A 72089-nucleotide genomic window follows, 5' to 3' on the forward strand; every position below is an offset into this window, starting at 1 on the left:
ACGGGACCAAGGCCCTTCCCTCATTCACTTTCCAAGTGTCTCATCAGGGAGCCAACCTCATGGGCTACGATTTGTTTTGTGGGCTTGGGTTCTCCCTGGTGGACAATACAGGGGCTGACATTCTGTCTGTGGGTTCGCCCTGGCACCAGCGCTGGCCTGCTCTGTTTAGTGGCTTGGGCTGCCTCACTGCGTTTCACCACCAGCCTCTCCTCATCCCGGAGGTGCGTTCGGTGATCCAGCCGCTGCGCCGCCTGCCCCTCGCCCTACGCGACGATGTCACCGCCGAGCTGCAGAAGCTTTTGGATGCGGGCATCATCGAGCGCGTCAACGCTTCACCATGGGTTTCCAACCTGGTGATAGTCAAAAGGAAATTAGGGGGACTGCGTCCATGCGTCGACCTCAGGCAGGTGAACAAAGCGGTGATTCCGGATAAGTACCCATTGCCCACAGTGGAGGAACTGGCGGCACAGTTTTACGGCTCCTCTGTTTTCACCAAACTGGACCTTCGCCAAGGCTACCTGCAGGTTCCACTGCATCCTGACAGTCGCTACCTTACGGCTTTCGTGACACATGTCGGAGTGTTTAGGTATACCCGCATGCCTTTTGGTCTCAGCTCAGCCCCCAGCTGTTTTCAAAAAATAATGGCCACCATCTTCGCCGGCATCCCGGGCGTGGTCGTTTTTTTGGATGACATAGTGGTCCATGGTGCAACATCAGCCATCCACGACGAGCGCCTGGCGAGGGTGCTGGACGTCCTTTCCGGTCACAACCTCACGCTGAATGGGGACAAGTGCACCTTCTCTGTCCCAGTCATCGAATTTGTGGGGTTCCGCCTGTCTGCTGATGGCCTCAGCCCGCTCCAGTCTAACGTGGAGGCCGTGCTGCGCCTGCCTGAGCCGTCCTGCCCAGCGCAGCTCTCGTCGTTTCTAGGGATGACAGCCTACTACCTTCGCTTCCTTCCCCAATACTCCACAACCACCACCCCGCTTCGGAGGCTCCTGAAACAGGACGCGGTCTGGGAGTGGACCCCAGCCTGCTCTATCGCTGTTCGCCAACTTAAAACGCAGCTCACCTCACCACCAGTGCTCGCGTTCTTCGATCTGGCGAGCCCGACGTTTGTCACCTGTGATGCGTCCAATACGGCGATCGGGGCTGCGCTGTCTCAGGTCCAGCGGGGCGTGGAGCGCCCAGTGGCGTTTGCCTCCCGCGCTCTCTCCCCAGCGGAACAGAAGTACTCGGTGGGGGAGCGCGAGGCTCTGGCCTGTGTCTGGGCGTGTGAACGGTGGCACATGTACGTGTACGGACGACATTTTACGCTGCGGACGGACCACCAGGCTCTTACCGCCCTGCTCGCTACATCCGGGTCGGGCCACAAGCCATTGAGGATTCACCGCTGGTCTGAGAGGCTCCAGCCATATAACTTCACCACAGTGTTTACTCCCGGCAGGGAGAATGTAGTGGCTGACCTGCTCTCCCGTGCCACCCCTGACCCAGCACCCAAAACGTGCCCGGATCCAATGGAACCGGAGCTTGTCCTTCAGCTTCACGGCCCGCTCCAGGCCACAGTCTCCCTGGAGGACCTTCAGCTTGCATCGGAGGGGGACTCCACGCTCGCCCAGCTCCGCACCTACATCAGGGGGGGGTGGCCCGTGAAGGTCCCGGAGGTGCTGGCGCCTTTTCATCGGGTCAAGGATGAGCTGTCCTGCTGGAGCAGTGTTTGTGTGGCTCGGGGGCTTCGCACAGTCATCCCCAGTGACCTCAGAGCACGCATATTGACCATGGCGCACGAGGGGCACCTGGGCATCGTGAGGGTGAAGCAGCGCTGCAGGGATCTGGTGTGGTGGCCGGGCATTGACCGGGATATAGAGACAATGGTGAGGGACTGCTCAGCCTGCCTTCTCAGCGGTAAGACGGGGCCGCCGACCCCAGCGCCGCTGCAGCCTTTGCCGTGGCCACCCGCACCTTGGAAGCACATCCAGCTGGACATCTGTGGGGAGCTCCATGGTGTCCCACACCACCAGCGTTTCCTCCTGGTTGCCTATGACCTCCATTCCAAGTGGCCGGAGGTGGCCGCCTCGGGGTCTGTGACTACCCGTGTGGTCACGGATTTCCTCTCCGCCCTGTTCGCCCGGTGGGGAATTCCAGACACCCTCACTACGGACAATGGGCCGCAGTTTGTCTCTGCTGACTTTGCCACTTTCATGGAGGCCAGGGGGATTAACCACGTCCGTACAGCTTTCTACCACCCGGAGGCAAACGGGGGGGTGGAGAGGTTTAATCAGACATTGAAGAACGGCATCAGAGCGCACCTGACGGAGGGTCTGCCGTTCTCAGCCGCTTTACTCCGCACTCTGCTGCACTACAGGGCAACGCCGCACACAACTACGGGCAGTTCCCCAGCCCTCCTGATGATGGGACGCGAGTTGCAGCTTCCCCTGGATCGGCTGAGGGTCCCGGCAAGTATCGCGCCGGCAGTGATACCCTGCCAGGGCACCAGGGTCGCAGATGCTCAGCGTCGAATGAAGCAGCGGTTCGACAGGAGGCGGAGGGTGAAAGCGCCTTCCTTCACAGAAGGAGACTGGGTCCGGATTCGTCGTCCCCACCGGGACCACAAGCTGCTCTCCTTCTGGTCGGCACCGATACGGGTCACGGCCCGGCTGGGCCCGGCCACCTTTCGTCTGGCCGATGGATCACGGTGGCACGCAAACCGGCTTAAGAAGGTGGCAAACGACCCCATCTCGGACCCAGAGTCCAGGGAGGGTTCAGAGCTGGACATTGAGGACTGGGTTTTGCCAGATGAGCCGCAGCGGGGCCCGCCATTGCCAGCCGAGCCCCAGGTTCACCTGGAGGCCTCTCCAGACCGCGCCCAGCGGGGCTCACCATTGCCATTACCAGTCGAGCCCCAGGTTCACCGGGACGCACGGCCAGTCCGCGTCCGGAATAGACCGGCCTACTTGAGAGACTATGTTACTTGAGAGATAGACTATTTATGTTACAGATTATTTATATTTATTCATTGACCGGTTTAGTCAGAGCATAGTCTGTTGCGTGGCAGAATAATCCACAAGACTATGTCGGTGACTGGCAGTCTACCCGGTTCACCTAGGTAGGCTGCAGGGACTGTTAGTATGAATTAAATATGAATTAAACTGTATGGGGATGTTCTTCGGGGTTCCCTGTGGGGGGGGGGGATATGTTGTGTATGTGAATCACAACGGTGTTCACCGGGCCTTTAAGATGGCACGGTAATGTTGCGACACTGCTGTCATATACCGTAAAGCGTTGTGGTAACGGGAGATGGTGTGTGTGTGTTGTGCACTGGTGGAGCGGATTAAATAAACCGTCAAACGTAAAGCCGCAGTCCGGTGCGTTATTTGAATACACAATATACACAAGAGTGCCTAAGCTTAACCGGCATCGGCCAATCAGAGAGCGTCTCCGAGAAATGCGGCTAGGAAAAGAAATTACGCAGAGCCGAGCCGCGTGCAAACGTACGTAATGACGTCACGGTGGGAGTGTTCAGACCAATAGCATAAATCTGCAGTGCCGCAACCCCATACATAGGAGGGGCCTGGACTGTGCGTTGATTGATTGATTGATTGATTGAAAACTTTATAAACAGATTGCAGAATGGGTACAATACAGTACAGCTCAATACACACAATTGTTAAGGGGATGCAGACCAGAGAAAGACTTTCGTCTTGTTTACATCAGGGTCCCCCATTTTAAATTCATCAGACATACACGACATACAGGTAGACAGTAGGCCTACTGCTACATCTATACATTTATGACATACCAGATTTACAAATACAGTACTGTTTGTGATACAAAAAGAGTCTAAAAAAGAGAGTATATAGATTTGACGTAGAAACTGTACATTGGAGGAGGTTGGGTAGGTGGGGTGGGGGTGGGTGTATGTAACGGTTGTCATCTGGTCAGAGATTGAAGAGACGGAACTGCTTTCGACTGTTTATTGCCTATAAAAAGACATGAAATAGAAACAGCTGTAGTGTTTTCTTGGTCACTGTACATCTGGTAGACCTCAAGCAGACCGGTACAACACTGCTCCTTTTATAATGTCTCAATGACACAGTATTTATAAAAGTACATGTATTTTACATTCTCATAACAATTAAAATAACAAACCCACTACTTTCCATTACACAGTATCATACCATTAATTTGCAAGTCTATACACCAAATTGGTAAACTTGCACGACCTGCTGGACATAGCAGCAAGTGCATCAGTGGATTTTCAGCAATATAATGACGTCGAATATAACATGTTTGCATTACGTATGAAGCCACATACCTATAAAAAGACATGAAATAGAAACAGCTGTAGTGTTTTCTTGGTCACTGTACATCTGGTAGACCTGCATGTGTAACATAAAACGGTACATTAGACTTCCTTCTCAAGATTATTGTACAAAGAAAGTATTCGCGCCATAACACGTTCCTCCAGTTCCAACATTTGCAAACGCAACCCACATACAGAACCAATACCAGCGGTCAAACCAACACAGCTATCATTACGTTATGTAATACAGTGAGCATTATGCACTAGGTTACTGCAGTTTAATGTTTAGACAAATTCTAACCAGAGAAATTAGTGAAATAGCAGAGCTACACTTCAATGGGGAACCTACCTCAAGCAGACCGGTACAACACTGCTGGATAGATACGGTGTCCCCACAGGGACATGCAGCGCGATATACAATGACCTCAACACGTCACCAGGTGGCTCCCAAAACAATATGGTATGATGTTTCTCAATTTAGATAAAATTCACATGCAAACAAATATCATTTCTAACTCTGTTACACCCACCCCCACTGAATTTTGGCGACATTGAGCACCAACTACGTACTACCTACTAAAGGCACAGTACAACACAACCACACACACACTGGGTCCTCAAAATAACAAAACCAACTCCAAAAGTATCCCATAAGGATGAAGTGGTATGAGAACAACGCTCTCAATCCAGCTACTGGCGGTAGGGTGCCTTGTACACCCCACAAGACCCTCATACACTGTGTAGTATAAGCCCATGAAAATAAATCATCCGAACATAAAAAAAAAATTATGTAAGATAAATTACTCTGGACTGTCAAAACCTAGAACAAGGACCCTGTGTCGCGAACAACATCCTGCCTTGACATGGTCTGTATTAACCTGCTAACTGGTTTGATAAGGCGGCCAAATCTAGACCGAGCCTGATCAGTGTGCACGGGTGGACTCTGTATGTCATTGCACTGCACATTTCTCGCCCTATCAGTCCGTGTCACAGTGTCAAGTGAAGGATCCGCCTGCACTCTGTGTACAGAACTGTCAGCATCAACAGTGACGTTCACTGGTCCATAGTCACAGCTCACAGACCGAACCTCCATCTGGCCCTAAGGTCCCTCTGAGATGTCTCGAGACACAGAGGCTGCACTGCTTATGTCTGTAATGTCGGCCTGCGAAAGACTAGGAACGGACAATTGCGTAATCCAGTCTCGGGTCCTTCCTTCAGAGTCCACAGATGCTGGGCCAATCAAGAGATCCCCACTCCCTTCCTCAGAGATGTTCTCTGTGTTCTCCCCCACACCGTCGACACTTGGAATGGACGATTGGGTCTCAGGCATGGATGAGGCAAGGTCGGACACTTCACTCATGTCATCCACAGGGATAAAATTGACAAGCATCAGCAGGTTCCTATGGACCACCTTCTCACGTCCAGCAACTGTGTCACAGATCCTGTACGTATGTGTCTCAGCATTCATGCCCACCACAGTGTAGATGGTTGATTCCCATCGATCAGCGACTTTCCTCTTCCCCCTTTCCCTCCTGTTCGCCAAGAGCACCCTGTCGCCGACCTCAATGTCAGACCCCTTCACTTTCCTGTTGTAGAGCCGAGCATGCCTGTTCTGCTCCTTCGTGGCATGTTCCTGGGCAATGGCCATGGCCTCCCTCAGATCTTTAGTGAGAGATTCTACATACTTGTCATAACTCATCACACATGAGTCATTCAAGACGGTTCGGAAGAGGACATCTACAGGTAGACGGGGAATGCGGCCAAACATGAGATAAAAGGGGGCGTATCCCGTCGTCTCATGGACCGTACAGTTGTACATGAATGTCAACGTCTGCAAACGCCGTGGCCAGTCAGCCTTTGCTTCAGGTGTCAATGCACGGATCATCCCACCCAGGGTCCTGTTGAATCGTTCCACACTACCATTTCCCATTGGATGGTAGGGTGTTGTGTGCGACTTCCTGACACCTGAAACTCTGAGAAGCTCACTGATTAGCTGACTCTCAAAGTTTGCCCCTTGGTCGCTGTGGATCCGCTCTGGGAACCCGAAGACACAGAAATATCTGTCCCAGAGGACTCTCGCCACTTGCTTGGCTGACTGGTTTCTACAGGAAAACGCCTGAGCCATCCTCGTAAAGTGATCGGTCACCACCAAGACATCGACTGACTTGTTTCTGGAATCTTCAGCCGACCAAAAGTCGATACAGACAAGCTGCAGCGGTCTGGTTGATGTTATACTCTCTAAGGGAGCTCTCCCCTCAGGTTCGACTGTCTTGCTGACGATGCATCGCTGACAGTGGCGCACATGGTCTCTCACATCCCTGTCAAGGTTTAGCCAGAAGAACCTTTGTCTGGTTAAACTGAGACTCCTGAACTGGCCCTGATGTCCTGCATCATCATGAACACCCTTCAGAACCTCAACCTTGAGTGAATCAGGCACGACATACTGAGACCGCCTTGCCTTGGTGATCTGGTCTCTTGAAACTCTGTACAGCACACCATTGCTCACAGAGAGCTTCTCCCAGTGCTTCAAGTATCTCATGACTGTGACAGACTCTTTCACTCTTTCTCTCCTGGAAGGTCTCCGACATCTCTCCACGTAATACAGGACACGGGAAACGGTTCTGTCTTCTAACTGCCTATCACGGAGGTCCCTCTCTGTGTGGGCAGGCAAAGAGTCTTGTCCAGGCGGAACCAACTGAGGCAAATACTGCAGCACTGCCACAGCACGAGCCCTTGAACCAGCCTCCCATTCCACATGTGATTGTACAACAGCAGACACATCTTCCATCTCAATAGATTGAGTATGCATGTGAATGGGACTGCATGAGGCCTGAGCATCGACACTTATCGGGGGGTGTTCCCTGTGACCACTGGAAACCCGAAAGGCATCTTGAACAGAGCCACTCGACATATCCCTGACTTGGGACAGGAGACTCAGGTAGGGCTCTTCCAGCAACCTATGACCAACACTGTCCTTAACAAACGGCACACGGCTCAGGGCATCAGCCACAACGTTCAGCCGGCCTGGCACATACTTGATGTCAAAGTCGTAGCTTGCCAATTTAGCTACCCAGCGCTGTTCACAACAGTCCAGCTTCGGCTTTGTCATTATGTGAGTCAGCGGGTTGTTGTCAGTCCAAATTGTAAACTTGTGGCCCTTCAGCCAGTGACTAAACTTGTCACAGACTGACCACTTCAAGGCCAGAAACTCCAAACGATGAGCTGGATAGTTCTTTTGAGACTGAGACAAGGACTTGCTGGCGAACGCAATAGGCCTGGCTCTGGTTTCGCCTTCCTGGACTTGTGACAGGACAGCACCAATACCATCCAGGGATGCATCCGTCGACAGCATGAAGGGGCGGCTGAAGTCAGGGTGAGCCAGGACCACCGTGTTAACAAGGGATGTCTTCAGCTTCTCAAAAGCCTGTTCCTGGTCTGAGGTCCAGTCAGAGGCTCTCAACTTCTTGTTCGACAGTCTGTACTTCCCCTCCTTCCCTTTTCTTCTCTCGCCCTTTAACAGAGAGAAGAGAGGCTTGGCGACGGCGGAGTATCTGGGAATGAAGTGCTGGTAATAGTTGATCATCCCCAAAAACGATCTTATCCGCTTCTGTGATGGGTTCACCCCATTGGGCTCCATGAGGTCAGCACTCGTCATTTTTGCAATGCTCTCAACCTTGCTGCGGTCTGTTGACACGCCCTTCTCGTCTATTATGTGACCGAGAAATTTCACAGACCTTCTAAGGAAGAAGCATTTCTTTGGGGCCAACTTCAGGTTATGACCACGCAGTCTGTCGAACACCATTTTAAGGCGCCCCAAGGCAGTCTCCTCATCTGGAGCAAACACCAACAAGTCATCCAAGTAGCACAGTAAACTCAAGTAGTTCTGGTCCCCGAAGATACTGGTCATCATGCGCATAAAGCTCCCGGGGCTATTGCAGAGGCCCTGCGGAAGGCGGTTGTACTCATACAAGCCCATGGGCGTGGTGAAGGCTGAGTACTTTCTGTCGTCCTCATGTAATGGCATGTTATAGAACCCGGAGGTCAAGTCCATTGTACTGAAGAAACAGTTGCCACCAAGCGCAGCCAGGCAATCCGCCTGGTGAGGGAGAGGATGAGCGTCCTTTAGGGTCCTCTTGTTCAGCCAACGGAAATCCGTACACACACGGAGATCGCCATTCTTTTTCCACACAAGTACCAGAGGAGACGCGTATTCACTGGTGGACTTTCGGATGATCTCCTTCTCCTCCATCTCACTCAGTACCTGGCGTAATATCTGATACTGGCCGGGGGGAACCCGCCTGAATGGGAGCCGGAATGGTCTGTGGTCAGAGAGGTGAATGCGGTGTACGAAGTCCTTCGCTTCTCCACAGTCAAGATGATGGCGTGAGAAGATGTCCTCATACCGCACAATCAGGTCAGCCATCTTCTGTTTCCAGCTCTCTGATACATCACAAGACTGGACGTCGAGACTGCTCAACCCAACTGACTCAAGTTTGTCATCAGTGGAACGTACCTCGGCAGAGGCGGGCATCTCCACTTGAGTGCAACTGACCAGGGGGACCTTTGGAGGGTCAGCGACATCCATGTCCTCAAGCGCCATGCAGGAGAAGACATCGGCCAGCTTTGCATTACGCCTCACCAACACGGGCCTGTCAGAAGTATTGATGAGCTTCAGTGGGACCCATCTGTCTCCCCACAATGGAGTAACAATCCTTGCTACCAAAACTCCCCTCGGGGCCGAACGAGCAGATGTGGGCTCTGTCATTACGGTGCTGCCCGGAGATACAGCAGTGTCTTTAGGTAGTTTTCCCCATACGAGATATTCACGGCCAGGTTCAAGGCAAACAGCTGAATTGCACCTCACAGTGCCAACTTTGTCCGGCACGTCCTGACCTCTCCACGGACTCAGACCAAAGAGCATAGATAGGAACTGTTCAGATTCTTGATCTTTGGCAGTGCAGGGGTCGGATACAGCTTTCCAGTAGGAATCGCACAGCTTAGACTGACGAAGGACATGCTTAATAACATTAGTCCCCAGTATCAACTCATCATGCTGTCCCTGAACAACGAGCGTGGGGACCGACATCTTACAGCCATACACTTCCATCTCCACATCGAAGGCAGACTTTGGCGTGACACGACGTCCACCACATCCAACAAGGACCACGTTCACATTGATCTGGTTGTGCTCAGTTATCACTCCAGCCTCCCTCAGCTTCATCTCTGCTGCCTCGCTGATGCTACAAGCCATGGACCCGCTGTCCAGCATGCCACCCAGCGTTGTTGTACCACCCACACCCACAGGTGTATAAAAAAGACTGTCACTGCTGCTAATCCTGTGTATGTTCTGATACACAACAACTTCTGAGTCATCACTTGAATCCTTCACAGACGTATAAACCGTCTCAGCATCAGATATATAACTAGTTTGGGAGTTCACGACGGGACCTGTACTGCCTCCCTTCACATACAGGTCAGTTAGTTTCCCCCAAACTGAGGTTGGGAGGACTTATTGGCCTGACAGTCCCTCTTTGTATGCCCAGGGGCCAGACAGGCGAAACACAGCCTCTCATTCATGCAGTGTGAAATGGTGCTATGACTAGAGTCATCACAGACCCGACAAGCTTGCTCCCTTGGACGTCCCCCTCCAGGGGTACGCGGGAACCTCCCACCACGCATTGGAGTAGCGACATTGCGCTGCTGCATTTTCTCCATCATCCCCTGAAACATGTCCACCATACGGCTAAGAAGCCTCTCCTCCGACTGCTGGAGATTCTGACCGACAACTGCCGTAGAGGTGGGGCGTGGGACATGGCAGAACTCTCCTTGAACTGGGACGGAACCAGGAGAGGGGTAAGGAGTATGACACTCCTGGCGTTGGGCTTGAAGAGAGAGAGGGATAGGACTCTGGGTGTGGCACTGCTCAGGTACTGACAAACTGGCTGGTGATGAGCTAGGCTGCTCATGGAGGACAGTGGTGGTGTGACTCTTTAACTGCACAGCCCCACTAACTCTGCTGCTAGCCCTCAACTCCCTTTGGTAATCATCAATCCTCATCTGCACATCTCGTGAGGTCCATTCATGGATTGGCTTACATTTCAGAGTGTAGGATAACTCTGGGTCAGGACAATGTTTCACAAACATGAGCGCCACCTCATCACTCATGTTCCCTGCTTGCTTGCCCTGTCTGTCCAGACCCTCAATAGCTAGGTCTGCTGCCTTGTTCAATCTAATCCAGTAATCGACTGGGTTTTCTCTGGGTTTGGGCAGGGTGGCATAGAAGTCTGAAAGAGGGAGACATGAGGATGCATCGCTGAAGTACTGAAGGAGGATATTGTAAATCAGCCCAGGGTCTCTATTGGCATCAAGTGATGGATCACTACGTAGGCCGATCCTCACAACATCTCTAGCTTTACCCCTCAACCGACTCAGAATTTCCTCAGCCTGCTCAAGCATAGGTATCGCCTGTTTCCTGAGATGAGACTTAGTCATGTCAATCCACTCCTGAACTGAACACTTATCAGAACCGTCACCTCTGAATGTCTGGGGTTCTCTGTCTGGCCTAACCTGAACTGTCACATGTGGGGCTTCCTGACTGGTAGCTTCCCTGTGCGTATCCTGACGTGAAGTATTCTGGAGATCGCCACTCATGTTTATTACACAAGATGACATCAACTTTGCGACTATAGACTCGCCAATCTGGGCACCTAACTGCCCTACCATGTCTGTGAGGTGGTTCATAGCATCAGCATCACTACTAGGTGTAGAAGTGTGAGGACCCTCCCCCATGACCTGCCCAACAGGAGCACAACCTGGGCTCTGACTCAACCCTGTACCCCTACCGCTGTCAGCCATGGACCGGGAACGCCCCACCCCCCTATCAAACTTCCTGGTGACATCGCTGCCGCCAGCATAGCCACTAAACGCCAAACCTCTTCCCATCGATAGGACTGGGCTGGCAAAAGTATCCACCCTATCGTCATCAACTCCACCCTCAGACATTGCAAGTACTCGCGTTGTGTTAAACTACGGAATATCAAATGAAAAGAAAAAAAGAACGAAAAAGAAAGAAAAAGAAAATTATAATCAAAATAATAATTATATATATATTTTTTCTTTCTTTTTAACAAAACAAAACAAAAATAATCGTCACTCTATGTATGGGAGTGAAAACACTTCGCTCTGACCAATATACTAGTTACAGATCTGACCACACACTGATCTTGTACACAATTCTGGACAGCCACACAGCATCCACGGCGATCGGCGTCGAGCTGATCTTGAAGATCCAGAAGGTCGCGGCACCAGTGTAACGGTTGTCATCTGGTCAGAGATTGAAGAGACGGAACTGCTTTCGACTGTTTATTGCCTATAAAAAGACATGAAATAGAAACAGCTGTAGTGTTTTCTTGGTCACTGTACATCTGGTAGACCTCAAGCAGACCGGTACAACACTGCTCCTTTTATAATGTCTCAATGACACAGTATTTAGAAAAGTACATGTATTTTACATTCTCATAACAATTAAAATAACAAACCCACTACCTTCCATTACACAGTATCATACCATTAATTTGCAAGTCTATACACCAAATTGGTAAACTTGCACGACCTGCTGGACATAGCAGGAAGTGCATCAGTGGATTTTCAGCAATATAATGACGTCGAATATAACATGTTTGCATTACGTATGAAGCCACATACCTATAAAAAGACATGAAATAGAAACAGCTGTAGTGTTTTCTTGGTCACTGTACATCTGGTAGACCTGCATGTGTAACATAAAACGGTACATTAGACTTCCTTCTCAAGATTATTGTACAAAGAAAGTATTCGCGCCATAACACGTTCCTCCAGTTCCAACATTTGCAAACGCAACACACATACAGAACCAATACCAGCGGTCAAACCAACACAGCTATCATTACGTTATGTAATACAGTGAGCATTATGCACTAGGTTACTGCAGTTTAATGTTTAGACAAATTCTAACCAGAGAAATTAGTGAAATAGCAGAGCTACAATTCAATGGGGAACCTACCTCAAGCAGACCGGTACAACACTGCTGGATAGATACGGTGTCCCCACAGGGACATGCAGCGCGATATACAATGACCTCAACACGTCACCAGGTGGCTCCCAAAACAATATGGTATGATGTTTCTCAATTTAGATAAAATTCACATGCAAACAAATATCATTTCTAACTCTGTTACACCTACATTGGAGGTGGTTGGGTGTGTAGGGTGGGGGGGGGGGTTGGGTAGGCGGGTGGGGTAAACTGTACAACTGTACAAGCAAAACTGTACATTGGAATATCGACAAAACCATACTTGGTTCCAAGAAGAGGGTCTCGTGTATTATTGGGTTAGGACATTTACTGTACATTGGAGGGGGTTGGGTTAGGACATTTACAAAAATGTGCTGCTGTCGAGTCCTCACTGCTTGTAAAAATAAACAGCACAAACGGACTACTTCCGGGTTTTACGGGAAGCCCCGCCCAACAACACACAGTACAAGCCCCGACGCACAGTCACACACAGTACACTGGTTGCGGCACTGCAGATATATGCTATTGGACCCAAGAGCACATTGATTATTCTTCGACTATGGGGTTAATGGCGGGTCGCAACCACAGAAAGGCGCATACCGCCACCTACTGTACAACCCAGCAAGTGGAGCGGATAAGGCAAGAACCCAGCAAAGAAAAGAAAACAACAAACCCAGAACAGACAAAACAAAGTACCCAACCCTAACATCACCACCTAATAAAATAAAATTAAAACCTAAACACAAACAAAATGAAAATAAATACAATTAAAATCCTACCCCCCAAACTGGTATCATTTACCTCCTACAATGTCCTTTTATCATATTTGTCCCATCAGTCCTGTTCGCTTAAGAAAGCTAATCAAACACTTCCTGCCTTGTCCACTTCCTCCACACTCCAATATGCCCTTCAAACCTGCTCCTGTCAACCCTGCTCTTTCCATTCCCTCCATCATGTCCCCCCTTTCTGATGAATATTTCCTGCACTTAACCACTACATGTTCCACTGTTTCATCTACCTGACAACAGTCACATAACCCTGTTGGATGCTTCCCCATCGTTTTAAGAGTCCCTTTCAACTTACTGTGCCCTATCCTTAACCTTGTCATCACCACCGCCTCTTTCCTATTTCCTCCCCTGATTCTCACACCACCCACTCTGTTTTGCACTATATGTAACTGTCTTCCCCTAGTCTCCTGATCCCACTGCCGCTGCCACTCATTATTAGCTTCCCTCCACACTATACTCTTTCCCTCTGCCTTTGATCATTGAATTACCGTGAATATTTCTCCTTTCTTAAAAGCTAGTTTAGCTACCTTATCCACCCTCTCATTCCCCAAAATGCCCACATGATGCGCCAGGACCCATATCAATGGGTCCCCACTTAATGCTGTACAGGCTAATCACTCATTTCTGAATGGATCTTTATGAAATGTGGACATGTACTAGATAAGGCTTCAGGCTATGGGTCCGTCTGGATTTGTAAGCCAGACCACCTTCTGGGGAAATACTACCTCTGGACTACTAACTACTACAGAAAAACTTGAGTAACAAGCTTTTCTACAACTCAAGTTCAGACCTATATTACTCTATTACGTTAGCACTAAAATTGAATTTTCTTTCTGGAATCAGAAACTTCAGAATGTCTTCTTTCAAAAGAGACCAGGCTCATGCGTGTGCTATAGGTATAAAGTATGTTGTTTTGGTTAGCAAAAAAAGTATGCAGTCCTCAAAAATGAAAACTAAAAAGGCCACTTTTGGGGGCGCATGTTAAGCGGTTAAGAGTCAGACACACATTCCTAGTAGTTGATCTGTGATGGACCTGTAAGCGCCTGGCAGAGGGCAGCAGGTCAAACAGGTGATGTGCTGGGTGGTGAGAGGAGGTCAGAGGTCATCGTGTCACATGGTAGCCTCTCCCTGCTAGCTGGCACGCGTGTTGCTTTTTAACAGCGGAGCAGTGCAAGAATGTGACAATTTGACCATGTGACCGCGGCAACGCGGGAGAGCGGCAGTGCGGAAATAGGCTGTCTCTAAGACAAACTCTAACCTTAACCAGCTCCTTAACAGCGCCTAAACTTAACCGTTCTAACCTTAACCAACTCCGAAACAATGCCTAACCTTAACCTTAACCATGCCTAACCTTAACCTTAACCATAGAAAGAATATTGCCATTCTCTAAGACAAACTCTAACCAAAACCAGCTCCTTAACAGCGCCTAAACTTAACCGTTCTAACCTTAACCAACTCCGAAACAATGCCTAACCTTAACCTTAACCTTAACCATGCCTAACCTTAACCGGCGAAAGAATACACGTTAAAAAAAAAAAATCACGTTAAAAAAAAAAAATTGATGGGATTTGAACTTGTCAACAACGGACCGCAGGACTGCAGGACCGCTGCGCTGCCAGGTGAGCTGAGCGCCGAATGAAAATCATGGCGGATTAGGGCGGTTACATAATGTTGCAAGCTCTGCCGCTCCGCTCTGCGGTTGCCGCGCCTGCCGCGGGGCGTGTCGCAGCCAATCAGGGAAAACGCGGAAGCAACGGCAGCACTGCTCCGCTGTTATTAAGCAATAGGCAGCTGGCACACCTCCACCATGCCGTATTGACAATATGACCTGCCTTGTGCAGAGCAGACAGGTTTCAGATCACGTGCAGGCAGCTTAAAACAACTTAGACACCATTATTCTGTACTAGAGATAAGTAATAGAGATAAGGCTTGTAATACACAACAGAGTAATTCGGCCACCACATTGTTCAGGTGTAATGCCGTGGATATGTTGCAATATTGCCCTAAATTATTATCTCATAATTGAACTACGCAGTTACATCATTAGGCCACAAGATGGCCCCGTTGTATGACTGAAGTAATGGATGAGTTTTGTCAGCATTTTGCTGTAGTGTATGTTTCCGTTACGGCATACTGCTACTGTCTTTCATGGATCAACAATCATTTTAACATTCTCTTTAGTCTGTGTTATAACCCCAGTAAGTCAAGGGGAAGGGGTAACTACTCTAGCATAAAAGATGATTGTGTTGTAACCTGGCTGGGATACATTAACCAAAGGAAAAATAAACCAATGCCAACAACAAATGAGGTGAAACAAAGTGATATTGTGCAGTTGATATTTACAGTGTTTACAATAAACCAAAGACTGACTAAATGCACAACAATGGAAATGGTGGGTTATGGAGGCACATGACATGGGGGGGGGGCTTGAATGATGCCAAAGGAATGAACAGAGTATTGATTGATTGATTGATTGATTGATTGATTGATTGATTGATTGATTGAAAACTTTAATTAACAGATTGCAGAATGGGTACAATACAGTACGGCTCAATACACACAATTGTTAAGGGGATGCAGACCAGAGAAAGACTTTCATCTTGTTTACATCAGGGTCCCCCATTTTCAATTCATAATGACATTTATGACATACACAACATACAGATATAATAATCTAATCTAATCATTAATCTAATCATGACATTTATGACATACATGACATACAGATATACAGTACTGTAGGGCTGACCCCCATTAGTCGAATAGTCGACTAATCGATCGAAAGGAGCCTTAGTCGACTGCCAACCTCTTAGTCTAATGCAAAAAAAATTATATATATATTAAAAAAATATATTCATTCTTTCCAAAAGAAAATAGCCCTAAAAGCGTGGCTAACGTGAATGGCGCGCATACCAGCGAGGCTAACTGCCTAAGAAAACAGGCACAGAGGCACTGAAAGAGGATTTCACCCATCTAATGATGAACACACTAGACTAGACAAATATCAAGATGTATCCATCAGTGGACCAATTGCATGCTTTCGCAGAGGACAAGAAGCCTTCAGTCGACTCCTTTAGACATTATGCACCCCCACAGCCCAAATGGAATGATAAAAAAAAATATATATATACTTTTTTTCCCCATTTTATTTAATTTTTTATAGTCGACTAATAGTCGACTATCGGCAAATTTTGTCAACTACAAGTCGACTATACAAATCCTTAGTCGGGGACAGCCCTACAGTACTGTTACATTTGTGACATGCAAGATATGCAAATACAGTACTGTTAAACAGATCCTAACAGTAAATATATACATACGAGGGGGAGGGAACTGACAACTGTACATTAGGACAGCCGAAACCCGTCCAATCTTTCGCCGTCGACTAAAGACGCACTTCTTCAACCATTATCTGAAATGGAAAAAATATATAATAATACATTTAAAAAAAAATAAAAAATCGAACCCTAACTAACCCTACTGTCATGCACTTGTCCTAATAAACTAACCTACACTGTAGCACTTAACACTTTGATGAACATTGTTACTCAGCTGATAGAGTTGTACCCTTCCTGATGACTTGTAAGTCGCTTTGGATAAAAGTGTCAGCTAAATGACTAAATGTAAATGTAATGTAGGAGGGGGTGGGTGGGTGGGAAGGGGGTTCAGACATTAACTTTTTTGATTACATTGGATGCCATCTTGTCACAGGAAAGATTTGCCTCTAGGATGGAACCCAGGTATGTAATGGCATCTTTCCTTGTGACAATATTGTCACCCACTGTAACAGTTGGTCTTGCTGAGTTTTTTTATTTGATCCAAAGAGAATGGACTCTGTTTTATCCAGGTGTAATGATAGTTTGTTATCAGCGAGCCAGGTGCAGATTCTGCCGAGTACTGAGCTGAGGGTTTGTTCAACCTGTAACTTGTTCTTGTCAGAGACCAGCAGGGCTGAGTCGTCCGCGAACAGGAACAAGTTGCAGTCACAAGCTGATGACCAGGGGCGGATTTAGGATTGTAGGAGATCCGGGGCTTAGCCCAGATAGGTGCCCGCGAAAGCGGGCACGGATTTTTTTTACTTCAACACCATTTTTTTGTGAGGATTCGCCTGTTTCCCTGGACCTTTTTTCCCTGTCCTCTCCTTCACCAGCCCCCACCCTTGCGAGCATTTTCCCTGTCTACTCTCCTTCACCAGCCCCCACCCTTGGACTACCTTCACGCAGCTGTCATAGTTTGTGATTAGCGCCCCAGAGGGCTTTATATACCTGGACCTCCCTTCCAGTCCGGGTCGGGTCGTTCTGTATCTGTGTCTGTGTTCATGGAGTGCTGTACGTTACCATTCTGTACGCCACCATCACCTGCCGCGTCTCCGGCGTGAGACGACGGCCCAGCCATCACCACCTGTCGCCGTTTGCCTGGAGTGGGACACCGTCTTCGCTCTCTAATTCTCTACTGGAGGTTTTCCAGTGTTCCCACTCCAGACGTCAAGGCGGCTCGCCATCGCTCCCGATTCCACGGGAGGAAGGCGTCTCTTCGTGATCCTCGTTCCTGGGGTGAGGCTCGTCGTCGCTCCCTAGTATACCACGGGAGGACGGCGTGTTCCCATCCCGGTCCCCTGGGACCCCCTTTGTTCTGCGCTGCCCGTCTGCAGCATCCGAGGAGGAGGAGGAGGATCTCCGTGCCCGGCCCCCGCTGTCGGGCCCCTGTCTCCGTGCCCGGCCCCCGCTGTCGGGCCCCTGTCTCCGTGCCCGGCCCCCGCTGTCGGGCCCCTGTCTCCGTGCCCGGCTCCCGCTGTCGGGCCCCTGTCCCCGTGCCAGGCCCCCGCTGTCGGGCCCCTGTCCCCGTGCCAGGCCTCCGCCGTCGGGCCCCTTTCCCCGTACCAGGCCTCCGCCGTCGGGCCACTGTCCCCGTGCCAGGCCTCCGCCGTCGGGCCCCTGTTCCCGTGCCAGGCCTCCGCCGTCGGGCCCCTGTCCCCGTGCCAGGCATCCGCCGTCGGAACCCTGTCCTCATCCCTGTAAGCAGCTCTGGCCCTCGCCCTGTCCAAGGCCTTAACCCTGTTCTCTGTCCCTGTCTCCAGCCCGCCTCTCCGGGCCTCTGTCCCTGTCCCCCTCTCCAGTGCCCCTGGTCCTGGCCCTGACACTTAGCCCTGGCCCTTAGCCCTGGCCCTTAGCCTTAGTCCCTTAGCCTGTTCGCCTCTTAAAGGCACAGTGCCGCATTTTCCATATTTCCTTGACTCTAGTGTTTTTGTGTTCTCCCTTAAAGGGACTGTGCCGCTTTTTGTTCTATAATAAATATTTGCCCTGTTTTGGCTTACTCTCATACCTGTCTTGTGTTGTGCAATTGGGGTCGGTTACAAACCATAACAGTACGACCCGACCAGTCGACGACCCCAGCCAGCACAGACAGTGTATGTGAGTTAGCCTCTTTGGTTCCCCTGTTAGCTCCCCTGTTAGCCTCGTTAGCTCCCCTGTTTGCCACCCTGTTCCCCACAGCTAGGACTGTCCTTTCAGCTAGCTTGTTCTCCTTTGCTAGTCCAGCCCTGTCTGCTAGCCTAGCTCCGGCAGCTAGCGCAGCCTCTATGCTAATGTAGCATTACAGCTAGCATAGGCCCTGTAGCTAGCAATGCTCTGGCAGCTACCCTGTCCCTCTGCTAGCCCCACTTTTGGTGTAGCTTCCCCTGCTAGCATGGCCCATTTTTTTTGTTTGTTGCTTTGTCTTGTCCCCTGCCCCGCTGTCTGATTTTTTTGGTCGCCCGGTGGCTCCCGTGGAGGGGGAGGTACTGTGAGGATTCGTGTGAGGTTTGGTCCGCTCCCCACCCACACGCTCCGTTCCTTTAAGGTACTTTGTTGATTAATTGCATTCCCCGCCACACGCTCCGTTCCTGTAAGGTGCCGTGTTGATTGGTGCTCTCCCCACCACACGCTTCTGGAGCAATGATCAATTTCATCCCGCAGCTGTCACAGCTTGTCATCAGCGCCCTGTGGCTTTATATACCCTGATCCCCCTAATATCGATGTTGGATTGTTTTGAATATACTCCTGCATTTGCCTGTCTTCCCCGTCGCTGTTTCCCTGTCTGTTGCTCCCCAGGACTTTCGTGAAGTAATCCCTGTGGAGAACCTGATTCCCCGTTCGAAGCTGCGCCTCGTTATCTGCCCGCTTTACGCGTTGCGCTCTGGTGAGTTTTTGGAAACAGTTCTTTTTGGATCACCAGTTTTTTGTGTGTTTGTGAAACACCGAAGAGATCCCGGTTTGTTTATACTGTTCTCACCTATTTTTTGTGTTGGATTTACACTTTGGATTACCGTATTGTTTTTTCTCTGGACTCTGCTAACTGTGTGGTTTACACCGAAGATCAAGTCACTTGGATATTTATTTGGATCAGTCACCTCTCTGTTTCTGTTGTGCGCTGGGCTAACTCAGATTTCTCTCTCTCTCCGTTTCCACCTGGAGTGAAAGCTGGGAGGATCTGCAGAGCGGCTTCAGACGTCACAAGCTAATTCCTCACCACCACCTACTGGGAGAATCTGCAGAGCCGCAATAATCTTCACATGCCAGATTCCCCGTTTGTTCTGTTGCTCAACCTAATTCAATCTTGTGACTCTGAGAATAAATACGCCCTTGCTTTGGCTAACTCTGAAACAACTCTCTCTGTGCCGTTGCGCTTGAGGTCGGTTACAAACCCTAACATTACGATCCAACCAATGACGACCCCAGCCGACACAGAGAGAGTCAGAACAGCATTGGCAGTCCAGATAGAGTTAACCAAGGAACACAGCCTACAGCTAGATGCGGCTGCGGCTGCTGTACAGGAACTCCGAGAGCAGGTCCTGCCTATTCAGGGGTCCCTGGGCTCTCTGGCTAGCCAGCAGTCTAGTATTCTCCTCCACTTACAAGCGCTGAGTGAAACCGTTAATACCTTGCTTGTAACCCCACTTCCTTCAGGAGCCTCGGCCGGAGCATCACCCGCAGCCCTGGCAGGCCCCGCGCCTCCCGATCCCGCACCTCGGGAGCCCCGTCTCTCCGAACCACGGTTGTTCGACGGTAACTTCGAGGATTGTGCCACATTCATCATGCAATGTGAGTTGGTTTTTCGTCATCAACCTAGTCGTTTCACTTCAAGGGGAGCCCAAGTGGCTTACATGACTAACTTGCTCTCAGGCCGGGCAGCCCAGTGGGTCACTGCCTCCTGGGCAATGGGGGCAGATTTCTGTTTTTCCTACCCAGACTTCGTGGCTGAGCTCCGCAGGGTTTTCCACCATCCAGCCCGTGGCCAGGACCCTGGAGCCCGGTTGGGTACCTTCCGGCAGGGCAGTGGCGGGGTTACCGACTACGTGCTGGAGTTCAGACTGGCGGCTACGGAGAGCGGTTGGAACGATCAAGCACTTCGTCTCACCTTCATGAGGGGGCTCAACGACGCAGTCAGGGACCAGCTCGCGACCCGTGAGGAACCTGAGTCCCTCGAGGACCTGTTCAGCCTCGCCATTCGCATCGACGGACGCCTCCAGGAGAGAAGACGTGAGAGAACCCGACAGGGACCTCCAGAGGTACTCCGGACCCCCGTACTCGTGACGGTACTGCTGGTCGCCCTGCTCCCAACACGACTGGTGGCTCTTTTCCCTCCCGTTCGGTGCCCGAGGAGGAACCCATGCAGCTGGGACGTTCTCATCTTAGCCAAGCTGAACGGGAGGCGAGGTTCAGGTCTGACCTTTGCCTCTACTGCGGTCGGGAGGGACACCGTATCGCCAACTGCCCAACCCGGCCAAAAGACCAGGCTCGCCGGGACCCCGGGAGATCCTGGTGAGCCGTTTTTCTCGTTCCCAGAGCCGTGCACCACCTGGCCATCTGATGAGCGTCACCCTGGCCTGGGCGGACCAACGGGCCACGGTGGAGGCACTCATTGACTCGGGGGCTGACGAGAGTTTCCTAGACTTCGAGTTTGCTACCCGGGCCAACATTCCACTTGAGGACCTAGTGAGGCCATTGGAGGTATTCGCATTGGACCAACACCGCCTGGCTGACATCACTCAACGCACCTGCCCTGTCCTGCTCACCATTGCTGGTAACCACGTTGAGAGACTCCAGTTCCTTATCACCAGATCCCCTCTTGTCCCAGTAGTCCTGGGCCGGCCCTGGCTCGCGCTGCACAAGCCCCACATCGCCTGGTCCTCCGGTACCATCAAGGGTTGGAGCTCCTCCTGTCATGCCCAGTGTCTTCAGGCGGCGTCCTGTCCCTCGCCCCGGAGATCCGTTGGTGAGCCGCCTCCGGACCTCTCGACCATACCCCCCGAGTACCACGACCTCATGGAGGTTTTCAGTAAGTCCAGGGCTCAGGCCCTTCCGCCTCACCGGCCTTACGACTGTGCCATCGACCTCCGCTCAGGGGCTCCCCTTCCCGGCAGCCGCCTCTACAGTCTGACCGTCCCGGAGAAGGCAGCGATGGATCAATACATCTCTGAGTCCTTGGAAGCAGGACTCATTCGGCCTTCCTCCTCTCCTGTGGCGGCCGGTTTCTTCTTTGTTGGGAAGAAGGACGGAGACCTTCGACCCTGCATCGACTATCGCCAGCTCAACGAGATCACCATTAAGAACAAGTATCCCCTACCTCTCATGAACTCCACCTTCGAGCCTCTCACCCAGGCTACCGTCTTTACCAAGCTGGACCTCCAGAGTGCCTACCACAGGGCTATTCAACTGGCGGCCCGCGGGCCAGATCCGGCCCGCGGTATGATTCTGACCGGCCCGCCAAAGATTACATGATAAAAAAAATAAATAAAAAAAGATAAAAAAAAATATTTCTTTTTAATATTGTTTATTTATTTTTTATTTTTTTTACTTTTTTCTTTTCATGTCAACGTTAACACGCACAATTGAGCCAAAGTCACTCAATTGATGACAGATTTCATTGATAAATTGAGGGAAAACTTTGCAAGTCGATTTGATGAATTTGTCCAGAGAATTGATGCATTTTGTGAGCAACCCATTTGCCAATGTAGCTGCTATTTCCACAAAAGGACAAGAGTTCCTTGCATCACTTCACATTGATGAAGGTCTCCTGCAACTTGAAATAATTGACATGCAAGCATAATCTGCTCTGAAGCAGGCACTTGAGAATGAATCCACCACAACATTTTGGATAAAGTGTATTCATGTCAAGACATTCCCCGAAATAAAAACGCTGGCAATATCTGTGCTAACAATGTTTGGCTCAACATACACCTGTGAATCCAGTTTCTCTCACATGAATGCCATTAAAACAAGCAACGTGCCTCCTTGACAAATGAGCATTTGCATCACTGTTTGCGGGTAGCCCTCACTTCCTATGAACCCTCTTTCTCTGCCATTGCCCAGTCAAAGAAGTGCAATTGCTCTCATTAGATGTGTGTATGTAGGCTAGGCCTGTCTGCCCCCCACCCCCCTGATGTTTGAGAGTTAAGAGTGGACAATAAGTGCTAATAAGATGCTGTGATTTGCTGTTGTTGCACAGACATGAAGCACTTTTTCACAAGCTCAGCTGCACTATAAATGTGTTTTTTTGTTCAAGTGTTGATGTTAGAATGTTCAGATGCACATCATGCACTTGTTTGTTTTTTATTTTATTTTTATATTGAAATGTTGAAGAGGAGATGTTGCAGTTGTTGCACAGTCATAAATGAAGCACTTTCTGCAGGAGATGTTGCAGATGTGGCACATAAATGAAGCACTTTTTTTGAAAAGTATACTACTTTTGCAATGTAGTTAAATAAAAGTTGTGAAAATGTGGTTGCGTGTTGTGTCAAGTGTACATATACTCATAGCACGGGGAGGCGCCGTGGCAGTCCGGCCCCTGGCCCCTTGGGTTTCTGACAATGTGGCCCCCTGAACAATTTAGTTAAATAGCCCTGGCCTACCATCTAGTCCGTATCCGAGAGGGCGATGAATGGAAGACCGCCTTCAAGACTCCCAGGGGCCACTACGAGTACCTGGTGATGCCGTTCGGCCTCACCAACGCTCCGGCGGTATTCCAGGCGCTCATGAACGACGTCCTTCGTGACATGCTGGAGGAGTTTGTGGTAGTATACCTAGACGACATCCTCATCTTCTCCAAGACCCTCGAGGAACACATCCAGCATGTCCGCCGTGTGCTGGAGCGCCTCCTCCACAATCGGCTCTTCGTCAAGGCGGAGAAGTGCCGATTCCACTCCGACTCCATCGATTACCTGGGCTTCATCGTGGAGAGAGGCTTGACCCGAGCTGATCCTCGCAAGATCCAGGCCGTGGAGGAATGGCCGGAACCCACCTCTCGGAAGGAGTTACAGAGCTTCCTCGGGTTCGCCAACTTCTACCGGAGGTTCATCCGGAACTACAGTCAAGTGGCGGAACCGCTTACCAGACTGACCTCTCCCGCCCTGCCGTTCGACTGGTCCCCAGCGGCGTGTGCTGCGTTCCGCTCCCTCAAGAAGAGGTTCACTTCCGCCCCGATCTTGCTCCATCCAGATCCCAAGAGGTAGTTCATCGTTGAGGTGGACGCCTCGGATACTGGACTGGGAGCTATCTTATCCCAGCAGTCGGCAACAGACCAGAAGGTACATCCGTGCGCCTTCTACTCGCGTCGGTTCCTCCCTGCCGAGAGGAACTATGACATCGGCAATCGGGAGCTGCTGGCGGTTGTGGCTGCCTTGGAGGAGTGGCGTCATTGGCTAGAGGGGGCCGAGGAGCCGTTTACCATTTGGACGGACCACAAGAACCTGACGTACATCCGTGCTTCCAAGCGCCTCAATGGCCGGCAGGCACGATGGGCCAGCTTCCTCAGTCGGTTCGACTTCTCGCTGACGTTTCGCCCTGGTTCCCGCAACACGAAGGCCGACTCCCTGTCCCGGTTACACTCCAAGGGGGCTCCAACCACTGAGGACCCAACTCCCATCCTCCCAGAGGCCAGGGTGGTAGGAGTCGTCACCTTGGGCATCGAGGGGGTGGTAAGGCGTGCCCTACGCTTCCATCGCGCTCCAGGCAATGTACCGGTTCATTGTCTCTTCGTCCCCGACTCGGTCCGGTCCCGGGTCCTCCAGTGGGGCCATACCAGCCGGTTCGCCTGCCACCCGGGCGTTCATCGCACGTTCTCCTTCCTGGCTCGTCGATTCTGGTGGCCCACCATGAGGAACGACGTCAAGGAGTTCGTACTGGCCTGCGCACCAGGCGACGGGGAAGACCAGGCACCCTCCGGGCTATTACAGCCGCTTCCCATTCCGAGCCGTCCTTGGTCACATGTGGCGCTGGACTTCGTCACGGGTCTTCCCTCCTCCCAGGGGAACACGTGCCTTCTGACCGTGGTGGATCGGTTCAGCAAGGGGGTTCACCTCGTGGCCCTTCCCAAGCTTCCCTCGGCAGCCGAGACGGCGGACCTCCTGACACGCCACGTGTTTCGCCTCCATGGTTTTCCCCAGGACGTCGTCTCGGACCGGGGGCCCCAGTTCACTTCCCAGGTATGGCGGGCTTTTTGCAAGGGATTGGGGGCAACGGTCAGTCTTTCCTCTGGTTATCATCCCCAGACTAACGGACAAACGGAGAGGATGAACCAGAGTGTGGAGTCCGCTCTTCGGTGTGTGGCTGCCGAGAGACCAGCTTCTTGGAGCCGTTTCCTTCCCTGGGTCGAGTACACCATCAACTCCATGGTCAGTTCCGCCACCGGCCTCTCACCCTTTGAGGTATCCCTGGGCTACCAACCCCCTCTTTTCCCTGCACAGGAGACGGAGGTGGCAGTTCCCTCCATACAGGACCACCTCGACCGGTGCCGTCGGGTCTGGGAGATTGCCAGGACCGCGCTGCTCCGGTCATCAGAGCGTGCCTGTCGTGGGGCTGACCGGCACCGGGTTCCTGCGCCGACGTACCACCCTGTGCAGAGGGTGTGGCTTTCCGTGAGGGACCTTCCACTTCGGTCCGCGGCCAAGAAACTTAACCCCCGGTTCGTCGGACCTTTCGAGGTTCTGAAGGTACTCAGTCCGGCGGCGGTGCGTCTTAAGCTTCCTGCGTCCATGCACATTCACCCCGTTTTCCATGTGTCCCGGGTTAAGCCTGTCTCTCTCAGTCCCCTGATGCCTCCTGCTCCGGAACCACCTCCTCCCAAGATGGTGGACGGTCACCCCCAGTGGCAGGTCCGCCGGTTGATGGGCGTTCGACGGCGGGGTCGGGGGTTCCAGTACCTGGTGGACTGGGAGGGGTACGGTCCGGAGGAACGGAGCTGGGTCTCCCGCCAGCTCATCGTGGATCCCGGCCTGATCACCGACTTCCATCGTGCCCATCCGGGCGAGCCGGGTCGGCCTGGTCGCCGGGTGGCTCCCGTGGAGGGGGGGGTACTGTGAGGTTTGGTCCGCTCCCCACCCACACGCTCCGTTCCTTTAAGGTACTTTGTTGATTAATTGCATTCCCCGCCACACGCTCCGTTCCTGTAAGGTGCCGTGTTGATTGGTGCTCTCCCTACCACACGCTTCTGGAGCAATGATCAATTTCATCCCGCAGCTGTCACAGCTTGTCATCAGCTCCCTGTGGCTTTATATACCCTGATCCCCCTAATATCGATGTTGGATCGTTTTGAATATACTCCTGCATTTGCCTGTCTTCCCCGTCGCTGTTTCCCTGTCTGTTGCTCCCCAGGACTTTCGTGAAGTAATCCCTGTGGAGAACCTGATTCCCTGTTCGAAGCTGCGCCTCATTATCTGCCCGCTTTACGCGTTGCGCTCTGGTGAGTTTTTGGAAACAGTTCTTTTTGGATCACCAGTTTTTTGTGTGTTTGTGAAACACCGAAGAGATCCCGTTTTGTTTATACTGTTCTCACCTATTTTTTGTGTTGGATTTACACTTTGGATTACCGTATTGTTTTTTCTCTGGACTCTGCTAACTGTGTGGTTTACACCGAAGCTCAAGTCACTTGGATATTTATTTGGATCAGTCACCTCTCTGTTTCTGTTGTGCGCTGGGCTAACTCAGATTTCTCTCTCTCTCCGTTTCCACCTGGAGTGAAAGCTGGGAGGATCTGCAGAGCGGCTTCAGACGTCACAAGCTAATTCCTCACAACCACCTACTGGGAGAATCTGCAGAGCCGCAATAATCTTCACATGCCAGATTCCCCGTTTGTTCTGTTGCTCAACCTAATTCAATCTTGTGACTCTGAGAATAAATACGCCCTTGCTTTGGCTAACTCTGAAACAACTCTCTCTGTGCCGTTGCGCTTGAGGTCGGTTACAAACCCTAACAATTCGCCTGTTTCCCTGGACCTTTTTTCCCTGTCCTCTCCTTCACCAGCCCGCACCCTTGCGAGAATTTTCCCTGTCTACTCTCCTTCACCAGCCCCCACCCTTGGACTACCTTCACGCAGCTGTCATAGTTTGTGATTAGCGCCCCAGAGGGCTTTATATACCTGGACCTCCCTTCCAGTCCGGGTCGGGTCGTTCTGTATCTGTGTCTGTGTTCATGGAGTGCTGTACGTTACCATTCTGTACGTCACCATCACCTGCCGCGTCTCCGGCGTGAGATGACGGCCCAGCCATCACCACCTGTCGCCGTTTGCCTGGAGTGGGACGCCGTCTTCTCTCTCTAATTCTCTACAGGAGGTTTTCCAGTGTTCCCACTCCAGACGTCAAGGCGGCTCGCCCCCTGTCCCCGTGGCAGGCCTCCGCCGTCGGGCCCCTTTCCCTGTGCCAGGCCTCCGCCGTCGGGCCCCTGTCCCCGTGCCAGGCCTCCGCCGTCGGGCCCCTGTCCCCATGCCAGGCCTCCGCCGTCGGAACCCTGTCCTCATCCCTGTAAGCAGCTCTGGCCCTCGCCCTGTCCAAGGCCTTAACCCTGTTCTCGGTCCCTGTCTCCAGCCCGCCTCTCCGGGCCTCTGTCCCTGTCCCCCTCTCCAGTGCCCCTGGTCCTGGCCCTGACACTTAGCCCTGGCCCTTAGCCCTGGCCCTTAGCCTTAGTCCCTTAGCCTGTTCGCCTCTTAAAGGCACAGTGCCGCATTTTCCATATTTCCTTGACTCTAGTGTTTTTGTGTTCTCCCTTAAAGGGACTGTGCCGCTTTTTGTTCTATAATAAATATTTGCCCTGTTTTGGCTTACTCTCATACCTGTCTTGTGTTGTGCGATTGGGGTCGGTTACAAACCATAACATTTTTACTTATACCACCACCTTGAAAGTGTTAATATGCATCTTTGTTTACGGTTTGATTATCACTGATACAAAGTAAAATAGTGCAGTGCAATTATCATTTTTTTCTTTTTCTTTTTTTTTTAAATAGATTCAGGGCTTTTCAGAAAACATTCGGGGCTTGAGCCCAAGTAGCCACCCCCTAGCCCCGCCCCTGCTGATGACATGTAATTTGCATCAAATCAAATCAAAAAATTATTTGTAAGGCCCGACAACACACGTGAATGTCCCCATGGGCCGTACACGTCTTCTTTAAACAAGGCAAGAAGAAACATCACAATAAATCAAGAACAAAACAAGAACACCATAAGGTCAAATTTTTTTTAAATAAATGCAACACTCCCAGACATACCCCACGCGAAGGTAAGGAAAAACTCACTAAAACCTAGCAATAGGAAAAAATGCACCACAGGCAATGTGGAGGAGAGAAACCTTAGAAGGGCCATTCAAGGGGGGATCTCCCTTCTTAGATGTCGGTGATAGTAGTGTTGCAGTAAAAACAGGCGAACAGTTGGTAAGCATGCGTGTAGTGAAACACAGATGAGTGCATGCGATAGCAACTGAACATTTTGAAAGATTAAAGATAGAGCTGATAGCGATAGCAACTGAACATTTTGAAAGATTAAAGATAGAGCTGATAGCGGATCTATTTGAGGCAAGGGGCGGCGCAAAGAGGGTCGCGTCCTCCCGGTCTTCATCACAGGACGTCCAACACTCCGGTCATCACTAGGGTGACCAGGTCAAAATTGTTCAGTCGCAGGACAGAAGCACTGCTTTTGCGGGACAATGCGGGACACATAGGTGAGAGGAAAAAAATATATGATTTTTTATTTACATTTTTTAATTGCTAATTAAAATTAAAGAAATGTATTTATTATTGAAATGCCTTTATTTCATATTCGACGCCGACGGTAGGCTATATATAGCAGATTTAGTTATTAATCTTATTAAACTGTAGATGCTTCACCTAGCACCGGGATTTGTGACTGCACAAAATAAGCACCGCTGCAGGAGGATCTTCTCACTGAGAACACACAGCCTGCGTTTAACTTTTTATTTCATTTCCCCTCACGCATTAAACGTGCCCTGGCTGGCTGGCTGGCTGGCTCGGCGAGGCTCTCTCTCTCCACTCTGTAGCCTAGACCGGCTCTACCGGACCCGGTGTCTGTGGGGGCAGTGGCGGGCGAGGTGGCGAGCTTCTCTCACGGTTTTCTGGACAGCTTCGGTCCCTCGCTGGCTCACGGTGGCGGCTCATCATCATCCCCCGGTGCAAGGTCCGCGTCTCGCCTGAGTCATGGAGTATTATTAGCAGTTTAAAGACAGCGCAACTGTCTTTCCGGTATGTCAAGTATTTGAGCCGTGCCGTTTATTAAAGTCGACCTGTAAATATACAGCGATTTGGGGGTAGAGGTGCGTGTTCACCGGCAGAGGGGTCGGCGGACATGCAGCAGGTTTTGCCCCGAGCGGGATTCAAGCCGGCAACACGGCTGCAGGAGAGAGCAGTTCAGCCCCTTGGACAGCGTGACAAATGCACCCATTTCATTGGCTGTCACTCTGTTACACCTATACACGGCTGGCCCGCGGGGGTAGAGGTGCGTGTTTCTTCTGACTCGAGTGACACTGACATACTTAATTGGAGCGAGGCATTAAATGAACAACATTTAAAAAAAAATTTAAATAATAATTATTATTATTGTTTTTACCATGATCTTTGAAATGCGGGACATTGTTCTGTTGCAGTGGAAAGCAGACAAACGTCCCATTATCGGGACTGTCCCGCGTTTGTCACCCTAGTTCATCACTCCGAGACAGCCGGAGACATGGAGACAGGGGGCGGCGCATAAATTACAAACAGTAACGGTCCTAGTATGCTTCCTTGTGGAACACCACAGTTCACTGGTTTAGTAAAACTAAACAAAACTAACTTATAGGGAATAGACTTTATCTAACTGTACAATAACACAAAATTCAAATAAAAACCTAATCCTGACTACCTATACACTAACTACCCAAACATATGCCCAAAACATACAAAGGGTGGCATCACTTCTGACCTAGTATGTCTAGACAATACTACTACGTGTATTACAAAATGGCGCAGCTTAGACGCAAGTTTCTCAGTATGACATTTAAAGGTAAATCTTTCGTCTATCCACAGGCCCAGATATTTATATTCAGTGACTCTGCAAATTTGTGTACCATTTAGTGATGATATCTGTTGTGAAGGGCCAGATTAAACTGAATATATATATGTATCGTTTGATATACCTTGTATATTATTTGTATATATACACGGAATATCCCTTTACCTGCGTACAAACCAGAGTAATATTCGCTCTCCTATTGGACAGCGACCCCAGGCGCCAATGACCAAGCCCCCAACGGCAAGTTCAAAGGCAACTCCGGGCATGTCAGTACATGCCCAGAGACTGCGTAGTAATACGAGACAAGAACTGAGGTTGGGACTAGATATTCACTTTACGTATAAATACGGCGCAGGTGTAAACAGCAGTAGTTCAATGTCCAAGTTCACCACGAGTCAACGTGCAGTGAAGTGAGCAACCTTGCATCTAAATAGAGCATTGAGAACCACGTGCGAATAGAATGTTAAAGTGTCAGAGTTTAACGCAGTAACGTTGAGTTCGACTTAATCTAATGTGAAGTAATAGTCGATCATTTATTGTGTATCGTGCGGCTACAGTTCTTCCGTGACCAGCATTACCATCGGTTCGTCGTGTCTTTAGCTAGTGCACTTGTCCAGGCTGTGCGGCCTAAATCCGTGCCCACACCCGAGGAGTCCTAGGCGAGAACCGTTGGATATGTACACAGGAGAATCGACACCGGCGATTGCAGAACCATTTCTGGTTGGATTATATTGCTTTGGGACCGTGACCACTGGAGAAGAGCACCGTTGATTCCACTGTCGTTTGGGATTTAACCTTGTGAGGATCACCACTCGGGCCCACCCCTTGGAAGGGGCTGGCTAGCTGTCGTCAATGCTGTCGAGCATATTGGATTACAACTATTGCTTTGTCTGCTGATCAAGGGAGTACAAGCACCGGCTCCTGTATTTGGAGCCTCTTTATTCCTCGTTGACTCAGACTGGGTACCCGAACATTCCTCTACCCCTCCCGGCCTTACAACCCGGAGGGAACCCAGTGTCTCCAGTTGGTACCGGTGTGGCCCATATAATTGCTATACCACAGGTGGCGTCAGCTTAGACCCATCATAGTATTCCTACTATTCTCATTGACTTATGCTCTTGACTGACTTTACGTATGTTCTTCGCCATACAAGCGCGAGCCTAATTCTCAATCTGTAACCTAACGTTGCTTAATAATAATAAATTACCCTCCAATAGAATTTCTGTGTCAATGCCGTGTTCTTGTGAGTGTTCACCATCAATATTTGATGTACTGTTTGGCCAGTAATTAAAGTACATAACTAGCAGTGGTTTAATATATCACAATCTTTAATACAGTCAGGGTTTTGTAACCCCTCAGTTACAATATCTGTAAACTATTGTAATAAAGAAAAATTGCCCTGGAAAATATCATGAATTTTGTTTTATTAGAATTGAGAACAAGCGGGCGGCCGGGTAGTGCAGCAGACTAAGCGTCTGCCTACCACCACAGAGACAGTGGGATCGAATCCAGCTGTGGTGCATCCGGGTTGGCCGACCGTCCATACTAACACAATTGGCAGTGTTAGCGGGTGGGAAACCCGGCGAGGGTGGGTCCTGGTCGTTGTAAACAGCGACTCCTACAGTTCGGTCGGGGCGCCTGCACAGCAAGGGAAGGATCTAGGAGAGGTAGTGTGACCTTCCACACGTTACACTCTCCCAGTGAGATTCCGCGCTGCCAGGTGAAAAGAAGTGGTGGGATGGGTACACATGTGTCGGAGCGGAGGAAGCATGTGATAGTCTCCGCCCTCCCAGACCGACGGTAGGGGGTAGAGTGTGCAACGACCAGGAAGGGGATTGGGAATTGGCATAACGACTAACATTGGGAGGGGAGACAAATGGAAAAAGAAGGGAGGGGGGGTTAAAAAAAAAAGAATTGAGAACAAGCTTAAGTTGATGTAGGGCATATTGCAAAGCAATAAAAGAGAGCTGCAAGTTTTCAATAACTAACTGTGCAGAATCCGCCATACAATAGATAACCATGTCATCAGCATATAAATGGGCTTGACAGGATCCATTTAAAGATGATAAAATATTGTTTATGCACATTTACATTTACATTTAGTCATTTAGCTGACACTTTGTACGACATAGGAAGGGTACAACTCTATCAGCTGAGTAACAATGTTCATCAAAAGTGTTGAGTGCATGACAGTAAGGTTTAATTAATTTAATTAATAATTTTTTTCAGATTTTGATTGAAGAAGTGTGTCTTTAGTCGATGGCAAAAGATTGGTCGGGTTTCGGCTGTCCTAACTGGGGTGGGAGGTTCGATCCACCATTGTGGGGCAAGGACCGAGAATAGGTGGCTTCTCCTTGATGACCCTCCCGGAGCTCGGATAGGAGTGGGGCTGACGCGGCCAGAAGATGCAGAGCGTAGGGGTCTTGAGGGTGTGCATATGCTCGGAGAGCCCCTGTAGAAACAACACGCAACACGATACTTCTTCCCAGGCCGCATCTCGGGCTACAATGCGGAAGTCGATGGCGTAGTCCACCACAGAGCGACCGCCCTGTCGGCAGGTGGTGCGGCGTCCGCCCGCCTCATAGATGGAAATGACCCGGGAGGTATCGAACACACGTCGCAACTCCCAGGTAAAGGCAGCCGCGCTGTGGCAGACCGCCGACCAAACTTCCCACTCCGCAGTAGCCCAAGAAAGAGCCCGACCCGTAAGCAGAGTGATTATATATGCTACCTTGGATAGTTCGGTAGTGAACGTGAGCGGTTGTAATTCAAAGATTAATGAGCATTGTGTAACAAACTCTCGACAACCTACAGGGGCTCCCCCGTAGCGTTCTGGTGGTGGCAGGCGTGGTTCACGAACCTCTCGATGGATAGCAGGATGTAGCGTCCCCTCCTCCCCGACGTGACGCGCTGTTCCAGCCACCGCGTCAGCTGCTGTTACGGGAGTTGGCTGCTGACATTGCCCTCCGTGTTTACGCCTCGCGTCTCTCGCCATTTGGGGTCGGGGCTCTAATTGAACCCTGACTTCGCCAGTGAGGCATCAAAGATGAAGCCCCCGCCCCCTCCATGCAACACTCTGGTATGTGATGGTAGGGGGCGCAAGGCCCTCTCCGGCACCAGCATATCCGCAGAAACCGCAGGGACTTGAACCCCGCGGCCCACGTACTCTTCCTCCTACTACCAACCACCCACCCTGCTCGCTTCACCACCGCTCTTAACGGCGGGAGCAAGCAGGCTGGGAGCTTGTGCCACAATCGTCTGCCATCAGAGAGACCTTGTCGGGGGTCCGTTTGAGGGCGACGTTGGAGCTACCTCTCTCACGAGTGAGGGGCGCTCTCCCCAGCCTCCGAGCGGCACCACACTCGGCGCGTTTGCCACCGGGACGAACGGCGGAGGTTGGGAGGAGGGAGTGCTGGTGGAGCCGCCAGACCACCCGCCACAGTAGCTCACCACCGAATGGTGCGAGCGAGCAGAAGCGGAGAGCTTGCGCCGCAAGTCATCCTCCACCAAAGAGCACTTCCTGAAGTGAAAGAAACGGGAAGGGGGAAGTACGGTCACACCCCTCGCTTATATGCATATAGGCGGAAAGGGGCGTGGCCGGACATAGTGTAAAGTGCATGTAGCGGAATCTTTCAAAGTAACGAGGTAATATCTAGGGATGTCCGATATTATCGGCCTATCGATATTATCGGCCGATATCGGCATTAAAATGTGATATCGGAAAATATCGGTATCGGTTTTCAATTTTTCTTTTATTTTTTTAACATTTCTATAACCTTTATTTACCCAGGCAAGCAAGTAAGAACAAATTCTGATTTTATTTAATGTCAAAAGTATGCATAATGTAATGTTAATTCCACAACAAGACATATGTAATGTTAATTACCTGAAATTATTAAGTTTTTTTGGGGGGGAAACCCTGCATATATCGGTATTGGTTGATATCGGTATCGGAAATTAAGAGTAGGACAATATCGGTATATCGGTATCGGTAAAAAAGCCAATATCGAGCATCCCTAGTAATATCCCATAGAGCAGAACGCAAGCGAGGAACGAAATGTAACTGTTACAACTGTTACACACCGCCTGTTAAAACATCCTCACAACAGCACTCCTACAATAAATTGGGCGATGAGGGGGAAATGTAAATTTTATTAAATCTTAAATGATGAATTCATAGCAACAGAGCTATAACTAACCCCTGGGGCCCAACAGTGATTTGAAAAGTGTTTTTATATGTTTAGCACAAGTGGTGTGATCAGAGGGCTAGAGCTTTTTGGATCATTTGTTTCCTCTCTGGGGAGAGGGAACCTGGGTGTCTTTAAGGATGATGAGGTCTCCTCTCTGTGAAGGGTCCTGGGACCACGGAGAGACTTCCCCTGGGACCACCTTCCTGTAGTCTGGGCTGTATGTGTGTGGTGTGTGACAGAAGAGAAGAGAGAGAGAGAGAGAGAGAGAGAGAGAGAGAGAGAGAGAGAGAGAGAGAGAGAGAAGAGAGAGACAGAGAGAGAGAGAGAGAGAGAGAGACGGAGAGAGAGACAGAGAGAGAGAGAGAGAGAGAGACAGAGACAGAGACAGAGAGAGAGAGAGAGAGAGAGAGAGAGAGAGAGAGAGAGAGAGAGAGAGAGAGAGAGAGAGAGAGAGAGAGAGAGAGAGAGAGAATTACTATGAAAGAAGTAATTCCATATGAATTGCTGGGGGGGGGGGGGACTGATGCTATTATCGTAATTACCCCATTTACTTTTCATTGGTGTGTGGCTAACTAGCCTGAGCTAGCATGAGGAACAGCATGGATTGTGCTGAAAAAGGACTCTACCGATCAAGAACATCATTAGTAAATGGATTGCATTTACAAAGTGTTTTTATCCAAAGTGCTTTACAACTAATGCCTCACACCCATTCTCTCACACATTCACACACCGACGGCAGAGGCAACCATGCAAGGTGCCAACCTGCTCATCTGGAGCAGTTAGGGGTTAAATGTCTTGCTCAAGGACTCTTCGACACGCTGCCGAGAGGGGAGACTAGAGTAAAGACAGGAGCTTGACGCATTGACTTTCTATCGGTTTGTGGCTAACTATCCAGAGCTAGTATGAGGACCAGAATGGATTCTGCTGAGAAAGGACTCTACCAATCAACATTATCATTAGAATAGTAAGTAGCAAATAGTGCTAGGGTTCCAGAATCCATTTCCATATCCAATTTCTTACTCCAATGATGTAGAAAATAAAGTATACTTACTTTAATAAAGTATATGGAAAATGACTATTTGACACATTGAATGAGTGTATTGAAGTGTAGAAAGGTTTGTTCAACTATAAGCCCCAGCCTCATGTGGCAGACGTCTTGTTTATGTTTGGGTTATGGATGGCTGTTTGAATAGTAGGTTTTAAGTGTATACTTATAAGGAGGGGATGATGAGTCACAGCTTCAGCGTTCTCACACAGGTCATTTAGCACGGGAAGACATTTTGTTTCTGTGGTTATGAAGTAACCGGTTTTGAACGTTTCTATGATGACACTGGCCCACCCTTTTCATCATCATCAAAATACTGCGACTTGACAGTTACTGTATGTCAGTGGTTCTTAGGGACTGGGTGTTCCAGGATGTCTCTTTTAAAAGTAATACATTTCTTTACTTGGACCATTATTTCATCCATAAGACGTAGGTCGTAGGTAGAGGCAGAGAGGTAGAGAATGTATACAAATTACTATTTTGATCATTCACAGGTATGTCCGCTCCATACCTACATTTAACACAATGGAATTCAAGACAAAATCATATCTAACAATTAGGGACAAAATCTTCATCACACGGTGGTCCGTCTCCTAAGGTGTTGTGAATTTTGGGGTCCTGGATATGAAAAACATGGAAAACCACTACTATAGGTGAATCAATATCTCCCTGAACTCCCCACAAGGCCAAGCAGTAAAGCACTCACTGCACAATGTCGTTGATGGGAATGTTGAGTAGCCTGCCATCTAGTGTCTGCACAGCCACAGAGCAGCCAGTCAAGGCCTGCAGGAAAGGGAACACATATTCTACTACAAACATCTGATAAGAATAAGTAATAGTTCTGACCACTGTGTGTTGACTTGTTACTGTCTTAGCTGATTTTTTATAGTTTATTCTTATTTGTTATATTTATGAATTTGCTGGTAAACTGCCTTGTTTTGTAAGCTTGTTGTTGCTGTAAATGAGGGTAACCTCAGTGTCTTACGAGTTGGAATAAAGGTTTGAAATTAAATTAAAGTGATAGTTAAAGGTGTGTTAGGTAGTTTTGGAGGAGTACATAATAAGGTGTATTTTCATAACTGAATAAACACACTGTCCTCAGAGGAAAGTTCTGGTCCCTGGAACTCAGTCTGAAGCTAGAAAGCTACCTGATACGTTACTTTCACTACTGTCGATTCTTCTAGGTCGGCTTGAGAATCATGTTGGCATTTGGGGTCTCGCACTAGCTTGGTTTAAATCCTACTTAACTGATAGAACACACTGCGTGATCTATAATGATTTAACATCTGAGACCCTCCCAGTGCAATGTGGTGTCCCACAAGGCTCTGTCCTGGGCCCTTTGCTATTTTCGATTTACATGCTACCCCTCGGCGATATCAGTAGCAAAAACTGGCATAAACTTTCATTTTTACGCTGATGACACCCAATTATATATACCTATTAAGCCAAATGATTCCTCCAAACTACAAAACCTTGAGGCCTGCTTGCCGTCAAAAAATGGATGTCGCAAAACTTTCTACTCCTTAATGCAGATAAAACTGAGATGTTAATTGTTGGCCCCCCCAAACCACAGAGGCCTGTTTCAGGACATCTCCCTCAACTTTGATACCTGTCATGTATCCCAGAGCTCCACCATAAAAAACCTCTGAGTAATTTTTTATTCCTCCCTCTCATTTAATGCACATATAAAAAATGTCACCAAAATTGCATTCTTCCATCTTCGTAATATCGCAAAAATTCGCCCCATTTTAACTCTGGCTGATGCTGAAACCCTGATTCATGCTTTTGTCTCATCACGTCTGGACTACTGTAATGCACTTTTTTCAGGCCTACCTAATTCAAGCATCAAAAATCTTCAACTCGTGCAAAATGCGGCTGCACGGCTACTAACTAGAACTAGAAAATTTGATCACATCACACCAGTTTTGTCCGCCCTACCCTGGCTTCCTATCCAAGCCCGATCTGACTTTAAAGTGCTACACCTCACCTACAAAATTTTAAATGGGCTTGCACCGCTCTATCTATCCGATCTCATCTCCCGATACTCGCCCGCTCGTGCTCTGCGCTCACAAAATGCGGGGCTTCTATCGATCCCTAGGGTTAAAAAGAAATCCGCCGGCCACAGAGCCTTTGTCTACCGCGCTCCCTACCTGTGGAACAAATTACCTTCCGTCATCAGGGGCGCCTGCTCTGTCAAAGCTTTTAAATCCCTGCTTAAGACCCATCTTTTCTCTCTCTCCTTCAACCTACCCTGATCTCACCTGGTCGGGGACTGACCTTTAGATTAATCTGTCTAGTTTAGTTAGGAAGTTTATTTTATTTTCCCCCATGTCTGCTCTTTTGCAGCACCACAAAAATGGGAACTCTCTAACTCCTCCTCCCCCCCTTCCCCCCCCTCCCTCCCCCCTTCCCTCCCCCATCTCTCTGAGTGCCCGTCTCCTAGCGCTGACTAAGGTGATGGATGCCTCAATCTTGCCTCAATCTTGGCCAAGATTGCAGTGACTGCTCTACATGCACCACCAAGGCCTTGGATCAGTTACTTACCGTCGTCTGTCCGTGGTCCTGTCAACTGATGTGTCAATGCGGTTTCATTTCTGGGTTAAGTACTTCTATTCTATTCACATAATATGCTTACTTCATATATCTACTCCATTCACATATATGCTTACCACTTGTATCTATTGCTATGTCCACCCACTACAATCACATGAGCTGTCTAACGCCTGTCCCGTCTCCCTGTCCCCCTGTGAGTTGCTGTCCTGGAGTGCTGACGGGAGTGTCGGACGTCCCGTGATGAAGGCCGGGAGGATGCGACCCCCTCTGCGTGCCCTCCTGTCTCCGGAGGTCTCGTAGTGGTGACCGGAGTGCCAGACGTCCCGCGATGATGTCGGGGAGTTCGCGACCCTCTCTGCGCCGTCCCCTATCGCCCTGTCTCCGGCTGTCCCTGAGCAATGACCGGAGTGTTGAATGTCCCGTGATTAAGACGGGGAGGACGCGACCCTCTTTGCGCCGCCCCTGTGCCTCAAATAGATTCGCTATCAACTCTATCTTCAATCTTTCAAAATGTTCAGTTGCTATCGCTATCAGCTCTATCTTTAATCTTTCAAAATGTTCAGTTGCTATTGCATGCACTCATCTCTGTTTCACTACACACTTGAGTGCATGCTTACCAACTGTTAGTCTGCAACACTACTATCACCGACATCTAAGAAGAGAGATCCCCCCTTGAATGGCCCTTCTAAGGTTTCTCTCCTCCACACTGCCTGTGGAGCATTTTTCCCTATTGTTAGGTTTTAGTGAGTTTTTCTTTACCTTCGTGTGGGGTATGTCTGGGAGTGCTTGCATTCTTTCATTTATTTGCATCTATTTTAAATTTGTTGGACCTTATGGTGTTCTTGTTCTGTTCTTGACTTATTGTTATGTTTTCTTCTTGACTTGTTTAAAGAAGACCTGTACGGCCCATGGGGACATTAACGTGTGTTGTCGGGCCTTACAAATAAATTTGATTTGATTTGAGTTAACAGAATAGAATAGAATAGAATAGAAATACTTTATTCATCCTGAGGGAAATCTGGCACTACAAATCGCTCACAGTAAACATTTAGGTAGACAAAACAAAAGTCACAAATAAGAATAAAAATAAGCCTAAGAATAAAATACGGTCCGGGATATATATTTCATTACATTCTAATATAAAATATATAGTAGAAATATACAGAAATATACAGTAAGTGTAAAATTGTACTATGTCGGCCTAAAAGTAAAAGTCCAGGAAGATAGTAGTACTGTCACCCTGTGCTCAGTGATGCAGTGAGGCACAGTGATGCATTATAGAGTCTGATGGCTGTTGGAATGAAGGACTTCCTGTGCCGTTCAGTGCTACATCTTGGGAGTAGTCTAGCACTGAACTGGCTCCTTCTGTCAGCCAAGTCTGTGTATAGTGGGTAACAAAGGCAGGGCACCGCACATTTGTTGCCAATCAGATCGGTACCAGGTACTTTTCGCAGCCGTGTCTAGTTTTGGGGCGAACACAAGACTGTTCCTATTGAGCGCCAGTGTATGTGTGCTTGTATAAAAATGGTCGACATTGTTTGAAATGTTCGTTTTGTTAGTGCATCATGTTAAGTCAAGCAATTACTTTCACTAACACAGGCCACCATTGAGCGTTCACACCACTGTGAAAAGTTAGGTTTGATCTGTTTTCAGGCCTATTTCCCCAGTCAGCTGCAGGATATTTCCTAATTTCCCTACCTGACCATTTAATATTATGCTTATGAATCTGAAGTGACCTAAAACTAAGAGGTAATGACTATTTCTGTGCAACGATGGTCTTCAGTGTGATTTATATCTGTGTGTTTTGTCCTAAAGTTGTAGCTTATGAACAAACACCATCTAATCCCTGTTTATTCCCCCAGTTGTTTTCTCCCAAAAGGGGGCGTGGCATGACCAAAATAGAGGCATGCCAGTCTGATGTATTCTAGGCTTAAGTTCGGTGCACACAGTGCCTACAAATGATTCACGATGACGTAAGAATAATTGTAAGGATTACATGTATAGTAAATATGTTTTCAAAACGAATTGTAGTAACAAGTGTATGTCCCCAAACTGCATAGTGAATCTTTCAGACACAACAGAAGATAAGAGCATGTTTTAGTTACCAAGCGATGACAGCACTACCCTCACAGCAGATGGAGAAAGTGTTCACCTGACTCACCATCACTAGAGAGATCTGGCTCTTGTGGATCAGGTTGTTGTGTTGCCTCACAAACCAAGGGTGACTCTCCTGTCGCACAACAAACACAATGTCTGCTGCACTGCTATTTGGACCCTAAAGGGAGAGCCACGTAGTGCCAGACTTTGTATTAGTGATTGTAATACACCTTGTCACCCATCTCATATTTCTCATCTGTGGGTCTGAGCTGCTTACGTAGTGCTCGTCTTATCCTTTCTGAGCACTCTGCTTCAGTAAATGCTTTTCTAGAGGCATGCAAAGCTGAAATGTGTTCTCCTACTCTAGCACTCATCGTGGTACCTTCTAGCGCAGGTGGTTTATCAACCAGTACAGAAGGTAGGTTGGGGTTCTGGCCAAACACCAGTTGATGAGGACTGTAGCCGTGCACATTGAGCATACTGTTCTTAGCCATGAGAGCCCAGTCCAGGGCTGTTTGCCAGTCACATCCATTTTCCCATCTGACCTTCAGGATGATGTCGGTGAGGGTCTGATTATGTCTCTCCAGTAGCCCATTGCTCCAGGGGCTGTATCCTGCCGTGGTTTTTGTCTCAATGTTAAAGTTCTCTGCCATGTCACGGAACTCCGCATTGTTGAATTCTCCTCCATTGTCACTGTAAAGTCTCCGTGGCGGGCCATGAACGCTGATCCATGTATGAAGAAAAGAGTTCACTATCACAGAGGAGTTCTTTGTTTTCACAATGCTTCCAGCGCTGAAACGTGTAAACTGGTCAATGATGTGGAGATACCATAAACTTGGTTCCAACTCGTGCAGGTCCACTGCCACCGTTTCATTGTACTCTGAAGCCAGAGGCAAGCCCACAGCAGGCTTCGGCTTGGTCTTGCTGTACCTCTGGCATATGTCACATTCTTGTACTATTTGTTGTAAAATAGTGTCACAATCTTTGTCTTTATTTCCCGAACTACGGAGGAGTCGCTGTAGTCTTTCTGCAGAGGCGTGACCAAACTGTTTGTGTAGTTTCAGGAGAACTTTGTGTTTCTCATTTGAGGTCATATTTTCTGTGACTGTAAGGACCTCATCTTCATCCTGGCTGTTTTCTGTGACTGTAAGGACCTCATCCTTAATCTCAATTTGGTTCATTCCTGTGTCCTTGTCTCTGATATCTATACAGTAGTGTCCTGAACTGGTGAGTTCAAGAAGGATATTCTGTTTAAACATCACAGCGCTATCATTCTCCATGTCCAAGATGGTTCCTGCCCTTTTCAGTGATGTCTTACTCAGAAGTAGTGGGATATCAGCTTTGACTACTTCAGTTTCCACTCAACATTTTGTCAGTCCTATTTTGGCAGGCAGTTTCAGTGTTCTGGAAGAATGCACTATATTTCCATCTCCAAACCGGAATGGTCTGGAGCTTGGGGTTTCACTTTTTACCATCTGGTTCACTTGACTTTGACTGAGATCAGCGACGAAGCTGTCCAACCATTTTTCTCCACACACTGTGCGGGTACATGCAGTGTCAATGATAGCCGTCCCTAAGGACTCAGTTAGGAATACCTCTGTTTCAGACAGTGCAGCAGTAAGCAGTGTGATGTCACATTCCTCTACCCTTGTTCGATCTTCAGTTAGCTTTACTTGCTCACTACTCTTGTGAGGACAGTCTTTAGCCCAATGGAACGTGCTCTGACATATAGCACATTTTGATCTCTTACCGAACCTATCCAGTGGGTTGGTACCCTGTGACGGTTGCCTTTGTTGTCCAACTTGTCCAAACTGCTGCGTCGTTGGACGTCTGAATCTTCCTTGTGAGCGTTGCTCCGTGAATAACGCTTCATCGTTAACGTGTATTCCATTTGATGTGCCGCCGTGCACTCTCCCCCCAAAGATCCTCTTCAGCGCGGACTTCATTGCCGCAAACGTTAAATCTGTACACGCAGTCAGCGCCATTTGTCTATTTTTCTCGTCTAGACAAGCCGTGTCTAAAAGTTTAAAAGCTAGCACGGCGTCAGGAAGAGTCATGTCGTACCTTTTCATTCGGTTGTAACGCTGTTCAAAGTCAATCACATAGTCCGCCATGGACACGGAGCTCTCCTTTTTGATACAGTCAAAAAAAGAGTAAGCATCGTATGCGCGGTCTCTCTCTTCTTTGAGAAATATGCCATCTAGTTTTGCTAGCAGCGTGTCCATACCATTGTCGGTGTTCAAGTCCAAAGCTGGTATTTCCATAGCGATGTCCCTTGCCCTTCCTTCCAGCCCCAGGACAACGGCGAGGGCTTGTTTCTTCTTATCAAGTTCAGTAACCAGCTTCCAAATGGCGATCTCATTTTTCCAACACCCGTATGGCCGAGACTCGTCGAACTTCGGTGGAACTTTGTAGTTAGCAGTAGCCATCTTCTGCTAACCATCCTCTGCTACCAATGTTAGTCTACTATAAATAAACACGACGTTTATCTTCTGTTTACTTGGTTTATTCAATCAACTTGCATAACACCATTACAGAGCCATTAACGAACAGTAGTACTCCAACTCGTGGTCGACACAGACTAACTGCGCATGCGTTTCACAGCCTCAAGAGGGCAACCTAGACTACCGTATTGCCAGTAGTAGATGCAAAGAGATTCTATGTTAACAGGTGTGGGAGGGCTTAAGGAGCAATTGGGGGAAGTGGGAGCGTGTTGGGGAGTACTGCTGACCGCCCTGCTGCAGGGGAGGAAGACCAGAGTACCAGACCAGGTTGGTAAATCCCGGGCCCCATCCACTCACACTACCAGCCTCCAGTCGACGCTCCAGGCCCAAAGACGAGGGTACAGTCAGACGGAGCTCTACTGTGTCCAGCTACCTTGTGACTGCCAGCAACCGTTCCCACGAAGCAGGGATAATCCACCCTGCTACAAGTAGTAATTAAATGGTATGAACTGTGCTATTCTTTTTTTTGTAAATCTCAGGTAATGTCAGCGTTTGTTTCCTTCAATATCCCAAAACGTTGTGTCTTAATGGAGAAAAGGCCAAAGCTGCTGCTGGAAGTCTGCAGGCCTGTGTACATTACCACCTGCTGTACAGAGCCTGGTGGCACCACAGTGTCCTGCCTACAGCAGGAGGAGAGACCGGGTCAGGTAGCAGCAGCCAACCAGCCAACCAGCCAACCAGCAAACCAGCAAACCAGCCAACCAGCGACAACAGATCAGGTAGCAGCAGCCAACCAGCAACAACAGAGATCAGGTAGCAGCCAACCAGCCACAACAGATCAGGTAGCAGCAGCCAACCAGCGACAACAGATCAGGTAGCAGCAGCCACAACAGATCAGGTAGCAGCAGCCAACCAGCGACAACAGATCAGGTATTAGCAGCCAACCAGCGACAACAGATCAGGTAGCAGCCAACCAGCCACAACAGATCAGGTAGCAGCAGCCAACCAGCCACAACAGATCAGGTAGCAGCAGCCAACCAGCGACAACAGAGATCAGGTAGCAGCCAACCAGCCACAACAGATCAGGTAGCAGCCAACCAGCCACAACAGATCAGGTAGCAGCAGCCAACCAGCCACAACAGATCAGGTAGCAGCAGCCAACCAGCGACAACAGAGATCAGGTAGCAGCCAACCAGCCACAACAGATCAGGTAGCAGCCAACCAGCCACAACAGATCAGGTAGCAGCAGCCAACCAGCCACAACAGATCAGGTAGCAGCAGCCAACCAGCCACAACAGATCAGGTAGCAGCAGCCAACCAGCCACAACAGATCAGGTAGCAGCAGCCAACCAGCCACAACAGATCAGGTAGCAGCAGCCAACCAGCCACAACAGATCAGGTAGCAGCAGCCAACCAGCCACAACAGAGATCAGGTAGCAGCAGCCAACCAGCCAAAACAGAGATCAGGTAGCAGCCACAACAGAGATCAGGTAGCAGCCAACCAGCCACAACAGAGATCAGGTAGCAGCCAACCAGCCACAACAGAGATCAGGTAGCAGCAGCCAACCAGCCAAAACAGAGATCAGGTAGCAGCCACAACAGAGATCAGGTAGCAGCCAACCAGCCACAACAGAGATCAGGTAGCAGCCAACCAGCCACAACAGCTCTACAGCTGGAGACGAGGCAAAGAGTGAAGCAACTAATGGCGATCCATCATCGTCCAGAGTAAGCGCGGTGATGCCAGCTGGTTGTAAGATGGGTGATGCGGGTGGGAGGAGTGATTGTGATGCCTGGGTCTGGTGGAGGCCTGCCTGCCACCCCCCCCCCCCCCAAGGACTTTGGACTACTTAAAATAGACTCCCCCTTCCACCTGATGGACATATATCACCTGTACTACTATTATCTATTATTTATATACATATAGAACTGCTCCACATGGTTTTTAATATATCATGCTTTAAGTACTGTAGTTTTAATGTAGTTGGTGTTTTTTTTTTATGTAGTGGTCTTTTTACTGTAGTTTTAACAATTGTTTTTATAGCGGTGAGTGTCTATGTATTGTGACTGTATGTTTGTCTTTCAACCACTGCACAAATGAAGTTCCGAAAGGAAAATAAAGTAATTTGAAGTTGAAGTGGGTTCTGCTGTCCGAGGCTCATGCCGGCCACCAGGCCACCCACACGCCATGGCGGAGATCCAGGAGAGACTGGCCTCCATGCTGGCTGAGCACAGCCGAGCCCAGGGAACTGAGGCCAGGACTGGGGAGAGCCAGGCAGCGGATGCCCCCATCCAGACCTTCTCCACCACCACCACGTCGACGGACGGCCCAGGCTCTGCTGATACCGGGAGACGGTACGAGCTTCTAGCTCCAAGTTTGTTTCTTCCTTACATTCTTTTGGAAAAAGTACAAAATGGTTGGGTGCCACACTCACCATAAGAATGAATGTTTAATTCACTAAGATATACGGCGTAATGACATATCATGACATGTCAACAGTGGGAGGGACACAAATCCTGTTTCAGCATTTAAATAATAAATTAATGCATAATAAATAATAAATTCATGCGTTTCAGCATTTGTCCCACAAATCCAGTATCGGTCAGGCTCTTGGTGTAACGATGACAGCCATATGTGAGGCGGCCGGCCAAGTAGCGACTACGCCACCGACCCTTTAGAGTGGTGGGAAACTCTGAAAGACACGGGGCTATCAATATAACACTGGTATCAGGGCCGCCTCAGGGGGTGTGCGAGCAGTGCGGTCGCACAGGGCCTCGCGGGAAGGGGGGCCTCACGAGGAAAAAAAATAAATAAAAAAAAAAAATCACTTTCCATCACAGAACGAAAATCTAGTTTTGCTTACAGCAGCAGGTGTGACTTACATCATCATGATCCATCATGTTTATATAAACATCACTGTTTATTTTATATATCAAGACAAAAATGACATATGTGAAGTGTCAAAACTATTGAAATGTGTATTATGCTGTATTACTGTATACTGCTGTCTCACCTTAAAATTTTTTTCAATCAATCAATCAATCAATCAATCAATCAATCAATCAAATACTACCTCTCAAAGAATGCTCAGTCAACTCAGAGTGTGCACGCTGCACCGTCCACCACCCCTCCCCCCTGCTCACAGCAGGTGGTTGGAAAAATGTATCATTTTGATTGAACTTGCAGACAATGTGTAGCCAGTGGGGGAGGGGTGCGCGACTGTGTGGCGCTGAGTTCACCTCATTTACTGCATGGGGACTGGTGAGGACGGCCCGGGCCGTTTTGATTGATTGATTGATTGAAAAGTTTATTAACAGATTGCAGAGTACAGCTCAAAACATACAATTGTTAAGGGGATGCAGACCAGAGAAAGACTTTCGTCTTGTTTACATCAGGGTCCCCCGTAACACATATTTCTCTGTATTTGATTTGATTTATTTTTAGTTTTTTTTCTCTTTTCCATGGCAGGTTTTTTGTTTGTTTATTGGTAGGCTGGTAGCTATCCTATAGCAATATTGTTATTATTATTATTATTATTACCGTTATTATTGTTATTATTAATATTATTATTATTATTATTATTATTATTATTATTATTATTATTATTATTATTATTATTAAATCATCATGGTCATATTATCATTATTATTTATTATTGTTATCATAGTTATGGTAATGATTATTATTATATTATATATGGTGAAGTAAGGTGCCGTGCACTTGAGCTGACCATTTCTATTAAAATAATTATGAAGTTTGGAAGAGGGCAGGAAACGTATGTTTTCTTCATCCTGTTTCCTGCAGCGTGATCTATCTATCTGCGCATATAAAAAGCTGCCATTACGCATGTGGTGGTGGTCACTCACAGCAGGTGTGTCAGTGTCAGGTGTGGATGACTCAAGACAAGTGATAAACATTTTTAACACAATGTCGACGACGAGAGAACGAGATAAAGGACGGAAATTCGTCTCTGGGTATTTACAGCGAAACAAAGCAAAAAAAAAACTAATGTTCACAAATTCTCAGAAAGGATCATTTGACAAATTTATTACAAAAAACAAGGAAGCAATATCCCCGGGCCCCGCTGCTGCAGGGCCTCGCACAGGCGGGGGGAAGAAGCGCCCGAGCCAATGCACCAGCCGGGCTCTTCACCAGCCTCCGATGAATAGCAGTGAAGATGACGAGGATGATGGGATTGGCATTGGCGACAACGACGCATTGGCATGCAGCATGGACATGGTAGGTAGCCACTATAGCCAGGTAGCCTGCAGCCGCATAGGGCTGTCTGCGTCACTCACATCTATCTAATTATCTAGCCATTGAGCCAATAAGCCCTGGCACGTGGAGTGGTGTGTATTTCATTGAGCTTGTAATTTGTCAGGTCACAGGCCTAATATGACTGAGTTAATCTATTTTCAGTATAGCCAATATTTGGTGAAGCATTCGTTCGTTTATTTGACGAATGACTGATGATTTATCATGCAGGCAGGCGGCACTGCAGCATGGTACATATGTCGCAGACAGGCAGCCCTAGCCGGCCATGCGGCTAGGCCTACCTCATTAGCCAACATTTGGGGAAGCATTCGTTCGTTTATTTGACGAATGACTGATGATTTATCATGCAGGCAGGCGGCACTGCAGCATGGTACATATGTCGCAGACAGGCAGCCCTAGCCGGCCATGCGGCTAGGCCTACCTCATTAGTCAACATTTGGGGAAGCATTCGTTCGTTTATTTGACGATGATGATAATAAATAATAATAACAATTTAGTAATATGATTGCCAATAATAATAATAATAGATTAATAATAACGAATAATTCGTATGCGTCACATCATCTATCTAGCAGCCATTAAGCGCTGGCACGTGGGGAGTGGTGGCGTGGTTGGTGGTATTTAATTTCGCTTGTAATATGCTCCATTTTATTTTGGAGACCATTTTGGGAAATTCTGCCTTTGCAACTAGTCTTTATTACCACAAACGAGAGACGGGCCTAATATGAGTTAAGCTATTTTCAGAATATCAGTATTATAGACAACATTTGGGGAAACCTTCCTTCGTTTATTTGATGATAATAATAACAATTATTATGCCAATAATAATAAAATAATTCGTTAGGCCTAATACTTCATTTTTTCTAAGGCCTTTAATTAATTTACCACAACTGCTACTATTTTCAATAAATATGCTGGCTGCTTGAATATAATTAAGAACACATCTGAATATTGTTGAATAATTGTGTTTTACGTTTTGTTTTTGGAAAAACATGAAAGCCCCTTATATGCAAATAATTAAGCAGGGTTTGAGCAAGCCCCCCTATAAATCATTACGTGACGTCTATTGATTGATTGATTGACACTGTACATTGGAATACTGACAAAGCCATACTTGGTAATTTACTGTACAACTGGGTTAAAGGGGAACTCCAACATTTTGGGAAATTAGCTTATTTAACATCTTCCCTGGAGTTAGACAAGAAGATACATAAATTTTTTGTCTCTGTGTGTGCATTTAGCTTTGGGAATAGACGCTCCGTTAGCATAGCTTAGCTTCATCACTGGAAGTGAGGCAAATCCGTAGCCTTACAGTGTATTGCAAGGTCTGACATTGACCAAACTTGATATGCATGACCTTGGTGGGCTCTAGGTCAACTCCTGAAAAGGGGGTCAATGTCAGACTTTGCAATCAAAAGTTAGGGGGCTAATAACCCTTGCCATAATTTCAGTGCGCCCCCTAACCGCCCCCTAACTTTTGATTGCAAGGTCTGACATTGACCCCCTTTTTCAGGAGTTGACCTAGAGCCCACCAAGGTCATGCATATCAAATTCTGTCAATGTCAGACCTTGCAATACACTGTAAGGCACTGTAAGGCTACGGATTTGCCTCACTTCCAGTGATGAAGCTAAGCTATGCTAACTGAGCGTCTATTCCCAAAGCTAAATGCACACACAGAGACAAAAAAGGTATGCATCTTCTTGTCTAACTCCAGGGAAGATGTTAAATAAGCTAATTTCCCAAAATGTTGGAGTTCCCCTTTAATGTGCACTGTCCCTGGGTAAAAATGTTGAATAACATAACTTACTTAACCCCTCAGGAGGACGAAAATAGCAGCGCTGCCCAGCAGCACAAGCGGGTGCCAGCGATGGTCACAGCGAGCGCTGACAATGAGGAGCCAGGGAGGAGCCAGTCCACGGTAAGCAGCCAGGGACTACAGATAAACTAGCTAATTCTGGCACATTTACATGATTGATGTGGAAATGCACTATGTTTGTTAAAGGGGAACTCCAACATTTTGGGAAATTAGCTTATTTAACATCTTCCCTGGAGTTAGACAAGAAGATACATAAATTTTTTGTCTCTGTGTGTGCATTTAGCTTTGGGAATAGACGCTCCGTTAGCATAGCTTAGCTTCATCACTGGAAGTGAGGCAAATCCGTAGCCTTACAGTGTATTGCAAGGTCTGACATTGACCAAACTTGATATGCATGACCTTGGTGGGCTCTAGGTCAACTCCTGAAAAGGGGGTCAATGTCAGACTTTGCAATCAAAAGTTAGGGGGCTAATAACCCTTGCCATAATTTCAGTGCGCCCCCTAACCGCCCCCTAACTTTTGATTGCAAGGTCTGACATTGACCCCCTTTTTCAGGAGTTGACCTAGAGCCCACCAAGGTCATGCATATCAAATTATGTCAATGTCAGACCTTGCAATACACTGTAAGGCACTGTAAGGCTACGGATTTGCCTCACTTCCAGTGATGAAGCTAAGCTATGCTAACTGAGCGTCTATTCCCAAAGCTAAATGCACACACAGAGACAAAAAAGGTATGCATCTTCTTGTCTAACTCCAGGGAAGATGTTAAATAAGCTAATTTCCCAAAATGTTGGAGTTCCCCTTTAATGTGCACTGTCCCTGGGTAAAAATGTTGAATAACATAACTTACTTAACCCCTCAGGAGGACGAAAATAGCAGCGCTGCCCAGCAGCACAAGCGGGTGCCAGCGATGGTCACAGCGAGCGCTGACAATGAGGAGCCAGGGAGGAGCCAGTCCACGGTAAGCAGCCAGGGACTACAGATAAACTAGCTAATTCTGGCACATTTACATGATTGATGTGGAAATGCACTATGTTTGTTAAAGGGGAACTCCAACATTTTGGGAAATTAGCTTATTTAACATCTTCCCTGGAGTTAGACAAGAAGATACATACCTTTTTTGTCTCTGTGTGTGCATTTAGCTTTGGGAATAGACGCTCCGTTAGCATAGCTTAGCTTCATCACTGGAAGTGAGGCAAATCCGTAGCCTTACAGTGTATTGCAAGGTCTGACATTGACCAAACTTGATATGCATGACCTTGGTGGGCTCTAGGTCAACTCCTGAAAAGGGGGTCAATGTCAGACTTTGCAATCAAAAGTTAGGGGGCTAATAACCCTTGCCATAATTTCAGTGCACCCCCTAACTGCCCCCTAACTTTTGATTGCAAGGTCTGACATTGACCCCCTTTTTCAGGAGTTGACCTAGAGCCCACCAAGGTCATGCATATCAAATTCTGTCAATGTCAGACCTTGCAATACACTGTAAGGCTACGGATCTGCCTCACTTCCAGTGATGAAGCTAAGCTATGCTAACTGAGCGTCTATTCCCAAAGCTAAATGCACACACAGAGACAAAAAAGGTATGCATCTTCTTGTCTAACTCCAGGGAAGATGTTAAATAAGCTAATTTCCCAAAATGTTGGAGTTCCCCTTTAATGTGCACTGTCCCTGGGTAAAAATGTTGAATAACATAACTTACTTAACCCCTCAGGAGGACGATTCAATTAATAGCAGCGCTGCCCAGCAGCACAAGCGGGTGCCAGCGATGGTCACAGCGAGCGCTGACGATGAGGAGCCAGGGAGGAGCCAGTCCACGGTAAGCAGCCAGGGACTACAGATAAACTAGCTAATTGATGTGGAAACTGACTTTGTTAATGTGCACTGTCCCTGGGTAAACATGTTGAATAACATAACTTACTTAACCCCTCAGGAGGAAGATGCATTGACGACCAGTGACGAAGAGGATGCGGAGCGCAAGGCCCCTATTCATAGCAGCAGCAGAGCGGAGAGTGAAATGGTGGATGCCACTATGATGCAGTATGACGATGTGGGTAATTGGCCAGTGAACTTGAATAGAGAGAGAGATCTGATCATTCGAAGAGGTCCCCAAAAGCTGAAGCCAGGATTTTGTTATCCGAAAAACAAAGAAAACAAAAGACACTTTAGCGAGGCTTTCTTAATCCGAAAATTAGCAAATGGGGAAACGAATGAAAGAAAGTGGCTTACCTATTCTAAGAAATTAGACAAAGCATTTTGTTTTTGCTGCAAACTCTTCAGCTTGAACAGTGCAACACAACTATCTGATAAAGGCACCAATAATTGGATTCATATAACTGCTGTACTGAAATCACACGAAACATCCCCAGATCATATCTCAAATGCATTAAAATGGAGAGAGGCAACAACACGATTGGAAACTAATACGGGCATAGATGCGTTGCAACAAAGGGAAATGAACAGAGAGAAAGCGCATTGGCAGGCCGTGCTAACCCGTATTGTTGCAGCTGTTCAATATCTGGCAGAACATAATTTGGCATTTAGAGGAACTAATAAGAAGCTTTATGATGAAAGCAATGGTAACTTTTTAGGCCTCATAGAAATGCTTGCCAAATTTGACCCAACTATGCAAGAGCATGTCAGACGAATTAAAAACAAAGAAACCCATCAGCATTATTTGGGATCTGAAATTCAAAATGAAATCATTCGTATCATGGCTGCAAACGTGAAAAATGTCATACTTAATGACACAAAGACTGCAAAATATTTTTCCATGATTCTAGACTGCACTCCAGATATGAGCCATCAAGAGCAGATGTCTCTTGTGTTGCGCTTTGTAAATATGAACTCCACTGAAGTGAGTGTGGAGGAACATTTTGTTGATTTTTTCGTGACAACTGACCAAACTGGGAAAGGACTGACGGCTTCTATCCTGGCTAAACTGGAGCAGCTTGGTCTCAATATTGCAGACTGCAGAGGACAAGGGTATGATAACGGTGCTAATATGAAAGGTCAGAATAACGGCGTCCAGGCTCACATACTCCGTCTCAATCCCCGTGCCTATTTCATGCCATGTGGTTGTCACAGCCTGAATTTGATGCTAGGAGACATGGCAAAATGTTGCCCAAAAGCAATGACATTCTTTGGTGTTATACAGCGTATATACACAATATTTGCCGCATCGGTTAAACGTTGGGAAATATTGAAAGCGCATGTTTCTGTCAATGTTAAACAGTTATCCGAAACAAGGTGGGAATGTCGGGTAGACAGTGTAAAAGCAGTACGCTACCAACTTAATAATATTAAGGATGCTTTGCTTGAAGTGGCAGAGAGCACTAATGACCCTAAAATTAAAAGTGAAGCCCAGTCTCTGGTCAACTATGAGCTTGAAAAATTTGAATTCATTCTGGCTATGATTATATGGTATGACATGTTGTTTGCTGTGAACACTGTGAGTAAGTCTATGCAGTCTAAAGATATGCAGCTGGACGTGGCTTTGTCTGACATTAAGGGACTGATAGATTTTTTCGTTAAATACAAAGAAACTGGATTTATCTCTGCAAAAATAACAGCTAAAGACATTGCTAAAGAGATGGATGTTGAGGTAGTATTCAGGGAGTCACGCGTCAGGAAAAGAGACTCGCACAATATCCCACTATCCGCAGAGCGGGTATTCGAAACGGAATATTTCCTCAAAATAGTGGATCAGGGCCTTGCAGCATTAAACTCCAGATTCAAGCAACTGCAACAGTTCGAGGACACATTTGGATTTCTTTTTAACCTATCTAAACTGAAAGACATAGATGACACTGAACTTAAGAGAAAGTGTGAGGCTTTGAGCGCATCTCTGACAGATGGAGAGTCTAACGACATAAACGGAGAGGACATGTTCACTGAGCTGCGCCTATTGTGCGTAACGGTGCCAGAGGAAGCCAAGACTGCTCTGGAAACACTAAGGTTTCTGAGCAAGAGGAACGGGACCTTCCCTAACTGCGAAGTTGCCCTTCGGATTTTACTGACAATCCCCGTCACAGTTGCATCTGGGGAGCGCAGCTTCTCCAAATTAAAATTGATTAAGAACTATTTGCGCACTATAATGTCCCAGGAGAGACTGTGTGGACTTTCCATCCTCGCGATAGAAAAGGACGTTGTATCTACTCTGGATTATCAAGACATTATTTCAGAATTTGCTGCAAGGAAAGCCAGCAGGAAACTCCTCGCATAATTATCTGCGGTTTGTGACATCTGAGTGCTTATTGTTATTGTTGTCAATTATTCCGAGTCTGTAGTAGGCCTTATAGCTTATAGGCTACGTATATACGTCACTGGGGTTTCCCCGCCTTTATTTCCGCCCAGAGGAATTTCTATTCTACCTTGGATGGTTAATACAGCATAAAATGTCTTACCAGTGTTATTAGCTGCAGTGTGAGGAACAGGGGAGGGTCAGTTACTTAACCCCTCAGCCTCAGGAGCAAGATGCAATTAATAGCAGCACAAGCAGGCGACAACGATGGCGTCGATGGTCACAACGAGCCGTGAAGATGGGGATTAGGCCGTGCTAACCCGTATTGTCGCAGGCTCGCCGGAGTCACAGGCAGCCATTCAATATCTGGCAGAACATAATTTGGCATTTAGAGGAACCAATTCTAAGCTTTATGATGAAAGCAATGGTAACTGTGTACAGAGCCTAGAACTCTCTGCTGTGTACAGAGCCTGGAACACTGCTGTGTACAGAGTGTTAAGAACCAATAAGAAGCTTTATGATGAAAGCAATGGTAACTTTTTAGGCCTCATAGAAATGCTTGCCAAATTTGACCCAACTATGCAAGAGCATGTCAGACTAATTAAAAACAAAGAAACCCATCAGCATTATTTGGGATCTGAAATTCAAAATGAAATCATTCGTATCATGGCTGCAAACGTGAAATGTCATACTTCACTGCTGTGAACAGAGCCTGGAACTCTGCTGTGAACAGAGCCTGGAACTATTCTGTGAACAGAGCCTGGAACTCTGCTGTGAACAGAGCCTGGAACTCTCTGCTGTGAACAGAGCCTGGAACTCTGCTGTGAACAGAGCCTGGAACTCTGCTGTGAACAGAGCCTGGAACTCTGCTGTGAACAGAGCCTGGAACTCTGCTGTGAACAGAGCCTAGAACTCTGCTGAGCTACTTTCCTGGCATATACATAAAATATAGCCAACGCTATCCACCACACGTGAAAAAAAGCCTATTTGCCGAGAATGACTCAAGACAAGTGATAAACATTTTTAACACAATGTCGACGATGAGAGAACGCGATAAAGGACGGAAATTTGTCTCTGGGTATTTACAGCGAAACAAGGCAAAAAAAACTAATGTTCACTCATTCTCAGAGGGTCATTTGACAAATGTATTACAAAAAACACGGAAGCATCCCCTGCTGCTGCAGCCTGCAGGGCCTCGTGTACAGAGCCTAGAACTCTCTGCTGTGTACAGAGCCTGGAACACTCTGTGTACAGAGCCTAGAACTTAAAATCCGTTTTATTATTTGATAGTAATAGTATTGAACAGCGCAAGGCCCCTATTCATAGCAGCAGCAGAGCGGAGAGTGAAATGGTGGATGCCACTATGATGCAGTATGACGATGTGGGTAATTGGCCAGTGAACTTGAATAGAGAGAGAGATCTGATCATTCGAAGAGGTCCCCAAAAGCTGAAACCAGGATTTTGTTATCCGAAAAACAAAGAAAACAAAAGACACTTTAGCGAGGCTTTCTTAATCCGAAAATTAGCAAATGGGTAAACGAATGAAAGAAAGTGGCTTACCTATTCTAAGAAATTAGACAAAGCATTTTGTTTTTGCTGCAAACTCTTCAGCTTGAACAGTGCAACACAACTATCTGATAAAGGCACCAATGATTGGATTCATATAACTGCTGTACTGAAATCACACGAAACATCCCCAGATCATATCTCATGCATTAAAATGGAGAGAGGCAACAACACGATTGGAAACTAATACGGGCATAGATGCGTTGCAACAAAGGGAAATGAACAGAGAGAAAGCGCATTGGCAGGCCGTGCTAACCCGTATTGTTGCAGCTGTTCAATATCTGGCAGAACATAATTTGGCATTTAGAGGAACTAATAAGAAGCTTTATGATGAAAGCAATGGTAACTTTTTAGGCCTCATAGAAATGCTTGCCAAATTTGACCCAACTATGCAAGAGCATGTCAGACGAATTAAAAACAAAGAAACCCATCAGCATTATTTGGGATCTGAAATTCAAAATGAAATCATTCGTATCATGGCTGCAAACGTGAGACATTTCATACTTCACTGCTGTGAACGGAGCCTGGAACTCTGTGGAACTATTTTTTTTCCTGTTCCTTCCTTTATATATTTAATTTATATTATAACTTTTTCATTTAAATTATTAAGAGTCTTGTCATTATTATTATTGCTGTATCTGTCCTGTGATGTCTTGTTTTATTGTTGTGTTAACTATTGTGCTGTGTCTTGAGTTTCATGTAAAAAAAAGGAAAATTAAAAAAGGATTTGATTGAAGAAAAACAAAACCCAGTGTCAAGGCTTCATTATAATAATCAAACATGTAACATGTGTGTACAGTTTTTCTCAATTGCTTTGGTGCATTTTTCTGATCAGGATTAAAGTTCTCATAACTGTTACATAGTTCAACCTCCACAACATCATAGTAGCAGTTTCTCATTCCTCCGAACAAATTGCAAATGCTTTTGGACATGCATCAATTGCTTTCATATAATTCTCTGCTGTTATATAACATTATCATTTGCTTATGTCATGTCAGTCAAAATGAACTATACTTAGTTATGAGTTATGACTGCTGAATAGCCATTCCCTATAAAACTAATGGTCCTCTTGAGTCATTACCTACAAAAATGTTGAACTAGTTGTCAAAATCTGTCAATTGTGGTTGAGGGAGCAATACAAAGCGCTGTTATAGAGGATGACTATCTTTAATATGAGTGCTCAGGGGAAATTAAATATGCATGAAACAATTGTACAATGTGCCATTTGACCGGAACAGCGACAAGAGTGAAGGACACCTGGCTGTCACCAGTATAATGTACAGGTAAAACATGTATGTGCGAGTGTTCTATCCTCTAATGTTCAGTGCTGTAAACTACATGAACTGTGCTATTATTTAAGAATACGTTGACTATGCAAAAATATATATATATATATTTTATAAAAAAAAAAAAAAAAAAAGAAAAAAATTGTTTTTTTTTTTATTATAGGGGGGGGGGGGCTCGCGCTTAAATCTCGCACAGGGCCTCGCATTTCTCCCAGGCGGCCCTGACTGGTATATATCAATATAACACTGGTATATATCAATATAACACTGGTATATATCAATATATTACACACGGTAAAACCACAGAAGAGGTTGCAACAAAATTGTCTAATGTCATGGTGAATGTCACATCCGGGCTTAAGAACAGCTGTTTACAATTGAATGTCTCTAAGACTGTCTGTATGTTCTTCTCCAAGGGCCACAGAGAAGTTGCAGAGCAGGATATCTTCATCTCCGGTCAGAAATTACAGGTAGTATCAGAATATAAGTATTTAGGATTACACATAGACCCAAACCTTAGCTTCAAAAATCACATAATAAAAGTCTGCAATAAGGTAAAGGTACATAAGAAACTTCCTTTCAACCGAGGCAGCAAAGCTATATTTTCATTCAATGGTTCTTTCCCACATCACATACTGTTTGATAACCTGGTCCAATTCACATTCCACCATTCTGAAACCACTTCAATCACTTTACAAACAAGCAATAAAAATTCTAGACAAGAAACCATTCAGGTACCATCATTGTCACATTCTAAAAAATATATAATCTACTCAGTTGGGAAAACCTGACCCTATATCATAACGTCTGTCTAGTTTTTAAAATAAAGTGTGGATTGGCTCCTCCTCCTTTGTCCGGTTTCATCAACCTCAAGTCTGCCTCAACCAGGAACACTAGAGGTGCGGCTGTACAATCCCTTTAAAAATAGGGTATTTGGCCAGGCCGTCTTCTCATACAGAGCATCCCACCAATGGAACTCAATTCCTCAAACAATTAGAGTGTCCACATCATACCATTCATTCAAGTGCAGGGTTAGGGAATGGCTCATTGAAAACCAGAACTGTCAACACTGAGGTGTCTGTGTGTGTGTGGATATGGTGCGTCTGTCTATGTCTGGGTCTCTTAATATGTCATGATGTGCTCTGTCCTTGTGTCCATGACTGTATTGTGACCTGTATCCCTACTATGTCTATGTGCTTTTGTTGTGTTTTTATTCTAATGTTATTTATCTTGATTTTATTCTGTTTTTATTGCTAACCCCTTTTTTACACATGATTTTAGCCTGTACCTTCTGGCAGGGGGACTGCCAATGGAAATTAGCCCTTTGGCTCAAATTGGATGCATTTACATTTGTAAAATGTTTTATTAATGTACACTGTCCCCCTTGAACAAATAAAGTAAACCTAACCTAACCTAATATAACACTGGTATATATCAATATAACACTGGTGTATCAATATAACACTGGTATATATCAATATAACACTGGTATATATCAATATAACACTGGTATATATCAATATAACACTGGTATATCCAATATAACACTGGTATATATCAATATAACACTGGTATATATAAATATAACACTGGTATATCCAATATAACACTGGTATATATCAATATAACACTGGTATATATCAATATAACACTGGTATATATCAATATAACACTGGTATATATAAATATAACACTGGTATATATCAATATAACACTGGTATATCCAATATAACACTGGTATATATCAATATAACACTGGTATATATAAATATAACACTGGTATATCCAATATAACACTGGTATATATCAATATAACACTGGTATATATCAATATAACACTGGTCTATATAAATATAACACTGGTAAATATCAATATAACACTGGTCTATATCAATATAACACTGGTAAATATCAATATAACACTGGTATATCCAATATAACACTGGTATCAATATAACACTGGTATATATCAATATAACACTGGTGTTGTGAAGGGCCAGATTAAACCGAATATATATATTTATTTATATATATATATTTAATTGTATTTGTATATTCTCTAATATTCCCTGATATCCCTTGTATATTCCTTGTACAATATGCATTGAATATCCATTCTAGCCTACTGAACATCCCATAATAGTCTCCATTCTACTATTGGTCGAGACCTTGGTGCCAGGCTGCCATACCCCCCAGACCCAGTTCAAACGTACCGCTCAACATGTACGAACAAGTCCTAGTTCCGCGTAGGAATCTGGCTACCGCACCACTAACGGTACTATTTGTTCATAGTGCGTATATATACTGCGCTACTAAAGTAGGACTTCCTTTTTAGTCCAGTTTCTTACCCTCCAATAGAGTGACAGACGTAAAGCCTCCCCGCGACGCCACGTGTGGGAGTAAGGCCAAGTTCGGCCTACCATCGGTATTGAGACATCGTGTATATTAATATTTGAATAGTCATATTTGGCACTATATCGTCGAGTTGGACGTAGTCTATTAAGCTAATAATAGTCTATTCATATGTAGTGCTTCGTGCGGTGAGAATACTATCGTAGTCAGTACCCCATCGTTTCGGGCAGAGAACTGGCTGCTTATCCAGGGTGGCCGACCCCATGTGAGGCTGCACCCGAGGAGCCCCAGAGCCGACGAGCGAGTGGACCTGCATACCGGATTATTCTACCGACGACAGCCCGCCTTCCCAGGCACGGATTATGCTTTGTGTACAGTGATTATTCCATGGATAAAGACCCCCGACACTGCCGTGTGTTGGAACCCCCCCCCCCTGGAGAGGACGCAAGGTGAGGAGGCGCTCTGCAAGACGAGGTCGCTTCACGTCTCTCCTCCGTGGACCGGAGAGAGCCAGCCCACAGAGAGTCCAGCTGCTTTCATCTGTGGTCCAAGGATCGCTGGCGCATTGAACTGCACTACTGTGGGTTCACCCAGGATACCCTTAGCCGGACGAGGCAGCCAGACTCTACCCCCCCCCCCCCCCTCCTACTCCTGTTGTCTTACAAGCGACCGGATTAACCCCCCTAGTGTATCCAGTCTTATAATCATTAAAGTATCATTGCTGTTATTCCTTAACTATTCCAGGTCGTATATTTACCACCTGCGCCATCAGAGATTGGACATTCTCTATTGATATACCGACGAATACTCTTTGCCATAAAAGTGCATACTATTTCAATTCATAAATGTAATTAAGTGATTAAGTGCTTGCTCTACACACCATTGCTGTGTAGGAATAAATACATACTTCGACTTCGTACATTTGTGTTGGATCCGTTTCATCTACGTGGGAGTGTTTACCATAATATATTTATGCCTCGTACTGGGTGGCCAGAATCTAAAGTACAAAGGTAGTGGTAGTAAGTATCATATCTAGTAATACAGTCAGGGAATTGTACCCCTCAGTTACAATTGGTCCTTCGAGCCGGAGGGTAATTAGTGTAATATTAATATAGTGTTATTAATATTGAAATGGCCTATGATGAACACTCCACGAAACGATCCTCCTAACCAACGCCCGCAGCGCGAACGACGGCTCCCTCAGTACTTAGAGGCTTACGCTGTCAGTCAACAACCTAGTCTTCTACTAACAGTAAACGCGGTAAAACTAGAAAGTAAAAGTATGTCTAACCCCAACGCCCAGACTACCCCGACCATAGAGGCCCCTACGGGTTCTAATGTAACTGACCAAGTTCACGGTGGGGACCAGTGGGAACCAGACATGACTTCACACCCGCCAGTACTGAAGAAGTAGTCCCCGATGAGTCCCGGGAGGAATACAACGCTACCGAGAGAGAACTCGGCACGGAAGAAGACGGGGAGAGCACCGTGGAGATAGAGCTCCAAGGCTCCGCAAGGAGTACCCCGAGGGAAGGCTCCCCTATACAACCGCCTTCTCCCAGCGAGGCAGAGAGGACCCTACAGCAGGCCTTCCTCATCAGCCTGAACGCCGCTGCTGAACGCGACCGACTGCAGATCCAGCAGCGGAGCGAAGAAGAGCATATACGTCTAGAAATAAGACGCATTCAGAGGGAAGAGAATGTGGCCCGAGACCGAGCAGACAGCCAGCGAGCAGCTGCTGGTGCTCTACGGGACGCAGAGCGCGACAGACAGCAAGCGCAACTAATAGAACAGCTGATCAGACGGACAACACCCTCTCCCTCCGCCAGAGGCTCCAGGAACTCGTCTAGACACACCTCCAGGGCGGCATCCCCTAGCCGAGTAAACAACCCTGAACTTGACCAACAGACGAGGTCTATACCCCCCACAGACCACCTCCCCCCACCGGTCCAAGCGAGACCTAGCAACCGGGAAGGAGCAGCATATCCTGTGGAGAGGCTAAACCAGAGACTACAAGCACTGGATGACCTAACTGAAGACGAAGAGGAAGAGGAGGAGAACCACGCCCGACGACAGCACAGTACTCTACCGGACAGCCCAGGCTATACTCCCGCGGAGCTGCGCTACAGACCCCCGACTCTATACCCGGGTGAGCACGACGCACGACCCGCACCGAGGAACAGCACCTGGACAAGAGGGCCATGGTACACTGCCGGTACCAGCCCATACCAAGGAGCGGGAGGAGACTCGCCTAGGAGGCCTCTCCCCCAACGCTCGCCGATGTATCCACAGTCAGCGTCATACATTGGCACGCCTATGGTACCCGACTTCACCCAAGAGAACCGGGCCCAGTATACAGAACTCCGCATGTGTCTGGAGACCATGTTGGTGGATGTATTGGATGAACGCCATAAATACGCCATCCTACTGAAGCACTTAAAGGTACCCCGCGCACATAATATAGCGCTCGCCTACGCGACTTCCACCACCCCATACACAGCAGCGCTGGTAGCATTGGACCAGAGGTATGGGCGCATATGGGATTACGTGATCCAGGAGATCCGACACATCGACCGCTTACCCCCAGCAATAGACAATCGAGCACTGGACGACCTGTCCATCAGAGTGCAGTCCCTGGTAGGGATGTTGGGAGCGCAGAGAGAGAAGGGGAGGCATGAACTTTACGCCAACTCAAATGTGGAAAGGATCTTGGAGAAGCTGCCGCCCGCTCGACAGGAGCGTTTTAGGCGGCAGAGAGACCACCGAGACCCGAATGGCCCCGAACCGAACCTCCTCGATCTAGCAGACTTCCTGGCGAGAGAAGTCAGCAGCCTACGGCTAGATACATTCGGACGGAGCACCCCTGGCTCCAGAGAAGGAACCAGACGACTAAATGATGGAAGAAGATCGGTGACTGTGATGCACCAATCGGAGTCAGTACCGAGCAGCAGGAGCCACAGTACCCCCTCCAGAACGGAGAAGTGGAAGATAGTGTGCCCCTACTGTGAGAAAGAACACTGGCTAGCGCAATGTGACTCCTTCCCCAAGCTGAACGCGGAGGAAGCAAGTCAATGGATAAAGTCCAACAAGCGCTGTTTTCGCTGTGCGCGCTCACACATGGCAGCCGAATGCCGCTTAAAGAAAAGGTGCACCAAGTGCGATGGAGCCCATCTGGACATACTTCACGACAGTAACAGACGGCGCCCTTCACCCGCACCATCCAGCAGCAAAGCGAGCGTCATGTACATCGATCCCGCCAGCAGCAGTGGAGCCCGAGTACTCCTAAAAGTAGTGCGTGTGACACTAAGCTACCAGAATAAAGTCCTGGACACTTACGCCGTCCTCGATGACGGGTCAGAGAAGACCCTTCTGCTCGCCTCCGCTGCGGCCCAGCTAGGGCTGCGGGGAAGCGAAACCCAAATGACAATTCGGACAATAAGACGAGATTTGAAGACGATAAAGGGCGAGAATGTCTCATTCTCTATCGCAGCAAGCGGCCAGCCTGACCGACGGTACCAGATTACAGACGCTTTCACCAGCCAAGAAATAGGACTGTCGCGGTACACATACCCCGTCGCCAAGCTGATGGAGAAATATGCACATCTGCGCAAGTTACCGATCCCGCTCATAGACAATGCTATGCCGACCCTGTTGATAGGCTCCGACCATGCAGACCTCATTGTCCCGATAGACCGGGTTCATACCGGACCCCGAGGCTGTCCTGCAGCAGTCGAGACCCGTTTGGGATGGACTCTCCAAGGCCCGCTCGCCAAATCTCTCAACCGAAGTACAGCCACTAGATGTCTCCACTCCCGAGTCACAGGGGGAGAAACCGCACTCCTGCAACACGTAGAGCGGTTATGGACCTTGGAACAAATGCCCTTTAAGAACGGAAAGAAAGACATTCGCTCTAAAGATGACATTTACGCCATTCACCTCCTCGAGACAGGGACCAAGAGAGTCCCGGTCAACGGCGTGTTGAGATACGTCACGCCACTCCTGCGGCGAGAAGGAATGCCTACTTTCCACGCCAAGACAGACGCCACAGAACGGTACCTGCTGAACACGGAGCGGCGCTTAGCCAAGAACCCCGCCCAAGAGAGTGTATACCGCGCTGAGATTGAGAAGCTCATCACAGCGGGACACGTCACAAAGATGGACATTAAAGAGGCTGACCAGACCACTGAATCGTGGTACGTGCCTCACCACAAGGTCCATCACAACGGTAAAGACCGCATAGTATTTAACTGCAGCTACCAGTTCGGATCCCAAAATCTGAATAAAGAGTTACTGCCCGGTCCCACACTCGGCCCCTCCCTACTCGGCGTTCTACTCCGCTTCCGCCAGGAAAAGGTGGCCATCAGCGGGGACATTAAAGGAATGTTCCTGCAGGTGAGATTAGTAGAGGAGGACAAGCCCCTGTTACGGTTCCTATGGAGAGAGAAGCCAGGAGATGAGCACCCAGCCATCTACCAATGGGAAGTCCTCCCCTTCGGAACGACGTGCAGCCCCTGCTGTGCTACATTTGCACTACAGAAACATGTAGCAGAGGACCCAGCAGCGGACGAAGAGGTCCGACACAGCGTAAAGAACAGCTTCTACGTAGACAACTGTCTACAAAGCCTTTCAACCCAGGAAGAAGCCGAGGCTCTCCTGATTAAACTCCGCGCCTCATTGATCAAAGGCGGCTTTGATCTCAGGCAGTGGGCCAGCAGCGATCCGCAAGTACTGCGCAGCCTCTCCTCCGAGGACAAGGCAGCCAGCAGCGAGACCTGGATGGCTACAATCCCGGGAGAAGCCCAGGAGATGACCCTGGGATTGGTGTGGCGATTCAAAACAGATTCGCTTCACTACAGACACAAGCCCCTGACTACGGAGCAGGGAAGGCCGGCGGCGGCGCCGACCACCAGACGGAGTGTGTACACAACACTCGCCCGACAATATGACCCGCTAGGATGTATTCTACCGTACACCACCAGGGCAAAAATGATTGTACGAGCATTGTGGGACAAGGACCAGGGCTGGGACGACCCCATTCCCGCACAACTTGCATCCACCTGGAGAGAGTGGGAGATGGAGCTCCACTCACTCCCAGGCGTTAATATGCGCCGAAGCTACTTCCCACCCACGGTGAGGCCAGAGACATGTAAAATGGACTTACACGTCTTCAGTGATGCCTCAGAGGTCGCATACGGATCAGTAGCCTACTTGCGGGCCCAAGAAGAGGGGGGAGAGATCTACACAGCATTTGTTCTCGCCCGCTCGAGAATAGCCCCACGCAAGCAACAATCTATCCCACGTCTAGAGCTCTGCGCAGCCCTAGCCGGAGCGCACCTAGCCACGCTCATCCAACGTGAGCTCACCATACCGGTGTCTAGAACAATCCTGTGGTCAGATTCCACGACAGTACTCGCCTGGATCAAATCGGACTCATGCAAGTACAAAGTCTTCGTGGGAGTCAGAGTCACCGAGATTCAAGACTTAACCGAAGAGTTAACCGGAGAAACAGAGTGGCGCTACGTTGATACAAAACAGAACCCAGCTGACGTCATCACCCGGGGAATGCCCCTAGATGACCTCACCCGTCGCAATGTCTACAGTGACGGCCCAGCATTCCTAAAGCTCCCGGAAGGAGAGTGGCCCACGCCTATCCCGAGGGAAGCCAGTCAGGAGGAGGCTGAGAATAAGAAGCCTGTGTTCTGTGGATTGAGCACTGTTATCTCCGCAGACCCCAACATAGATGATTGCACTACCATAGAGAGTGCACAACAAAGGACATTCCTACTGCACTACCTACCGTCTCTACAGACCCGCCAGAAGTGGGTAAAGGAGAGAGACAATTTGACAGAAGGAACAGTCGTCATGATTATTGATCAATCACTGCCCAGAGCTATGTGGCCGGCCGGCCGCGTAAGCAAAGTGATCACCGGTGCCGACGGCAAGGTCCAAGCAGCTGAAGTGCTTGTCCAGGGTCGCACTTACACCCGTCCCGTGGCGAGGCTCATAGAACTGCCCCGACTCCCAGACACAATCGATGATGACCATGACCCTAAAACCCTATGACTTTGTGAAGTTGACTGACCCCTACAGCAAACCCTTATGTGTAAATAGACAACGCGATTAATCTGTCTCTGCTTAACTGATTAGGTCTGGGACCAATCAGGGGGTGGCTGTTGTGAAGGGCCAGATTAAACCGAATATATATATATTTATTTATATATATATATTTAATTGTATTTGTATATTCTCTAATATTCCCTGATATCCCTTGTATATTCCTTGTACAATATGCATTGAATATCCATTCTAGCCTACTGAACATCCCATAATAGTCTCCATTCTACTATTGGTCGAGACCTTGGTGCCAGGCTGCCATATTCCCCAGACCCAGTTCAAACGTACCGCTCAACATGTACGAACAAGTCCTAGTTCCGCGTAGGAATCTGGCTACCGCACCACTAACGGTACTATGTGTTCATAGTGCGTATATATACTGCGCTACTAAAGTAGGACTTCCTTTTTAGTCCAGTTTCTTACCCTCCAATAGAGTGACAGACGTAAAGCCTCCCCGCGACGCCACGTGTGGGAGTAAGGCCAAGTTCGGCCTACCATCGGTATTGAGACATCGTGTATATTAATATTTGAATAGTCATATTTGGCACTATATCGTCGAGTTGGACGTAGTCTATTAAGCTAATAATAGTCTATTCATATGTAGTGCTTCGTGCGGTGAGAATACTATCGTAGTCAGTACCCCATCGTTTCGGGCAGAGAACTGGCTGCTTATCCAGGGTGGCCGACCCCATGTGAGGCTGCACCCGAGGAGCCCCAGAGCCGACGAGCGAGTGGACCTGCATACCGGATTATTCTACCGACGACAGCCCGCCTTCCCAGGCACGGATTATGCTTTGTGTACAGTGATTATTCCATGGATAAAGACCCCCGACACTGCCGTGTGTTGGAACCCCCCCCCCTGGAGAGGACGCAAGGTGAGGAGGCGCTCTGCAAGACGAGGTCGCTTCACGTCTCTCCTCCGTGGACCGGAGAGAGCCGGCCCACAGAGAGTCCAGCTGCTTTCATCTGTGGTCCAAGGATCGCTGGCGCATTGAACTGCACTACTGTGGGTTCACCCAGGATACCCTTAGCCGGACGAGGCAGCCAGACTCTACCCCCCCCCCCCCCCCTCCTACTCCTGTTGTCTTACAAGCGACCGGATTAACCCCCCTAGTGTATCCAGTCTTATAATCATTAAAGTATCATTGCTGTTATTCCTTAACTATTCCAGGTCGTATATTTACCACCTGCGCCATCAGAGATTGGACATTCTCTATTGATATACCGACGAATACTCTTTGCCATAAAAGTGCATACTATTTCAATTCATAAATGTAATTAAGTGATTAAGTGCTTGCTCTACACACCATTGCTGTGTAGGAATAAATACATACTTCGACTTCGTACATTTGTGTTGGATCCGTTTCATCTACGTGGGAGTGTTTACCATAATATATTTATGCCTCGTACTGGGTGGCCAGAATCTAAAGTACAAAGGTAGTGGTAGTAAGTATCATATCTAGTAATACAGTCAGGGAATTGTACCCCTCAGTTACAACTGGTATATATCAATATAACAAATATCAATATAACACTGGTATATATGAATATAACACTGGTATATATCAATATAACACTGGTATATATCAATATAACACTGGTCTATATCAATATAACACTGGTATATCAATATAACACTGGTATATATCAATATAACACTGGTATATATCAATATAACACTGGTGTAGGTTCTATGGGAGGGAGGAGCAGTGCAGCGGCAAAAGACAGAGGACTACCGGGGTTCAAATACAATATTTTATTACAGACTAAAAACACATATAAAACAATCCCTATCTAAACGCTAAAAGTGTCACAATATCTAAAATACGGTCACTCGATCCTTGACGAGTGAATAAAATAAGAGTCCTGTAGAGCATTCACTATATGCCTTTTGATACACGGTTATAGCGGCCACCGTACCGCCTACTGTTTAATGTGCACTCTCGGTAGAGCCTGTGTTAAGCCATGTGTCGTGGTAATAAACATAATACTTTATAAAGTATTCCCTCCGTCTGGTCATTCAACATGGTGTCAGAAGTAAAAGCGGACATACTGGATTATGCACGTTTTGAGAAAGACGAAAAGAAAAGAAAAAGCAAGGAATGATTTCTTTTATCGATTGAGAGGCTAACAAGCTAACGTTGAACTTGTAGCCTACTAATTAGCCATGCACGTTATCATACAGTGTCATCATGGCAGACGGGTTCCGCAGACCCGATCCCCTGGTATTCGATGGGAACATCGCGGAGAACTGGCGAGTGTTTGAACAAGAGTACGACATTTTCATTGCGGCGGCACACTCTGAAAAACCAGCCCGCACACAGGCGTATATTCTACTCAACCTGGCAGGATCAGAAGCCATTGAACGTGAGAGATCATTCACATACGCAGCGGCGGTAAGAGCACCCGGTGAAGGTGGAAACGTCATCACTCCCGTGGAGTCTAAGGAGAACCCAGTATGTTTAAAGAGAAAATTTCGGGAAATTTGCAATCCTCAAACCAACATTACAATGGAAAGGCACAAGTTTAAGACAAGATGCCAAAACCAAGGTGAGACAATTGAATCATATGTTAATGATTTAAGGATCAAAGCTAAGAGCTGCAATTTTGGAATATTGCAAGACGACCTGATTGCATATGGAGGAGATCAGATCAACACTGTGGGTTCAGTAACACTATCATCATGTCACCTAGCAGGCCAGCCATATGCACTGCAGTTCTACATTGTGGAGAGACACGTCCAGCCACTGCTAGGCTTACCAGCATGCTTATGCATGGAACTAGTAATACTAAACAAGGAGGTTCACCAACTCAGTGTGAATGACAATGCTAACCTGCCCCATCAGATCTTTACAGACTATGCTGATCTTTTCCAGGACAAACTTGGCAAGCTACCAGTCAAATACTCCATGAAACTAGATCCAGATGTACAGCCCGTCGTCCGTCCAGCACGCCGTATTCCGTTAGCCATGCAGGACAGAGTCAAGGCGGAGCTTGACAGGATGAAGGACCTAGGCGTCATCGTTCCCCTCTCGGAGTCAATGGAATGGGTGTCATCCATGGTGGCCACAAATAAAAAGCAAACTGATGACATAAGAATCTGCATCGACCCCAGAGATCTCAACAAAGCATTAAAACGTCCCCACCATCCTATGCGTACTGTTGAGGAGGTTGCATCACAAAGTACAAATGCAACAGTGTTCTCAATCCTAGACGCCAAAAGCTCTTTCTGGCAAATCTCTTTGGACAGTAAGTCATCACTGCTGACCACTTTCAGCACACCTTTTGGCCACTACAGATTCCTCCGGATGCCATTCGGAATAAATGCAGCCAGCGAGGTGTTCTTGCAGGATACCCCTGTGCCATCATCGTCGACGACATCCTTGTCGGAGGCCGAGATGTAGCAGAGCACGACAGAAACCTGGTGAAGATATTGAACCGTGCACGTCAGGTGAATCTGAGACTCAACCCCCTCAAGTGCAAGTTTCGACTGGCTGAGGTCTGCTATGTTGGTCACGTGTTCACCAGTGATGGCCTAAAAGCGGACCCATCCAAGACCAAAGCCATCGCCGAACTGCCGAACTGACGTCACATGAGCGGGCACACACTCATGCCGCACACACGCACACTTATGGCCAAAAGGAAAGGCCACTTTAAATTAGAATAACAGGAACAGTGTATTGCACTACCAAAGCTACCTAGCATGTCCTATATGCTCTGTAAATAACTATGTACAGATACCGAGATGTCACACCATGTTACCTGTTACCTGTTTATTGCACAATGTTTTTTTATTTTTTTTATTGGATTCTATTATATGTTGTACCACTGTATTGCACATCGTTGCGGGCAAGACCACCCGCATTTCATTGTATACTTGTATGCCGTGACAATTAAAACTCTTGACTTGACAGCACTCCAGCGCTTTCTCGGCATGGTCAACTACCTCGGGAAATGTATCCCAGGCTTCAGCGAACTTTCAGCTCCGCTGAGACAACTCACACATAGGGACACAGTGTGGTGCTTACAAGCGACCGGATTAACCCCCCTAGTGTATCCAGTCTTATAATCATTAAAGTATCATTGCTGTTATTCCTTAACTATTCCAGGTCGTATATTTACCACCTGCGCCATCAGAGATTGGACATTCTCTATTGATATACCGACGAATACTCTTTGCCATAAAAGTGCATACTATTTCAATTCATAAATGTAATTAAGTGATTAAGTGCTTGCTCTACACACCATTGCTGTGTAGGAATAAATACATACTTCGACTTCGTACATTTGTGTTGGATCCGTTTCATCTACGTGGGAGTGTTTACCATAATATATTTATGCCTCGTACTGGGTGGCCAGAATCTAAAGTACAAAGGTAGTGGTAGTAAGTATCATATCTAGTAATACAGTCAGGGAATTGTACCCCTCAGTTACAACTGGTATATATCAATATAACAAATATCAATATAACACTGGTATATATGAATATAACACTGGTATATATCAATATAACACTGGTATATATCAATATAACACTGGTCTATATCAATATAACACTGGTATATCAATATAACACTGGTATATATCAATATAACACTGGTATATATCAATATAACACTGGTGTAGGTTCTATGGGAGGGAGGAGCAGTGCAGCGGCAAAAGACAGAGGACTACCGGGGTTCAAATACAATATTTTATTACAGACTAAAAACACATATAAAACAATCCCTATCTAAACGCTAAAAGTGTCACAATATCTAAAATACGGTCACTCGATCCTTGACGAGTGAATAAAATAAGAGTCCTGTAGAGCATTCACTATATGCCTTTTGATACACGGTTATAGCGGCCACCGTACCGCCTACTGTTTAATGTGCACTCTCGGTAGAGCCTGTGTTAAGCCATGTGTCGTGGTAATAAACATAATACTTTATAAAGTATTCCCTCCGTCTGGTCATTCAACATGGTGTCAGAAGTAAAAGCGGACATACTGGATTATGCACGTTTTGAGAAAGACGAAAAGAAAAGAAAAAGCAAGGAATGATTTCTTTTATCGATTGAGAGGCTAACAAGCTAACGTTGAACTTGTAGCCTACTAATTAGCCATGCACGTTATCATACAGTGTCATCATGGCAGACGGGTTCCGCAGACCCGATCCCCTGGTATTCGATGGGAACATCGCGGAGAACTGGCGAGTGTTTGAACAAGAGTACGACATTTTCATTGCGGCGGCACACTCTGAAAAACCAGCCCGCACACAGGCGTATATTCTACTCAACCTGGCAGGATCAGAAGCCATTGAACGTGAGAGATCATTCACATACGCAGCGGCGGTAAGAGCACCCGGTGAAGGTGGAAACGTCATCACTCCCGTGGAGTCTAAGGAGAACCCAGTATGTTTAAAGAGAAAATTTCGGGAAATTTGCAATCCTCAAACCAACATTACAATGGAAAGGCACAAGTTTAAGACAAGATGCCAAAACCAAGGTGAGACAATTGAATCATATGTTAATGATTTAAGGATCAAAGCTAAGAGCTGCAATTTTGGAATATTGCAAGACGACCTGATTGCATATGGAGGAGATCAGATCAACACTGTGGGTTCAGTAACACTATCATCATGTCACCTAGCAGGCCAGCCATATGCACTGCAGTTCTACATTGTGGAGAGACACGTCCAGCCACTGCTAGGCTTACCAGCATGCTTATGCATGGAACTAGTAATACTAAACAAGGAGGTTCACCAACTCAGTGTGAATGACAATGCTAACCTGCCCCATCAGATCTTTACAGACTATGCTGATCTTTTCCAGGACAAACTTGGCAAGCTACCAGTCAAATACTCCATGAAACTAGATCCAGATGTACAGCCCGTCGTCCGTCCAGCACGCCGTATTCCGTTAGCCATGCAGGACAGAGTCAAGGCGGAGCTTGACAGGATGAAGGACCTAGGCGTCATCGTTCCCCTCTCGGAGTCAATGGAATGGGTGTCATCCATGGTGGCCACAAATAAAAAGCAAACTGATGACATAAGAATCTGCATCGACCCCAGAGATCTCAACAAAGCATTAAAACGTCCCCACCATCCTATGCGTACTGTTGAGGAGGTTGCATCACAAAGTACAAATGCAACAGTGTTCTCAATCCTAGACGCCAAAAGCTCTTTCTGGCAAATCTCTTTGGACAGTAAGTCATCACTGCTGACCACTTTCAGCACACCTTTTGGCCACTACAGATTCCTCCGGATGCCATTCGGAATAAATGCAGCCAGCGAGGTGTTCTTGCAGGATACCCCTGTGCCATCATCGTCGACGACATCCTTGTCGGAGGCCGAGATGTAGCAGAGCACGACAGAAACCTGGTGAAGATATTGAACCGTGCACGTCAGGTGAATCTGAGACTCAACCCCCTCAAGTGCAAGTTTCGACTGGCTGAGGTCTGCTATGTTGGTCACGTGTTCACCAGTGATGGCCTAAAAGCGGACCCATCCAAGACCAAAGCCATCGCCGAACTGCCGAACTGACGTCACATGAGCGGGCACACACTCATGCCGCACACACGCACACTTATGGCCAAAAGGAAAGGCCACTTTAAATTAGAATAACAGGAACAGTGTATTGCACTACCAAAGCTACCTAGCATGTCCTATATGCTCTGTAAATAACTATGTACAGATACCGAGATGTCACACCATGTTACCTGTTACCTGTTTATTGCACAATGTTTTTTTATTTTTTTTATTGGATTCTATTATATGTTGTACCACTGTATTGCACATCGTTGCGGGCAAGACCACCCGCATTTCATTGTATACTTGTATGCCGTGACAATTAAAACTCTTGACTTGACAGCACTCCAGCGCTTTCTCGGCATGGTCAACTACCTCGGGAAATGTATCCCAGGCTTCAGCGAACTTTCAGCTCCGCTGAGACAACTCACACATAGGGACACAGTGTGGTGCTGGCTAAAGCAGCACCAAGATACATATGACACTCTGAAGGAACGCATGTCTGGCCCACCTGTCCTGTCGTACTATGACGTTCATCGATCAGTCACACTCACCTGCGACGCTTCACAACACGGACTTGGAGCAGCATGCTTGCAGGAAGGCAGACCAATTGCCTATGCGTCACGTACGCTGACACAGACTGAAACACACTACGCGCAAATAGAGAAGGAACTCCTAGCGGTTGTGTTTGCATGTTCGAAATTTAATGATTATGTCTATGGAAAACCAGTAACTGTGGAAACCGACCACCAACCCCTGGTCACAATCATCAACAAGCCCATCTCCACAGCTCCAGCACGACTCCAACGTATGATGCTACAGTTGCAGAAGTATAACATCAACCTCGTCTACAGAAAGGGAAAATGTACCTGGCCGACACTCTCTCGAGCCCCCAGGACATCAACCTTTCAGCACACAAATGAGAGGAATGACTTTGAGGTGATGTCGATCAACCACATCTCATCTGCCCGCCTAGAGGAGCTAAGGAGACACACAGCAGAAGATGCAACGCTGCAGAAACTCACCGCTGTTGTCAAACATGGATGGCCCACCAAACAGTGCAGCGCTCCACCAGCCATTGGTCCTTTCTTCCCCTTCCGGGACGAGCTGACCATTGAAGAAGGAATCGTAATGAAAGGTCACCAACAGTCATCCCTCAGTCCCTACAGAGTGAATACACACAAATTGTACACAGAGGCCACCCCGGGGCAGAGTCAACCAAACGCAGAGCCCGAGGCATAGCGTTCTGGCCCACCATGAGCAAGGACATTGACAACGCAGTACTCTCATGCTCTGTGTGCAACAGCACAAAGCCACACCAGCCGAAGGCACCACTCCAGCCACACCCGGTTCCTGACCTGCCTTGGTCTACAGTGGCAACAGACATTCTGGAATGGAACGGGAAACATTATCAAGTGCTCGTGGACTCATTATTCTGGATGGTATGAGATTGACCAACTCAAGGACATCACGTGAATTTCAGTCATCACAAAACTCAAACGACACTTCTCGGTCCATGGATCACCACACACACTCATCTCGGACAACGCTAGGCAGTATACCAGCCAGCAGTTCAAGGACTTCGCCACACAGTGGGACTTTAAGCATGTCACCAGCAGCCCAGAATTCCCACAGAGCAACGGCCTAGCTGAGGGGGCAGTCCGTAGTGCAAAACAGCTGATGGAAAAGTCGAAAAGGGATGGAACAGACACGTTTCTAAACCTACTGAATCTGAGAAACATCCCTCGAGATGCACAGCTAGGTTCACCTGCACAGAGACTCATGTCAAGGCAGACACGCACCACCCTCCCAGTCAGCAAACAGCTACTGGAGCCTACCACTCGCGACACCCAACAAGTCAAAGCCCAGCTTCAAAAGAAAAGACTCTCTCAAAAGCTGAGCTATGATAAGTCGAGCAGTCCACTATGGGCTCTTTATGAAGGTGAGGTAGTCAGGATGCAGACCCCCCCATGGATACAATCGCATGGGCATGATAAAAGAGGTGTGCAAAGAACCAAGATCTTACCTCATCCAGTCTGAAGGTAGGGAGTACAGGAGAAATCGCAGACATATCCTACCTGTAGCTGAGCCACTTCCAGGACAGTCCGACGATGCAGACCGGCTGCACTTCAGTCCAGCTGTAGAGGAAACTCCCA

This window comes from Notolepis coatsorum, assembly GCF_963971535.1.
Source record: "Notolepis coatsorum genome assembly, chromosome: 8".
Taxonomy (NCBI): domain Eukaryota; kingdom Metazoa; phylum Chordata; class Actinopteri; order Aulopiformes; family Paralepididae; genus Notolepis; species Notolepis coatsorum.